At 38.1% G+C, this 72,089-nt stretch overlaps 2 protein-coding genes and 1 long non-coding RNA gene across 6 annotated transcripts; 2 read left to right on the top strand and 1 right to left on the bottom strand.

The window, feature by feature from the left end:
• Positions 1–39,183: 39,183 nt before the first annotated feature.
• Positions 39,184–55,809, bottom strand: LOC147504959 (uncharacterized). 2 transcript variants are annotated; one of them, XR_015193156.1, is made up of 3 exons: positions 54,645–54,927; positions 54,357–54,528; positions 39,184–39,621 (listed from the first exon to the last, which is right to left on the bottom strand). It is a non-coding gene; the product is annotated as an uncharacterized LOC147504959 (long non-coding RNA). The 2 variants fall into 2 exon arrangements; XR_015193155.1 differs by lacking the exon at positions 39,184–39,621 and having other exon boundaries at positions 51,428–54,528; positions 54,645–55,809.
• Positions 51,701–53,485, top strand: LOC147504960 (7-deoxyloganetin glucosyltransferase-like). Of its 3 annotated transcripts, none has more exons than XM_086557604.1 (2): positions 51,701–52,199; positions 53,004–53,485. In XM_086557604.1, the coding sequence occupies exons 1-2, from the start codon at positions 51,701–51,703 to the stop codon at positions 53,261–53,263; spliced, it is 759 nt and encodes a 252-aa protein (XP_086413730.1). In that variant the 3' UTR covers positions 53,264–53,485. The 3 variants fall into 3 exon arrangements, with proteins under 3 accessions (XP_086413730.1, XP_086413729.1, XP_086413728.1); XM_086557603.1 differs by having other exon boundaries at positions 51,701–52,217; XM_086557602.1 differs by lacking the exon at positions 51,701–52,199 and having other exon boundaries at positions 52,424–53,267; positions 53,369–53,485.
• Positions 55,810–64,773: 8,964 nt separating the features above from the next.
• On the top strand, positions 64,774–68,475 carry LOC147504958 (thiol protease aleurain-like). The gene is made up of 8 exons (XM_086557601.1): positions 64,774–65,482; positions 65,584–65,705; positions 65,886–65,998; positions 66,455–66,528; positions 66,955–67,219; positions 67,558–67,689; positions 67,944–68,079; positions 68,253–68,475. The coding sequence occupies exons 1-8, from the start codon at positions 65,283–65,285 to the stop codon at positions 68,288–68,290; spliced, it is 1,080 nt and encodes a 359-aa protein (XP_086413727.1). The 5' UTR covers positions 64,774–65,282; the 3' UTR covers positions 68,291–68,475.
• Positions 68,476–72,089: the final 3,614 nt, after the last annotated feature.

Genomic DNA, 72,089 nt, shown 5'->3' with positions numbered 1-72,089 from the left:
CTTACCTGCCATTAACAAAGAGTCAAGCTTTTGTTTTTATACTTTCAGATCCAAAAATTGTGCATGGGCTTGGAGCCATCTTTTGGGCCGGAAAATCGGGCCCAAAACCCAATTTCTTTAGTCCAAAATGGACTCTTCAGCTGTAGTTGGCTTCAACAGATGTTTCGTCCACTTATGCTCCTCTGATTGGGCCAAAGCTTGGACCATTGGAAAGCTCTTTCCGAGCCGGTCGTTTTGATATAAGATACTCCCAATTCCAAGGTCTGAGTCCAAAGATACGGCCTTCGGAAGTTCTGCTGACTTGTGCACTATTTCTGCCCGTGTTGACTTTTCAACTTTTGACCGGGCTTTACAAAGGCTTTGTCTCCTTGAATCTTGGCCTTTATTCACAGAACTCCTTAGCAACCGACCTTTGCTCCTTTATCTCGCTAAAGTGGCACATTTCTGCACATAATAGACTTTAAAGCCTAAAATACATAAAAACACGTAATCAGTATTAACTCTTAATTATTACTCACATAATTGGTCTAAAAGTATGATTGTTAAGGGGTTAAAATTATAGTTTTGGGCTCTTATCAAACCACCCCCAAACAGCATTTTGCTTGTCCTCAAGCAAAGATGAGAAATTAGAATAAGTGACCAAAAATGGAGTTCTATCTACTCTCGTTTCGCTGAGTGCGATTGCATTGACCATATGCAACAAGGCCTTAAACCACTAAGAATTCCCTAGTGGACGAGTTATAGGCTCGTGAGAGTTTTCCAGTGAAGGTACTCACAAACTTCATCTATACTACAACGACTAAGAAATAAAACTATTGTTTCCTCATTCATGTCTCAACTATCTATACATCTCACTAGCAATTGAATAAGAATAACCAAGTCAAAAACCTAAACTAATATATGCATAATAATCAATCATCTATGATACAAATATATATACTATGAGTAATACTATGAAATGCCTAGCGGGTTAGTTTCAAAACTTCGAATATCGTCCTTAAGTAGGTCCTCACATAAATGTCAAGACAAAACCACTCGATTTTTTCCGCTCAAGTTTAGCTACTCCGGTGCGGTGGGCACACTTTACCTTACAATCTCAATGACAAGCAAAGGAAGCGAGTCGATCAAACACATCGCCACTTACTATCACACTAACATATTCCTAATTAAGCTAGAGGTCTTTATTAGGTGTTCATGAGGATTAGGAGATGGTTTAAGAAGGAAGGAAATGGATATTCAAAAGGACAAATCCGAGATAATAGAGTTTTCATATTATGTAACTTAGAGAAAATCTTGTTATTTTCTTTTGCTTCTATACTTTGTTTCCATCCTTAGCCATATTTTTTTTCTTTTTCTTTTCTTTGGCTTTTTGACTCCCTTTTATTCTATTTTTGGAGTTTTATTTATTTCTATTTTTTTTTTCTTTTCCTTGGATGGAAACTTCTTTCTTTTTTTGAATAGCAACTAACTAATTTTTGTTTTACACGGGTTTTCTCTTCTTCTTTCTTCACTCATTCTATTCTCGGACTTATTCTAGATTGGGTAAGTTGAATTTTTTTATTTTGTTTTGTTTTTGTAGCAGGGTAAAGGAATTGTGGTTTATGGAAGGCTAAAGAAAGGCTCGGAGGGGCGACTAGCGGAAAATAATTCATAGGTTTGAATTTCGGCTATATCGATTCAAAGAGGGCCTAAATTCTCGCTTAGGATATGGCATAGTGATCAAGCAAGTGGGCGTGTGATTTCTCTATCCGGATTTTACTTCTCCCTTGTGTCATTTCTCAAATGTTTATTTCATATAAGGCTTTAGGCTATATTCTCACAGGATTTGTAGAATAAGTACTCTAGCCTAGATTTGAAACTTACTTGCTAACAATCATAGATACTCATGTAATATATTTATAGATAGATGCAAAGATTATTACCTACATATTAACTTAAGTTTCTAACAATTATTCTGATGCAAAAGCTACGTGAGACTTCTAGATTGTTAAGAGCATAGAGAAAGAAAACAATACTAATATTCCTAAGTGTATAGCATAAACTTATTTATTTATATTTTTGAAATTTTTAACTTGAAAACAAATGCATATTATACATATCTATATCCTAACAGATGCCTTAATTACAAGTGTTTCTATGCCCCCCCCCCCCCCAAAACAAGAAGCATGCTTTGTCCTCAAAGCATTTAAATAAACAAAGCATTTAAATAAAGAGGGTAGAAAAATACCATGGAAACGCGTGAAATTCTGGAACATCTGCAAAACAAGGTTAGAACATACTAATATAGGAAATAAAAAAACTGACGCAACTCTATAAGAGTTCCACCCATTAAATTGCTTGGGACATAAGCAGACACTAACTGAAACTAAAAACTTACCTCCACTCCAGCGTTTACTCGTCATCCTCCTCTTCTATAAAGAAGTGAGCTTCCTTCGCATCCTGCCATGCCATTATAATTTCCCAAGCTTGTCGCCATTTATCATCTACGGATGCTAACCTGTTAAGCGACACTTGGTCGGATGGGGTGTAAGGTGCAACCTGATGAGGTTGTATCCTCCACCCTTGCCAAGTCATTGCACGGAAAGATCGGATAATACAATTGGTGGGTCTCACAATTTCGACCCCAACCCAATCCGTGAAACGGGCACAAAAAATAGGGAAGAAACATAGCATAATATGGCAAACTAAAACAGGCATAAGAAGATACTTATGCCTCATGCTATGGGCTCATGCTAAACTAGACATCAAGGTTCTGGGAAGGTCATGGCACATACGTCCCGTGGCTAACGCAAGGAAGACGCTGCAAGTGGCATCATTCACGAAGAAAAACGCCATTCCCTAAAATGTTTAGCATGATCCAAAACATAACAGTTCCTATGTTCATGGACAGGCTACCAAGGGCGACGTTATATTCGCCTTGGTCCTCGATACGGAAAATGTCTGCCCCATAAGCGGGCATGGCAAGTCTAAGAACAAATGCTAGCAAGAACCATAAGCGGTTCCCAGCTTACGTGTGTGATCACCTCGCGAACCCAAGCACCATAAGTAGTGCTTTGAAACAAATCTTCGAAAGACTGTTCCGGTATTATTGTAGGAGATGTCATCTCAACACTATGCTCGAACACTGCAAATCACCGGGAACAACCCGCAGAAAACTGGAATTTTCCGTGTTCCGAAGGAAGGGATGGTGCGCTCGCTCCACTTGCCGCGAATTGGCGCTCGAGGTTTTGGAGTTCACGTGTGTTTGCGAAGTCGCTCAAGTTCAGCGGTCGCACTCGAGTAAACTTTTCTGAAATTGTCTAGGGCGAGCGCTCTTGAAAGCGCAGTGCGCTCGTAAAATCTTGGGCGAAGTTTAAGAGGAAAAAAGAAGGGAAAGCTTGGAGTGAAAGGTGAGAGATGATGGTGGGGTGTAGTGTGGGTTGTGAGTGTAGAATGAAGGAAGTTTAAATAGGTTCTGAGCTTCCAAAACGAATCGGCAAGTTTCCAAATTGTTTAAGGCAATTTCCGGAAATAGAAAATTTCCAAACCAAAACGGAAACAAACCATATTTTTGATTTTATAACAACCCGGTATCTTTTATCTTTGGATTTAGAATAGTAACTTCTAAACTCTCTTAGATTTTATCCTACCACCACATCTAATCATAGGTATGCCAATTACGACAATATTCTCAACCTTCACTCCAAAACAAACTCTAAAATGGAGGATCTTCTACAAATCATGATAGAATAAATAATACCACCCCAAACAATTCGGGAAGGTGGGATTAACAATAAAATCCATGCACAATTTGAAAAGAACAACATTATATTAAAATTGAAATTCAAACAACATTTAACTACCATATTCAAAGTTAACTACGGAATTTAACAACGTAACATCCTATCTACTAAAAATAATAAAAACAACATCAAAACAACAAACAAGGAGAAATCTAGCTACTCTTAAAGGGAGCGAGGTGGGGATAAGAATAGGAAGTTTAGTGATCAAGCATGGAAAAACCAAACACCCCACCCCCAAACAAATTTTTGAAAACAAGTTTGTAAAAATTTGTTTTAAAAACGGGTCTTTTAAAGTCGATTCCCTAGACTTTAAAAGTGATATATATGTATTTACATGCAGTTTCCCATATATCAATAATCTAAACAATTGTGGATCTTTCCATAAATAGTTAACATGGAATGCACCACCAAACGAGAATCAAGCTCCAAAACTTTCTCTGACGCAACTTAGTTGAATAAGAAGGTGTCAAGTGAATGATCGTGAGTAAATGAATGGTTTTGGAAAATACTTGGAATGTGGATAAGTGTTAGAGAAAAAGGGTGGGAAGAATGATTGGATTTTTATGAGGGATTAACTAAGGTGGATGGTGGTAGGGTGGTGCTCTAGGTAGTGCTTGAGAAGGTGGATCATCACAGCTCTTAGAAACTTCGTCGAATTCCCATCTAGGTTGTTCGTGATCCATATAATTATGGTATTCATCTCCATCTTTGAGGAATTCATCTATCTCGTCTATTGTGTGAGGTTTAGTCCATCTCTTCTATGGTCGAAGGCGGGGTTGAAAATTCTTTCTCTAGGTGGGTTATGTTCAAAGAGTCAAAATTGTGATCTTTGTCTTCTTCCATAAGAGGGATATGTACTAGTGTAGGGGCGACATCGTCGGAAGCACTAATGTGATATACAAAACTCTCAATAGACTTAACTTCACCTTCTACAGGAAAATCTAGTTGTTCATGCGGTGTTTTATCCCTATACCTAATATGAGGGGAATATATTTGTTAACCGTTGCTTTATCTTTTATCACTTTCCAACTAGGTTTCCATATTGGAACCCCCTACAGTGTAGGGTCTTCAATTTCTATGACGATTACTTGTATGGTATCATTTATAGTTTTTGGGTGATCTTTAGGCATAGTCACTTGGTTATCAACTACTCTCTCGAAGCGAAGGGTAGTGATTTGTAGAGTCCCCTTTGGTTTATATTACCATTACTAATTGAATACTTTTTATTTGAAGGCGGTGTTTGTTAACTTAGGATTAGGCCTTTGCTTGACTTGGAAACACGCCCGGTTTGGTTATTATTTTGGTTAGAAGACATGTCAATAACCTTTTGGCACAAAAGACTGCATCATTTGCATCGTTTGTTTCATCATATTAGAGTTTTGATCATGCCGATCTTTCATCAAGTTAGAGTTTTGTTGCATAATTTGATTTTGTTTCTCCAACAAGGTCACTACTACTTTGTCCGTAGATGGTTGTATTGGAATTAAAGCTTGTTGGCGTTCATGTCTTGATGTTGATAGTTCGGGTTATGGGTACTAAACCTCTATTCTGGTCACCTAAGTTCCCTTGTCCTTGATGTTGAGTTAACTGGTTGAAGTGTGATGGTTGTGGTGGTGTTTGTGCATAGACAGGAGGACAATAGAAGTCGGAATGCTCAAGACTACAACAGACATTACAACGAGTAGAATTAATATTCATGACTGGAGTGGGTTGTTGTTGAACAGAGATGGCATCTACCTTTTTAGTGAGGGCATCGATAAGAGTTTTAAGCTCGGGATCATGTTTAACCTCAAGAGAAGAAGGAGAGGAGCGGGAGGAATCGTTTCCTCCCCAATTGTTGTTATTCTTAGATTGATCTTCTAAGAATTTATAAGCCTCCACCTTTACTAAGAAAACTACCCCCAGTCATGATATCTAGAACCTCCTTATGATAATGTGAAAGCCCCTTGAAGAAAGCACGAACAAGCGTGTCTTTTCGCGAAGATTATGATCTTGGGCATTCAATGAGAAGATCGGTGAAACGATTCGGACCTCTGAAAAGGATTCATGAGGATTATAGTGGAAGAAATGAATCATGTGAAGCATTTCATCTGTCTTCAGTGGTGGGTAAAACTGTTCCATGAACAATTGAACAAGTTGAGCCCATGAGTCCACAGAGTTTGGCGTTTGGGCAATTAACCAAGCCGCCTTTGTCGGCTAGGGTAAAAGGAAACACCCTAAGTTTAACTTGATCACGGACGGACTTACGCTAGGATGATAGAATGTAGTGAGAACTTGGTATATCCCACGATGTCTTTGGTAAGGCTTCTCGTGGTCTAAACCATGGAAAATCGGTAACAAGTTAAATATATTAGGGGGATTCGAAAATCCCCACTAGGTCTGCAAGAACGATGCGACTTAGGGCCATCGTTTAGGGCTTTATAAAAATCGAGAGAGAGGAGTCTCTTGTTCTTTAGCCATTGATGCAAGTGTAGTGTGTGAAATTCTAGATAGGCATGTTGTATTTATTTCTCTGAAAAACAAGCCCGATTATACTAGAATTAAAACTCCTCCTCTGACGTAAGAGGTGAGGTGGAAGAAGGAGTACACGAAATGTCTCCTTGCTACTGGCGTTTGAATAAGCGTCTTGTATACGCGATCTCAGTGTATTTAACAAGTTAGAAACACTGAATAACTTGAAGAAATAAATATTTGAACTAACCTGTGAAAATCGGGCTGTTCACGCTGAATTTTCCTTGGAGGGCGCGGGTGCCCTCTGTTTTTTCGAATGTCGGTGTTTTGGGGCATGTCGTGCTTTCGGTTTGGTTTTGGTCGCGCTTCAGGGTTTTCGAGTTTTAGGCCTTTTATCATACTCCAAAAAATTTGAAATTTTTACAGTAATTTTCAAAGAAATCTATCAAGTAGCCTGTAAAATTTCAGATCAATCGGAGCTATGAAAGTCCCTCTACTGCCCTGCAAAGTTTGCGAAATAGTTTTTGGACACAATACAAACAACCGAATGGTTAACCCATCAAAACAAAGCTAAAAATTTCCAAATTTTTACTGGAGACTCCAGACAGATCCTACTTGTTCCTGTAAAAAATTTAGAGTAATTGAAGTTCTACAACCTCTCCTTATCGGCTAGTGTTCCAGATATTAAGTGTTTGCAACACTGCAGAAACACACTGGAAACACTCTACTATTTAGGAGGTCAAAACAAATCAAAAACTCGTTAAATTTTTACTACAAACTCCTGACTTAGGATAGATACTCCTGTAAAAATTATAGAATTTTTAGAACTCCATAAGTAACCTTACTCGTCTGTTTTTCAAGAACATACGGTGTGAAAACTGAAATGCAGCACTGTAAAGATCGCATTTTTTTCACAAGGTAAACTAACTTTGAAAAATCTTAAAATATTCCAGTAAATCAACAACACATTAAATATTATGTCTGAAAATTTTCAGAATTTTCGAAAATTTAGAAATACCTTCACCGCAGTGTTTTTCTCTGTGAATCCATGAACCCTATGCCTAAAACGTTGAGCAGTTCGAAAATTCAATAAATAAGAATGAAAAAATAAAAAGGTGGGTGGGTAGAGAATGGGGATTGCCCCCTTGGATTCAAGAAATTGAATTCTTGTCTTGAACGAGATTAAGATGGCAGTGCCATTTGATAAAAGTGATTTTACACGATTCTAACTATCTATCGTAAACACAAATAATCAATTTACGTAAATACGTGTTTATATCAATATTCCTACTCTCAATAACGAAGTAATATAAGAGAGTTAGGATTCGTTCCACTCTTAAACCTCAAGACTTAAACAAATTCAACTAATCAAATCCAAAAGGAACAATGGTGAGAGTAATGATTTGATGTGAAATTTCTATTCTACCATTCCCAACAATTGAATCTAAACAAGACATAATATAAAGAATTGAACTTTATTTGTTTAAACTTAATTCGAAACTACTCATGCAATAATTGAATTAAACTAATAATGACAAATAAGTAAATTTAAGGATTTAAGCTAATAAATAAATGAAAATGAAACTAGATTATGGAGAACTACTTAACTTTATTTATCTAATAGAACAATAAGAACAAGATATGATTGAATGAATAACAACTTTTTTATTTATCTAATGAATGATATTCAGTGATTTAAATAACTAATCTAAAACAAAGAATGAAACTAATTAATGGAATGAAAACTAAGTAATTAACTAATCTAGATCTAACTATCTTTTTCTAACCCTAAACTCCATTAACATTAGCTTTCTAACCTAACTGCCATTAACAAAGAGTCAAGCTTTTGTTTTTATACTTTCAGATCCAAAATCGTGCATGGGCTTGGAGCCATCTTTTGGGCCGGAAAATCGGGCCCAAAACCCAATTTCTTTAGTCCAAAATGGGCTCTTCAGTTGTAGTTGGCTTCGATAGATCTTTCGTCCACTTCTGCTCTTCTGATTGGGCCAAGGCTTAGACCATTGAAAAACTCTTTCCGAGCCGGTCGTTTTGATATAAGATACTCCCAATTCCGAGGTCTGAGTTCAAAGATACGGCCTTCGGAAGTTCTGCTGACTTGTGCACTGTTTCTGCCCGTGTTGACTTTTCAACTTTTGACCGGGCTTTACGAAAGCTTTGTCTCCTTGAATCTTGGCCTTTATTCACAGAACTCCTTAGCAACCGACCTTTGCTCCTTTATCTCGCTAAAGTGGCACATTTCTGCACATAATAGACTTTGAAGCCTGAAATACATAAAAACACGTAATCAGTATTAACTCTTAATTATTACTCACATAATTGGTCTAAAAGTATAATTGTTAAGGGGTTAAAACTACAGTTTTGGGCTCTTATCAATCCTCTTATAAGATCTCCATTCCACAGTATTCTTGGAATTCAGTTTCAGAAGCTGAACCCTTATCTCAGTATAATCAATCTGTAGAAGAGATTCGTATCTCTAATCGGCATATACCACATGGTATTTATACACAGAAAGCTAGGGAATCTCCCACAGCGTCTGAGATGGATTTTGTTTTATAATGGATTACACATATTATGAAATGTCGAGGCAAAACGTTAACCCGACACTCCCAATGTGATGGTGCTTCCGAAGGCTCAAAAGATATGGGGGATTGGGATTTTTGAGGAAGTGAAAAAGCGCAACGCGTTACGGTTGCCCTCATTACCCAATGAAGAATCTGGGATCAAGTCTCTTAAAACGTAGTTCTGGAGGATGCAGAAGCCTCCATATATATAGCAATCTCCTGCCTTGGCGGCCAAGAAAGTGATTCGGAGATTGCATTCTTTCATGAATCCTATCATGACTCTATCTAAAATAGGATCATTCTCTAAGATTCCATTCTATCCTTGTGCAAGATCTTATCGGATTGCATTAGGATCTTATCGGAGATTTGGATCGAGAATGATCCAGACGGATGGGGTCCACGAACTTCGGGCCACCCGGATGGGCCTTAAACCCGTTGTGAACTCTAACGGATTAGAGGACGGATTATCAAAGTGTTTGCCCCAAACCGGTCCGCCCTCCGGGTCTTACACCCGGTTCATAGTCCGAAGTATACTTTGGACCGGAAATATGACGTAGGGTACACACATTGCCCCCTCTTCAACAAATGATCAAAACGAAGATGAAGATGATGTGTTGAATAATTAAAGTATCGAAAAAACCAAAATGAAGTAAGAAGGAACATGTAATGGAGATAGGCCAGAAAGTTTGAAAAGCGTAAACACTGGAGTGGGTAAAACGAGTGGCCAATTAAATGATATGACCATGGAAGATGCTAACCTAGTCGAAAAAAGACTAAAATTGGCTAGAAAACCGGTTGATCCGGCAAGCACACTGATGAATCAGGAAGAAAAAATTATGACCCGGCCTGAAAATGTAGGAAATTCATCAGACCCAGATCTAAGTAGGCCTGAACCGGCCTAGCAACTGTTGGAATCGGCCTGTATACCGACTGAATCGGCTAGGAAGTACGGGACCCAGGAGGAAAACCACCTAGACAAGCTGGAAAACACCTGAACCGGCTGGAAAAATGTCAAAACCGGATGGAAACCACCTGAACCGGTTGGAAAATACCTGAACCAGCTGGAAAAATGTCAAAACCGGATGTAAACCACCAGAACCGGTTGGAAAAATGCCTGAACCGGCTGGAAAATGTCTAAACCGGACGTAAACCACCTGAACAGGTTGGAAAAATGCCTGAAATGGCCGGTTCCGGTGCCGGTGCCGGTCGCCGGTGGTAGAGGGTCAAGAGTTGAAATGCACTGAACCGGTTTAGGGTTTAGGGTTTTAGAGTTTAGGGTTTAGGGTTTTTTTTTTTGGAATAGGCCTTTGTTGAATACACGGGAGGCTATTCGAAAAATGAATTTCAGATGTCTTGAACGACTGGGCTTGTGGCTGATCTATTATTTGATAGTCAAGTCTTAAACTATATATGCTCTATGCGGCAAATCTAGCCGACATGGCTGACTTCGTAAATGCATCAACTAAGATGCCCCCGCTTGTGTTACATGGCCCGGTATAGAAATATGGAAGCCAAATCAGGAGAAATAGAATTTGAATCTTTGGAATTGGGACACATCTCCAACCGAATCGACACTAATCCATAAGATTCTTTTCATAGAACTTGCGAAAGTGGACGTACCATGGATAGAATATGTGTAATATTTAACCATCTTTATAAAATATTATACGGTGGTCTACCGTTGCCGCGACGATAACAATGTCACTAAGTCACTTGACGAACAAGCGTAGTTATACTGCAAAGATTCTCCCATAGACGATCCTTGAGGAGACCAACAGACAACTCAGAAGTGCCTCAGTAGTTGGGTTTAAATCAGAGTGTAGCTTAGACTCCGCCACCAAGGGTATACGCTTGATGTACTCTAAACAATCGCACCCAGACCAAAAGCGATACATTATCGTTCTTGGATTTTCATTGTCGAACCATGATGCCAGGCGTAGGCACACTACACCACGCAAACCGAAACTGAAGTGTAGGATTGCCTTCGCCACCCGGGTTTAATAAATTTCAAACTAAATGACCCATTTGAAATTAAAACACAACATAAATGGAAAAGAATTTTATTGATGAAAAATGGAAGGAAAGTACAATGTATGTGAAATTTATTGGTGGAACTAATGATAAGTAAATTACTTGTGAAATAAACGCAAAAAATAATGCAGCGTTCCATGGTTTGGTTAGGACATCGCCCCATTTCTTGAGAAAATAAGAACCTTTGGATGCGAGCCTTTCAATGAGAAAAAGGCCCCTCCCGGTTCTCACCGAGTTTCCATTTGTTGGGTTCTTCGTTGCTCCTTTGCCTTGTGCGTAAAACCCAATCTTTGGTTTGAATCTTTCGTCGCGGCAGAACTTCTTGTCATAACTGCGTTTCATAGAATCTGGTAAGTCATGAGATTCTCGCGGGGCTTCATCTCTAAGGTCCGCCACCATGGCTCGTCGCGAGCCAAGATGTCGCATTGACCTGACCTCGTGGAGATGGCTTGTGGAGCTTGTTAGGGCGATTATTTCAGTTGGGAATCTTTGCTTCCATTCCATATGCTAATGAAAAGGGAGACATTCTGTTGAGCGGCGGGGGTTGTCTATAAGCCCAAAGCACCCCAGTAGCTGTTTAACCCGGTTTCCTTTAGGCGATTCAAGCCTTTTCTTCAAGCGTGTCGAATAACCGGTTCGTTGCTTCCGCTCATCCATTTCCACAGGGATAATAGGGTGCGGAGAAGTTATGCCGTATCTTCGGGGACTTGCAAAAGATGTGGATCAGTGAGAATCAATGGCGGCGTTATGCGATACCATTTCATTTGGGACACGAATCGGCACACAATATCGCGCCAGATGAACCGTTTGACGTCTGAAGACTGAATCTGACTCAAGGATACGGCTTCAACCCACTTCGTGAAGTAATCAGTTGCGACCAAGAGAAACCTCACATTACCTGGGGCCTTAGGTAAAGGACCCACAATGTCGAGTCCCCACTTAGCAAATGGCCAAGGGCTAAGTATGGGATGAAGCTCATTTGCAGGAAGCTTAATGATCCGAGCATGTTTCTGGCATGGTACACATATTTGGACAAACCGTTTGGCATCTTTTTGCATATATGGCCACCAATATCCTTGGGTGAGAGCTTTGTGAGTGAGGCTCCGACCACCAGAATGATTACCACAAATGCCTTCATGAATTTCTTTTAAAATCTGTTGTCCATGTTGGGAGTAAAGGCACGAGGAGGAGTGGGCCGAACCCATGGGTTTTAAAGAAGGCGGACCCCCTCAGGGTAGGTAACAACACAAACCGCCATGCATCCCGTTTGACTTTGTCGGATAAAATACATCTAAGGGGAGTTCTCGGTTAAGTAAGAATTCAACCATATTTTGTCGCCAATCAGGAAGTAGAAGTTCCATTGACTCAATGTTGGAAAACTGATCATCTGGTATTTCAGGAGCATTGTCAGCAAGATCCGTTTCGGAATCAGTTGCAGAGTCTTCCTCCTGTACAACCTCGTTTTCCGCCACTGCAGAGTCAGTATCCACCGTGGGGGAGACGTCAGCATCCTCCTCATGGCTGCGAGGAGAATCCTGAGTGGGATGCTCTTGGTGCTTGTCCCGCGCTTTGCTGCGCGTAGTGACTACATAGATCTGCATGAATGCCGCGCATTCGGCAGCGTAGACGTCAGCCATATCGGGCAATGGGAGGTCAATGCTAGGCAGTAACTGGACCTCTACCCTGATATTGCGAGGTTCAATTGAATCAACTACTGCTGAAAGGTAGGTCAATGCATCAGCGTGCCGAACATCATTCCTTGGTCTTTGCGAAATTGAGATGCGCTCAAATTTTGCAGCGAGATCGTGTATCACATCTAAATAAGCCGCCATTCGCTCATCTCGTGCTTGATATGACCCTCCAAACTGACAAGCAACTACCTTAGAGTTCATTACCATATTGATTTCCTTTGCCCCCATTTCGAGCGCCGCTCTCATTCCAAATATTGCTGCCTCATATTCGGCTTCATTGTTGGAAGCAGGAAAGCAAAGTCGGACGGACCTCTCGATTCGGTTACCGTTTAGGTCAACTATCACACAACCGATCCCGGACCCCTTCCTATTACTTGAACCATCTGTATACACAACCCACGCCTCGCCTCCGGTGAAATTCTCTTCAACGGAGTCAGGTTGGTGGTTGGGAAAATCTGGCAATTGTTCCTCCTCGAATAACTCGGGTGAAACCATGATATCTTCTACCGGGAAATCTGCCATCAAAGAAGCTAATGCATGACCTTTTTCTGCAGTGCGAGGCTCATATAAGATGTGGTAAGCACTTAGGTAGCTAGATTAATCAGCAAGGCGGCCAGACTCTTCGGCTCGTCAGAGTGCCTTGCGAAGGGGATATTCTGTATACACTTTCACCACATGTCCCTGAAAATAAGGCTTAAGTCTGCGTGCTGCATGCACAAGGGCAAGCGCGATTCTCTCAATTTTAGAATACCTACTCTCTGATCCAGTCAACATCTTGCTAATGAAGTAGATTGGGCACTCCTCCGGGTTTTCTACAAACAATCTGCTTACCATCGATCGCGATCTCGTTTGTCAAATAAATTCAATGTCTTGGCGGTTCGCGGACTAACCCGGATGGGGGTGATACCAAGTATGCTTTAATTTCTTGAAAAGCCCTATCACAGTCCTCGTTCCAAACTGAGGCACCTTTCAACGTTTGAAAAAATGGCCTGCATCGATCCGAATACTTCGATATAAATCTATTCGAGGGCTGCTAAAGCGACCGGGCGAGCATTGAATTTCTTTTTATTCGGGGTGGGGGCATTTCGAGAATGGCCCAAATCTGTTCAGGGTTTGCCTCAATACCCTGTCGAGTCATCAGAAATCCTAAGAACTTTCCAGATGCTAACCCAAAAGAACACTTCGAAGGGTTCAACTTCAATTTATATCTTACGAGCCTATCAAATACCTCTTGTAAATGCTGAAGGTGGTCGGGTGTTTCTTTGGATTTGACCACCATGTCATCGATGTAAACTTCCATGATACACCCAATTAGATCGGCAAACATTGTATTCATCATCCTCTGATAGGTGGCACCTGCATTTTTCAGACCAAATGGCATGACTCTAAAGCAATACAGGCCATGGTCCGTTACGAACGCCGTGTGCTCCTGGTCCTCCTCAAGCAGAGGTATCTGGTTATAACCAGAGGAAGCGTCCATGAACGACAGACGCTCAAAACCCGAGGTCGCATCGACTAGATCTGAGATGCGAGGTAATGGGTATGGATGCACTGGGCAAGCTTTGTTTAGGTTGGTGAAGTCAATGCAAACCCTGAGCTTCCCATTTTTCTTTGGAACCGCGATGATATTGGATACCCAAGTCGAATTATTCGGACGGGCTTAATGAACCCTGCTCCAAGCAGTTTACCAATCTCATCATTGACCTTTAGTTTTCGTTCGGGAGCCATCCGCCTTGGTCTTTGTCGAACCGGTTTGAATCTCGGGTCAATATCGAGCCTGTGGCAAGCGACATCTGTGTCAACTCCGGGCATTTGGTTGATATCCCAAGCAAATATTTCTTGATAATCCCATAACAGGTGAATTAGAGCTTTTTTTTCGGTTGGGGGTAAGCCGGCAGCGATGAAAGTAGTTTCGTGGCTCTCGCCCCCTATCTGAACTTCCTCCAACTGATCGATCGAGGGACCCTTTTCAGAGCATCGGGCTTCTCGTACCTGATAAGCCCAACGTTTCTGTAATTGCTATTTGGCATGATCAACCTGGAGAATCGTGTTGCCCGGACTTGATTTCCTTGTATCTTCTAGTGCCAAATCATGACACCGATGTGACATCATCCGGTCCTTCGCGGATCTTACATACTCATGTAGTGGGGAATTTCAACGCTTGGTGGAAGGTGGATACAACAATGACTGATTTGCATGGATCAATCCCTACCAAAATTGCATTGTAACAAGAACCACAATCTATCAAAAGGAAATTTATCCCGACAGATTGATGCCCAACTGTGAGAGGGAGATGAACCTTTCCAATGGCATGGGCTGGTTCGCCCGTTGAATCCAATGATTGGGTTATGATCTTCTATGATCAAGTCCTCCAAAAGTTTCATTCGAGTAAATACGGTGAATAACACGCTTAGCCGAGCTTCGTGTGTCGATAAGAATCTTCTGCACCCTAAAGATTCCTATCCATGCAGTAATGACAACAACGTCATTGTGAGGGTAATACACTCCCTTTTCGTCATTCTCAGTGAACTTCAACTCGTGACCTTCATAGGTTTCCGTATTGATACCTTGGTCAAAATTGAAACTGTTGACCTGGTAATGATAATGATCTTGTATATGACGAAGTTTCAAGCGTGATTCTATCTTACGCTGACGACGTGAGACGCTATCGACACGCGCGTGGCATACATCGATAAGCGTTGTGTTGACCCAAGTTTATGGGCTGACCGAGGTTTGTTTTGAACAAACTCGATAAAGTCATCCCTCGTCGGCGCGTTGAACTTCTTTCTTCAAAGCTCTGCGGTGATCTGTTTCATGCCCAATATCATCGCATTGATATTTGCATTTTCGATTTTATCCCCTACGTAGGGGAGTAGCGGCGGGCCGGGCGATAACATTTTTTAGTTCGATTTTTTTCATACAGGTCTGCAAGGCCAAGAGTTAAAGGGGTGAATACCTTTTCCTCTATATTTGGGGCCTTTGTATTATTCTGAGTACTCTTCTTGTTACATTGATAATACCAGAAGAAATACCATTCTTCCTATTAATAAAATTGATAATTATGGTATTTACACTAACTTTGAGGATCACCGTTTGGTCTTCGAATTTATTTCCTCTTCTTTGCAGGACAGAAAGAGCCAAGATTGTGAAATATAATTCACAAACAGATGTTCTTACAAGTATCCAAATATTTTGAAAACAACATACTCTTCATTATTATTCATAGAATATTTCTCTGGGATTATATCCTGTGCATCTAAGACATAATTTAATGTCTTTTACAGAATCAAGAATGCTCCAATTTGGTTCATTGGAGAATCCATTATAAGGACAATACACAGAGCAACCACCAATGGCCTCTGAATCCTTTCAGGATACTGCTAATGTTGAAATTATCAACATCTTTGAGGACAATTTAGGCCTCCCTAACACACACACACACACACACACACACACACACACACACACACACACACACACACACACACACACACACACACACACATATATATATATATATATATATATATATATATATATATATATATATATATATATATAGTTTTTCTCTAAAAAGTAGCTACTTAAGTTAACTTAAAATAAGTATATAACTAAAACTTTATCTAGAAAATGAATTCAACCCTAATTTTTTGTGGTTATGAAGCACTCACCATAAAAATCATCTCCCCAAAATTGCTGCTCATTCGGAAACTTCTAACCTAGGTAAAAGATGATTGCAAAAACTCGATATTTTTGGACCGTTAGATTTCTTTTTAAAGATGACAACATTTATTATCTAGGTTAAATGTTTCCAAATGAGATGAAATTTTGTGGAGATGATCTTTATTGGTGAGTAAATCATATCCACAAAAAATTATGTTTAAATTCATTTTCTAAGTGAAGTTTTACTTATGTACTTATTTACTTCTAAGAGCGGGACCCCCATTTACGTACACAAAGATGGTGATTTTTGTATTCCTAAAGACTAGACGCTCAACCCCCATTATTGTGACGGGTCATGGTCTCATGGAAGTCCTTACAAAGGGTCGCAGTCTTTACACCCCACTTTATGGGATTGGCACCCTTTTGGCAAAAGGGTACAAGAATAATAGTTATGCCCTATATGTCCTTTTATACCCCACATGTTCGAAAGTTTCACGGTAGTGAGTTGTCCCGAGATCTCACGTTCCACGTTATCGGGTTGCTGTGAATGATTTTTTTGTTTTTTTTTTCTTCAAATTTTGAAACACCCACGGCATACAGATACCTCATCTTCTCTTTCAAAACTTCTTCAAACGCTTCAAGAAAAACACCAAAACCATGACAAAAATCTACAAGCGAGGCATAGTCTTGCTATCTCGTGGCAACATTTTTCATACGCTCTAAGAAAAACTTGTGATAAAGTTGATGAAGAAGAGTTCTGGTAACTACTCCTCGCCTTATGATAAATACCTAAAATTGTGGTTTAAACCCCTTAAGACCACTTCATTTAAGTCAATTATGTTTATAATAATGTGAATGAATCACCATTTACTCCTTTTGTATGTTTCAGGGTTTGGAATTGAGTATGTGTGAAAAGAAGTCAAATTTGTATGGAAATGGAGCTAAGTTGATTGTTAGGAGAATTCCATAGACTTAAACCAAGATTCAAGAGGAAAAAGCCTTCAAAAAGCCCAAGTCAAAAAAGTCAAGCAAAAGTCAACCTAGATAGCAAAAATGCTTAAAAGTTAACAGAATTTCAAAGGCATAATTACATAAATATACAACGTACTTAGGTCCTCTTAACACTTATATCAACATACTATTTTTTTTAACACTTGTACCAATATACTATTTTCGATTTCACAAAACCAGCACATAATATGGCAAAATGTGCAAATATTTTACACCTAAGCACGCACAACACGCGTGTCGTTAATTATTCGAAATATATAACCCGGCAAATCTCTTCAGAATTAACCTCATCCTCACAGACCGCATTATCCTACAAGATTAGACTCTATAACAAATATTAATAGAATTATGTAGGCATTGAAACTAACCAACAATTGTCTTTGGAGGCATTGAAACTAACCAGCTGGCCTTCCCCTCTTAGAATCATATTGATTTGTGTAATGTATATTTTACTTCGTATACCACATTAAACTACAATACACATTAAGAGAATAACAAATCAATGGGTGAACATCGACAGGAATCTGAGAACTGTATTGTGAACATCGGCAGGAATCTGAGAACTGGTTGTAAACCCATAATCACTGGAAGAACATCGATAGGTATCTGAGAACTGTTTGTAGATCGGAGCCGAGATTGATCAAAGTTGTTTGTAGATCGGAGATATTGAGGTCTATGTAGATCGGAGAAATTGATCGAGGTCGATTGGTCAAGTAGATCAGAGATATTGGAAATGACCGGAGATTTTTAAAAGTGACAAAACAAGAAGATATGAGTCCATTGGAAATCGGGAGCTAGATAGGGTAGTACCAAATTCATACAGAGAAACAGATCATGGAACTTGAATTAGTATTAGAGAAAACTAGATCGTGACAAATTGAACCTGATTTCAAACTTGAATCGAAGTTCAAATTTGAGATCTAAACTATCAAATCAAATCTTACATTTGATTACCAGATTTGCTTTTTAGATTTAGAAAGAACTAAAATGGAAGAACATGGTATTGTTTTGACTTTTGAGGAGAAGGAGAAGGAAAGTAGCTGAAATTCCAAATATTTCGAATTAGCTGAAATTTATGAAATTTTGAATTGTCATGGTACCGATATTACGAAATGGAATGTAGCTTAAGTTGCACATTTTGCCACATAAAAAATTGGAAATAAATTGATACATCATCACTTAACTGACGGATGCTAACGGATTGCTAGTTTTGTGAAATCGAAAATAGTATATTGATATAAGTGTTAAAAAAAATTGTATGATGATACAAGTCTTAAGAGGACCTAAGTACGACGTTGTATATTTCTGTAATTAAGCCAAATTTAAATGGGTATAACTTTTGACTCGAATATCAGATTAAGGCCCATTATATGTCAAAACAACCGGCTCGAGAAGTTCTTTTTAGTGATATGAAGCATATTTGCATAGGACCAATATAAATAGACAATAATGGTGCTACAGTAATACATGTGCTCTTTTAACACATTTGTGGCTTGTATGTAATGTACTGGACTCTAGTGAGTAGGTGCCGACTAGCAAAGTCGGTAAAATCTTTGGGTGATGATACCAGAGGTCTGGAGCTTGAACCCCACCAGCATCAAAGAGTTACTGATCTCATTTAAAACAGGCTTACCAAAAATAAAAAATAAAAAATTGGACTCTAGTGATATTTTTTGCCCATTAACTAACCCACACACGTAAATCCTACTTGGAACATATAAAAGTACGGTAGCCTCCAAACCTTATCATATCTTATTTTCATTAGCTCATTTGCTAGCCTCTCTTTTTAGCCTCTATTAATACAAACTTGTTTAGCTTTTATCTTATCTAGTTTTCATGTCTTTAATTCTTAGTGTAAAAGTAGTTCCAATGATAATTGGATAACTCCTTCTCTTGGGGAGGGTTTAATGAAGTCATTTGGATGAGAAAACTCTATTTTAATGGAAGTAACTCTTGTGTAAGGTTTTCACAAGTTCGTTCTCCATGTTAAACTCCAAAATAGCTAATGTGGATAAGGAAGTAAGGATTAAAAGGATCATTTAGAGATAAAGATCTCTCATTTTTCCTTCATACTAGTTAAGTCTAATATAGAGATAGAAAATCTCTTCTAGAGATAAAAAAAAAAATTATACATTTACTTTGGTTTGTCTATAAATCAAAATAAATGTAAAGACTTACAAGTGTTACATCTTTTTAAGTGGAGGATTCAACTCTAATGGTAAAGTTGAACCATTCTCATCTCTCTCCCTCTTAAAGTTTCAATTGTTTTACAAGTTTGTGTTTTAAAATCAAACAACCAAAATTTCTCTCTTCTCCCAATTATCTTTTTCTTGTTTGAAGAATTTCCAATTTGTTCAAAAGAAAAGACACCCAACCCCATTAAAATCAACAAATCAAATGGACCAAAGTAAGTGTATAAACTTACAAGTGTTACATTTTTTTAAATGGAGGATTTAACTCTAATGGTAAATTTGAACCTTTCCCATCTCTCTCCCTCTTAAAGTTTCAATTGTTTTATAAGTTTGTGTTTTAAAATCTCAAAAATCAAACAACCCAAATTTCTCTCTTCCCCCAATTCTCTTATTCTTGTTTGAGGAATTTTCAACTTGTTTGATATCAACGAATCAAATGGCACCGATACCTCTTTAAATCAAATTGGAAGTTCAAACCAAGAAGGGCCATCCTCCATCTTCTTCTCCCCAAATTTCTTTTCTTTCCTACCCATTCTCTTTCTACTGTTCTTTATTGAAGTTTATGAAAATTTAGGTTTGTAGTTTGCATTGAGGAATTACATTATTGTATTCTCCTCTTTGTTAGCTTTCCAAAACATATTTTTATGAAAATTTTCATCAAGAAATGAAGTTGGAAATAATGAATTAGTGTACCAAGGTTTGTGCAGAATTTTCAAAGTTTCTGTTCCTGAACTTTGGGTACTATTTCGGGCATGTTATACAGATCGTTTAATTCATTAGTAAAATTCTGGGAATTCTTCAGTTTTTCCTCTTTCTAAAATATCTTTCGGATTTGAATTCCATTAAGAAATGAATTTTCTAGAATTGTTTTGGTGAGACCTGTCCATTTCATAAACAAATCTGTGCAACCTGACTTTGCATAGATATTTGACCAGGTTACATTACAGTGAAAATTTTCCTGATTTTTCTAGGAAACAACAGTTCAAATATCTTTCTAAATTGGAGATTCTTTTGAAATTTCATTGAGAATTGAAGAAATTATGAATTTTTGAATGAAAGGTTAAAAAACTGGAAAACTTTCAGCTTTGTGCTAGATTATGAGATTTAATGTTTTCTTGTGCTTAGTTGACATAGATTGGCCAATAAACCTCATTTCTCATTGAAATCCAAGGGATTCAAAGCTTGGAAGGTGGAAAGAAGTGCAAAGATTGAAGAAGAAGGACAATACATTACTAGATTACACATGGTTGGAGGCTCTACTGCGGCTGAAAGCAGGCTCCCTCTCTCTCTCTTCTTGTCTTTTCTTCCCCCCATATCTTATTTTCAAATTCAAATTTCTCTTGTTAATCCAATCCTTTATACTGTTTGTGGTTGAGTGGATCTAGATTATTGGGTTAGGGGAGTGAGAGTGGTTAAGGAAAAAAAAAAAAAAAAAAAAAAAAAAAAAAAAAAAAAAAAAACATAACATAACCTTTCTGTTGCAACCCCCCTGATTAGCTAACATATCTTTACAGGGTACACGCTACAGGAAGGAAAACTTTGGGCGGTATAGCTGTTGTAGGCATGGATATGATGGAGGAGGTTACCGGGGAAAAGGCTAGACCAGAGGAACCAGGGGATTCTAATAAAGCAAAGATGGAACAGCTGCAGGAGGATATGAAAACCCTGTTTAGCTCAAAAGAGAAAAGAAGAGTGGTGATTGGCAGTAAGAACAAGAAAGAGGTAATCACAGAGAAGTTGACTCTTTTGGGGAAGTTGTATGGTGGAAAAAATATTTCTCTCCAGGAGATCGCAGAAGAGCTGCATAGATGTTGGCAGACAAGGGGTAAAACAGAGATAGAAGTAATCTCTAAAGGGGTTTACAAGATGAGTTTCGAAAATGAGGAGGAATACAGGCATGTCAGGAAGAATGGCCCTTGGGTGATACAAGGGTTCATCATGTCCATGAAAACAGCCAAAGATGAAGATGCTCTGGAGAAGGAACATCTGTTCGACATGGTGGATTTCTGGATACAGATTTATGGGCTTCCGAAAGAGAGGATAAATGAGGAAAATGTCACCACAGTAGGTCTGAACCTTGGTAAAGTAAAGAAGGTGGATCTCTGTTGTTCAACGGAATTCAACAAGCCGGTAGCAAGGGTGAGAGTCCGACTGGACATAAAAGAAAGACTGCTCAAAGGCATAGAGTTATGCACGGAGGTAGGGGAAGTGATCCCAGTCACCTTTAAATATGAAAAACTGGATATATTTTGTTACTTCTGTGGGTGCATTGGACATGATCTGCACTACTGTAACCTCAGGGAAAAATTCAGTATGGAGGTCAGAAAGATTGGGGGATCGACAAGGGATATAAAAAACAATTTCTCCTTCATGATGCGCGCCAATGTGTTCTATAATGGGGCTGCCACATCTTGCCCCAACTCGGTGATCATCTCAGGAACCCCTCAAAAACCCAGGTTGGATCAGATCCCAGCCAGATTTCGAGGGTCGCCGGTACGGAAATTTTGGCAAGGGGAAGGGTTGCTGACCACACCACCAAGGAAGGTGAGTGGGGCCCCTGGAGATGAGGCAAGGACCAGCAGTTCAGAGAAAAGAGGGACTGGGGTGGCAGAGGTCAGAACGGATAATTCGTGAGCATGTGGGATGCGTGGCATAGTTTGAACATGGATAGGCCAGCTTTGGAAGGCCCAAATGGAGATGGGCCAGTACAGCAGGAAAAAGAGTTGGAGCAGGCTATAGCAGTGCAAGCCCGAGGAGATCAGATGGTGATGGACTCTGAATCAGAGGGATGTGGGGGGGCTATTGTGGTTTGGGGCCCAAGCCTTTTCGAGACAGACTTGGATCAGGACATGGCCCAAAAGGAGGACGAGCCCGACACAGGAAATAAAATTGTCTTGGGAACTCTAGAAGCTGCTGATGAGGAACAAGGGGGGCTAGGTCTGGAAAAGGTGGTCTTGGGAACTCAAACCAATCTTGAGGTAGAGCACGCAACGCCGAATTTTCTCCCCCCCCTTTCCAAGGAAATCAGAATATCTCGCGAGTATTCCAAGGTGGTGGGGGAAAATGATGATAAAGCTGAGGCTGGTTTTGGGGAAGCTAACTTTAGGTTCTCAGGGATACCAACACGTGGAAAGGAGATCAGAAACTTGGTTTTTAGAGGGTCAAGGAAAGGAGGGAGAAGTAGAGGAGTTAGAACTAGATCAGAACACAGCTCTGGGGTGGGAACAAAAAGAAAGCTGAGCAGGAGGAACAACACTGGCTGATAATGGCGGATAGAGGTGAGGGGAGACAAAAGTTAAGGTTGGCAGCTCTACAGTCTAAGAGAGCAAAAAGAGAGGCTGATGACATGAGGGCTAGAGGGTTGGGACATCTTCTTATTCCTGAGGAAGCTCCGGTGATTGAGATATCAAGTGACAATGTTGTTTCTGAGGAGCAAACTAGTTCAGACTTCACTTTGGATCCAAGTGAACCATCTGTAGAATATGGACCAGAAGTACCTGAGGATCAGATACCTTCTGATGCTTTCACGGAGTGGGGAGAAGACTATTTCTCTGATGGCAGTAATCGGAATTTGGGGGATGATGTTGGGATGGGTCAGGAAGAGGTGTCTATAGGGAATGCTCCTTTGGATCTGACTCAAGGAAGTTTGGAAGGGGGGGGATATGAGTCTGAGGATAGCATCTCTTTGCCTCTGGTCTTTCAACCAACACCTTTGGCTATAGACGACTCTCTGGTGATGAGTAGGAAACAGGCAAGAGACAAACAGATACGCTTGAGTGAAGAGGGAAGTGGGAAAAAAGCAGAAGCTAGTGGGTACTGTGGGGATGTTAGTGCTAGTAGTGTTAGTGGTGAGTCTACAAGCAGTGGAGGTCTGTGTGGTCCTCCTCCAGGGGTTCGTGGGCAAACCGTCCCCAAAACAGCTGACCTAGTCGGAAATGATTCACACTGAATTCAGGGGGAATTAGTTCCTCCACGGCGATTCAACAACTAAAGGACTTGTTAGGTAGATATGACCCAGATATTGTTTGTCTTTCTGAAACTAAAGTAGGGAGTGAAAGAATGAGTAGGATAGGTAGAATGGTTAAGTACAAGGGGTGCTTCAGTGTCCCAAAAAGAAATGTAGTGGTGAAATTCGGGCTGGCTCTAGAAGGAGGATGTGGACCTGATCATCATGGGAGCTTCTCGGAACCAGGTGACAGGTAAACTCAATAATTATCTTAGTAAGGAGCCTTGGTTTTTCTCCTTTGTGTATGGAGAACCTTTAGCTTGCAATAGACATAAAGTTTGGTCTGAGCTTAGGGATGTAGCTTCTCTGATCCCTGGGCCTTGGTGTTTGTTTGGGGATTTTAATGCTATTACATCTTTGGATGAAAAGATAGGGGGTAGAAGCAGCTTTAACAAAAGTATGGTTGAGTTCAACAATCTGATTGATGATCTAGGGCTTATTGATATGGGGTTTAAGGGGCCTAAGTTTACCTGGAGTAATAATAGAGGCCCTCAGGACCATATTCATGAAAGGCTAGATAGAGCCATGGCTAATGATGCTTGGCTTCTTTTGTTTCCTCATATGCAAGTAAATAATGTAGTGAATGCTACCTCTGATCATCTCTCCATTAATATTAATCTTAATACTAATAATGATAATAAGTCCGAGCATGATAAACCCTTTAGATTTTTTAATATGTGGTTAGCAGATAAGTCATGTATGCCTGTCATTGACACTGCCTGGAACTCTATCACTCACAACATGCCAGACATAAGTGTTATTCTTAAGCATAAGGTGACTCAACAACACCTTGGGATTTGGAATAAAAAAGTGTTTGGTAACATATTCACCAATTTAAAAAGAGTGAATAAAGAGCTGGAGGAGGTTTTGAAAAAACCCTTTTCTCCAGCCAACTATGAGAGAGCAAAGGAGCTAAAATCTGACCTATTTGACTGGCTGAATAAGGAAGAGAGCTTCTGGAAACAAAAATCCACCACCCACTGGTTGCAAGAAGGAGGAAAAAACACTAGATTCTTTCATCTGTCTACTATATATAGAAGACGGAAGAACAGGATTGAGAAATTGCTAAAACCTGATGGCAGCTGGAGTATGGGTAATGTTGAGGTGGGGGATAACATAAATAGTTACTTCAGGGAGCTTTTTAGCTCTGAACATCCCACCAAGAATGACAGCATTCTCAATCTTTTTCACCCCTGCATCTCTGAAAGGGAGAATAGCATTCTGACTGGGGTGCCAACCAATGATGACATATGGAGAGTTGTCAGGAAGATGGGTCGATTGAAGGCTCCTGGGCCTGATGGGTTTCAAGGGTGCTTCTATCAACAGGCTTGGGAGATAGTAGGGCCTAGTATCTCTGCCTTTGTGAAGGATTTCTTCATTAAAGGGATCTTGAATCCTACCTTCAATGAAACCTTCATTGCTCTCATTCCCAAGATGAGCAACCCTGAGGCTGTGGCTAACTTTAGACCCATTAGCCTCTGTAACTTCAGCTATAAGGTGATCTCTAAAATCCTGGCTAATAGGCTTAAAGGCCACTTGAATAAGATAGTCTCCCCTTTCCAGGGGGCCTTCATAAGGGCATCTCCAATGGGGGGTGTAAAATTACACCTCCACCTAGGCTCCACGTAGGTGCCATTAGGATTTTACACCTCTAATTGTATAGTATTGTATAACTCATAAATATCCACACTTTATACTCTCCAATGGAAGGGTGTAAAAAAAATAGATTTTAAACTCGGACGTCACTCCAAGTGACGTCCCTCTTTAATTTAAACCGACGCCACTTGGAGTGGCGTCCGAAGTTAAAAAATAAAGCTTCAAACGTGTGTTCAAGTGGACGCCCGAAGTTTTTAAGTTAAACAGGCGTTATTTTAAGTGACGTCCGGGCTTTTTATTAACTAATAGCAAGAGGGGAATTCCCCACCCTCTCTATTAGCTAATACACTATTACCTACGGTTTAGCACCCCCATTGGAGAGAGTTTTTTTATATTTGAGGTGTAAAATTTCCACTCTATACGGTTTACACCCCCCATTGGAGATGCCCTAAAAGGGAGAAACATTGGGGATAACACTGGTTTGGCCTGTGAATTATTCCATCAAATGAAACATATGAAGGCTAGAAACAAAGGCTGGGTAGCTCTGAAAATGGACATGGCAAAAGCCTATGATAGGGCTGAGTGGACTCTAATTGACAGTATTTTTGAAAGGCTGGGTTTTAATGTTAAATGGAGAAGCATGATTCAGCAATGCTTGTCTACTGTGACCTTTCAAGTCCTTCTTAATGGTAGACCTCTTAACAAAATCAGGCCTACCAGAGGCCTCAGACAAGGGGACCCTCTGTCCCCTTACCTTTTTATTATCATGTCTGAGGCCTTGTCCAGAATGATTGCCAAGGCTGAGTTGGAAGAGAAGATCCATGGGATTAAGATAAGAAGGTCCTCTCCTTCTATTACTCATCTGTTATATGCAGATGATCTAATTCTGTTTACAAAAGGTAATCTTGAGGATGGATGCCACCTCAAGAAGATTCTTCAAGAATACTGTGATGCTTCTGGCCAGAGCATTAATTTAGAAAAATCTAGTATGTTTTTTAGTAGAAATATTAAATTTAGAAATAAAATAAAGCTGAAAAAGTTTTGGAGGATGAGGGCCTTTGACCCAAAAGATAAGTACTTGGGGATTCCTATCATGCTTTCACAAAAAAAAGCTGAGGACTTTGATTATTTAGTAGATAAAATACACAGTAAGATCAAAGGGTGGAAAGCTAAGGTCCTCTCACAAGCTGGTAGAGCTACCATGATACAATCTGTGGTGCAAGCCACTCCCTTGTATGCTATGGCCACTTACATGCTCCCTGAGTCTACTTGCCAAAAGATAGACAGAGCATGTAGGGATTTCTTTTGGCATGGCACTGAGGAAGCAAAAAGTGTCCATACCATTGGGTGGGACAACTTATGTAAACCCAAGTCGCAAGGAGGACTGGGGTTCAGGAAGATGAAAGATATGAACCTTGCTATGCTATCCAAACTGCCTTGGAAAGCAGCTACTGACATACACTCCATCTGGACAAAAACTCTAGCTAGCATATATGGAAAAAACTGGATTGGGGACATTTGGAAACCTCCTGGAAATGCCTCTTACTTCTGGAAAGGCATACATAAAACTTTTAATATGATAAGTGGTGGCCTGATCTGGGGGATACATAGTGGAACTTCCACCTCTATCCTGGATGACCCTTGGGTCTGCATGAATGGAAAACCCAGGACTCTGAGGGAGTTAGGGGTGGAAGATCCCAACCTTAATAATCTCCATGTGGCTGAGTTGTTTAAAGTGGATGGCTCTGGATGGGATGAGGATAAGCTTGCAGCCTGTCTCCCATCCCATCTAGTCATAAGAATAAAAGAGATTGTTGTGAGACCTTTGGGTCTTGGCAAGGACAAGATGCTGTGGAGTGAGGCCAAGGATGGGAAGTTTTCAGTAAAATCTGCTTACAAATTTATCACAAAGGAGAAAGAGGCAGGGCAGAGTTCTAGCTTCAATTCCCAAACCTCTAAGCTCCTCTGGAAAACCATATTACCAGCAAATGTTCAGTTGTTCCTGTGGAAGGCATATATGTATGCCTTGCCTATGGGGAACATGCTGGAAATGAGAAGAATGAAGGGGGACTTTGCTTGCCCTCTGTGTTTTAAGACAACAGAGAATGATATACACTTGTTTTTTGAATGTGAATGGTCTAGGGCCATGTGGTTCACCTCAGCCCTTGGGCTGAGAATGGAGAACCAAGGGAACAATGACAGCAAAGCTTGGGTAACAAAATTCATCAGATGGTGTCACAGCAAGGACCAAATGGAAGTGCAGGCTGGCATCAAAGCTTGTTATCTAATGTACAACATATGGATAACAAGGAATGAAGCTAAGTTTGAACATAAGAGACCTAATAGAGAAAGAATTATAAGAAAAAGTGATATGGAAGCAGAGAAATGCTATGCAGGAGTGGTTGCAGAACGTCTGGAGAATAAGATCCCAACTCTCTCTAGTTTCTCTTTAAAGCAAGATAAGAATTCTTCTCTAGATATTCTATTTCCTATCATCCCTAATGACTGCATTATCATCAGGTTTGATGCTTCCTACAAGGCTACAACTGGATGGGCTGCAGCTGGCACCATTGCGTGGGACAATGAAGGCAAGGTGGTGGGAGCAGCAGTAAGAAGATACAAAGCCAGGTCTGCAGCAGAAGCTGAAATGGAGGCAGCAGAGGTGGCTATTTTGCTAGCAAAAGCTATAGGGTGGAAGGAAGTGCTGATAGAAGGAGACTGTGATGAAGTCATACAAGCTCTGAACAATCCTTCATGTTCTTGGAAGTATGCATGTTTAAGGGATTATGTAAAAAACCTAAGCTCCTCCTTGCTGTTTTGTAAGTATAGTTGGATTAGTAGGGTGGGAAATAGGGAGGCACATGAGCTTGCAAAATGGATCTACCATCAGCAGCTTGTGAGCCAACTACCACAATGTCTTCTGTCAAACAAGGTGGTACCGATGGTGTTCTAATTTTCTAAATATATATATATATGTTATTATCGAAAAAAAAAAAGAGTATAGTTTAGATTATTGTGGTAGGCCTTGGACATTTGTACATTATTGGGCTTTAAGCCACATTTTGGCCCGCGTGTGGGTATCTAAAATGTTTGTAATAATTTTTGTATGTAGGTGAGTGACCTTGACTCAAAAAGTCAACAAGTCAAGGATCACTCAAGTCAACTCCACCCCAAGTGCGTGTAAGCACAACTTGGGAGGTACTTCTCACTCTTCTCGAATCCCATGTTAGAGGATATTTGGAGTGTTCTAAGTAAGCATGTTTGGTGATTGATTTTCACTTATTCACACACTTGCACTTTGATTTGAGTAAGAATAGTGTTGAGAAGGGTTGTGTTGTTCATCTTAGATTCTTTGTTTAGAGGATGGGTTTGATGGATGGAAACTACTCTCTCTACTATTTTCTAATCTTTCTTATGGTTCTTAAGTTTTAATGGTGCTAACACTAGTTCTTATCTTAACTTGTTGAAATCTTAACACATTCAATAGAAAAATATGGAATGAAATTGGGTTTGATGATTATCTTAATACTCACAAAGTTATACTCATTTGAACTTGTCAAATTAGTATGACTTGTGTTTGTGGGCTTAAATTAATATGAGATAAGTAGAGAAAATTTGTAGTGAAGAAAAGATGTAATGAAAACTTGTATTGAAATGATTAAGAACTTGGTATATACTAAAACTTGAAGAACATAAAAATGGAAAACAATTAAATAACAATTTAAATTAAAATATTTAATCTACTCCTAATGACCAAAGATTGACTCTAGGATAATGTTCTTTCTCTACAACTTTGGTTTATATAGGACACCATTTACAATTATACCCTTCCTTCTAAAAACAATCTTATGGGCTTTTGACCTAAGCCTATACAATAGAAGTCTTGATTTTGGATTTAGGTCCCTAAGTCAGTAGCTTTAAATCTTGAGTCCTTGAGTCTTTGACTTTGACAATTGACTTGACTTTTGACTTTGACTTTGACTTTCCGGCACTGTTGTTCATAAGCTGGAATCTTACCAAGCAGCGTAAATAGCCATCCTTTTTGTGCTAAATGCACGTATTAGGAATATGTGTCCAAAATGGCATGTATTCTGCAATTGGTAGCAAAAGCTATAAGTTGTATGTTCATTAAGCATAAAAATGGCATATTTGAAGCATTATAAAGGTAATAAAACGCACATTTAGGGACTGATATACTACCCCCAAACAACATTTTGCTTGTCCTCAAGCAAAAGATGAGAGAAAAAAAACTAAGACACAAATGTGTGATTTATTATACTAGTCTTCGCGGAGTGCGATTGCATTGACCATATGCAACAAGGTTTTAAACCACTAGGATTTCCCTAGTGGACGAGTTTAAGCCTCGTGAGAGTTTTCCAGAGAAGGTACTCACAAACTTCCTCTATTTAGTACAAAGGGTCTCGTTTCCTTATTTATTCTCAGAGGTTTATACATCTCATTAGCGGGGGAATAAAGAAAAGCTCATTTGAACTCAGAATAATATATATACAGTAGTTTAATCATCTAAACATAACCGTGCAAAACATGAGCGGTGAAATGCAAAAGCAGAGTCGTTTCCGAAACTTTTGGAGAGCGTCTTTAAGTTGGGTTCTCACAGGGGTGTGTTGGAATCACAACTGTCTGATAGATTCACTCAAGTTTCACTTTCTCAAGTGCAGAGGCACTTTACTCGAATGACGTCCAAGAAAACCGGGGTCGATTGATCACAATATCCATTTACTATCACAACATCCTATTCCTAGTTGAGCTAGAGGTCTTTTATTATGAATTACGGGGCTAAGGTAGTGGTTTAGAAATAAAGGGAAGGGAAAACAAACTCTGATAAGTTGAGAATTTGGGTCTTCAGGATATTTGTCACTAGAAAAGAACCTCGTTTTGTTCTTTGCTTCCGAAATTGTGATTCATTCTTTAGCCCTTTAGCTTTGTGACTCCATAAGATTTTGAATTTTGGGAGTTCTAACTTTGCTTTTGTTTCTTTTGAAATCGACTCCTTTTGATTTTGAACTTTTAGGAGATTTCGATCTTTGAATCTTTTCTTTCTTTTCTCTTTTGAAGCTTTTAACTATTATATTTTTGAACAAGGCCTTCTCTTCTCTTTTTACATTTCATCAAATTCTCAACTCGTCAGTTGGATAAGCTTTTTATTGTGTGTGTAGTAACGGTTCAGAGATTGATGGCGAAGAAATAAAAAGGCTTTTAGAATTTGGTAAAGGCTCAAGGGGGGTAACTAGAGGAAAATTTATTTTTTTGGGTTTTTAACGTTTATTTGGCTATATCGATCCAAAAAGGGCCTAAATTCTCTCCTAGGATATGGTGTAGTGATCAAACAAGTGGACGTGTTATCTCTCTATCCAGACATCCTTGTGTCATCACTCAATAATCATTCAGATGAGGCTTTTGGCTAAATTCTCATAGGATATAGAACTTAATTGTTCTAACCTTGATCTTGGAAACTCATTGCTATATACAATCAAATGCTGATGCATGTCATTCATGAAAAGGTGCAGAAATTATTATATGTATATTAGTCTGAGTTCGAAGAACAAATCTTTATTCTATTGCTATAATGAGATTTCTAAACCTTTTATTCATCATAGAAAAAGGAAAACAAGACTTTTGGTACTAAAAAGAAAAATATTTTTGGTCTTTTCAAAATATTTTAAGAAAGAAAGAAATATACTAAATCTATCTAATATAAGAAATGATATATAATAAATGTCTAGTTTTTATAGAATGTTATTATACCACCTCCAAATAAAAATATGTTGTGTCATCAAAGTATGAAGAAAAGGAAAGAGATTACCATAGGAACAAGAGCAAAAACGACAATAACCTGTGCTCTGTTCTTCGTTATGAAAATATACCACCCCCAAACAAGTTTGGAACGTGGGTTGATAGATATAGAATGAGAAATTCATGGTGTATCTAAATAGTAAGCTAAATAATTATTCTACCATGAAATGTTTGGGGTTTTTTTTTTTTTTTTTTTTGAATCTTATTTTTCTCAAAAGGTATCTCTAACCATATAGAGGGTCTTTACAAGAAGATAAAATCATACAATTATCCAGTATCATTTTGGTTACTCTAGGGTGTAAGATTTTAATTTTTATTTCCTCAAGTTTTTGAAAAACTATGTAGAGATGTTTTAAAGATAACTCGTACAAAAGCTTTGATTTCTAAATCTAAGTTTGAAAAACAAACCATAACAGGTGATCTTAGGCAACTTTCGTGTGGGCTCTTTATTTAACCCAATCTAGTCAGATTGTGGCTTCAGTTATGTGTTGCGGGATTTACTGCGCAAAACATAGTGGGATGGTTTATCTGATTGGACACTAGTGGATGGTGGAACTAGGTCTCTTTGGTGGATTTTGGTAGTTCTGGTTAAAATGGGGTGGAACCAATGCTCTGTTCTGATTGTTGTAGGTACTTTGTCCTTGTCTGAATGTAGTTGGTGGTTTAACGAACCCTGGAGGTGGTTGGGTTTGTGCCTTTGGGTGTTGCCTCCATGGTGCATTTGGTATATTGAAAGCACAGACTTCTTGATGGTATGTTGGTGCGTAAGGGACAATTGGTATCTATGTGGGTTAAGCTGAGGCAGAAAGTGTATGGTGATATGGGCGACCCTTAGTAACACATAACTGATCCTCAAACCGCGCTTAGAAGAATGGAGATTGCTTACTTCTAAGGGTTGGTCTATGTGGAATCCATTGCCCGTTTTGTTTTTATTTTTGAAAAATCACATGACAATTGATATATCAAGAACCTTCTATTATGAGAACGGAGAAAAACAACTATTTTGAAAAAGAAATGAAAATTGTATACTCACTCCATAGGATCACACTTACTCAAACAACGAGTAAAAAGTGTTTTATAAAGAATATGCGAGATATATGTGGATTAAGGTTCCGGCACTTACAACCACACACTCCAAGTGGAGTGGTCCAGTTACCTTAAGGATGCACTCTCATGGAATGTATCGAGAAAACACGATGTGTCTTTTATAGTCAAGACTATATGTGGGGTCGTTTTAAGTTAGATTTCCCAAGACTATATGCATATGAGGGATGATATGTTATTAGCTGTTTCGGTAGTAAACTACTTCAACACAACGAGAGCAATGGAAAAGAACGCACTAAGAAACAGAGGAATTTGATGTTGAGGGAGATGAAACTGAACCAAATAATGGCTGCCTACGTACCCAAGATCTATTCTCTAGGGATCAAGTTTCCACGTAGTTCCTTATGAAAAATAATGTAGTATTTATGTAAGTAGAGTAGAGAGTCCTTGTAGCTCAAGTAATCTTGTAGCTTGAGTAATTGTGATAGAATATAACTTTCAATTGATAATTATCTCTTTGATAATAAATGAATCTGGACATAAATTAATGTACATTAGTGGCAAGCCATGTGGCTAAGGTTCAACCTTAGACACATGAGTTAATGGGCCTGTACATTGATCTATGGTATTGCAAATTGGGCTTTAGCCCTATCGATTAAACGAATAAAATGGAGACCCCTAATAATGGACGTTTGCCACGTATGTGGGGGTCGAAACACCGCCCCCTCTTTGTCATGCGAACAAAGTTCACATGGCAAAGAAGAGAAGAAAAAGCAAGGAAAAAATGGAATAAGAAAAGAGTGAGCGTAGTGTATAACGAAGTATCATGCGAAAGGAAATGATAGAAAAATGGAATGTCGAGAAAAATGCCTGAAATATTGTGTGTTAAATAATTTTAAACTAATTTATATGAGGCTGCAATGTAATTAATTGATAGAGGGTGAAGCAAGAATTAAAATAGGTGACAAAAACTCGATAAAGAAAACCAATTTTTAACCCGGATTTCCAGATCTAGCATTAATAGAAGTATTGGAAAAAAAAATGGATCCCTTTCAAGAAAGTGGTTGGGCTGTAGTGGCATACCCACTTGTTGGTGAGAGGGGTGAACAATGTTCGAGTCTCCACATGGTCAAATTAATTTTTGAATTTCAAAGATTCCTAAACCTGGGATATTAAGCCGGTCCAGTATATTGAAAATATCCGGGTTGGATAAGGTAGGAAGAATTTAAATCTACTAAGTCGGTCGGTTAATCCGGATTGGATAAGGTAGAAAGTTAATTCAGATTGGATAAGTGAACTGTTCGTGTTTGTGGCAAGAAGGAGATAAAGAGATAAAACAAAGGTAAGAAGTGATAACCACATCCATGCAACGAATTTAAATCCGGATTAGGAAGTGATAAGCTCCGTAACTTGGAACAGTGGACGAACACAACAAAAACATAACTCGCGAAGGAAAAAAAAAAAAAAAAAGGAATAGGGTCGTCTTATCCTTTTCTTCTTGTCGAACAGACAGTATCCCGTCGAAAGAAAAATGGGGTTGTGGAATCCTTGAGGATGGGGTTTGTTTTTATTTTGAATAGGATAGTGATTGTTGTGAAAGATCGGTAGGGATGATTTGTTGTTGGAATTCAGTGAGTTGTTGAGTTTGTGGAATAACTTGATGTTGGAGATGGGGTTGGAAATTGGTGGTGGTGGCCTGAAATTGAGGAGTGGAGGTAGTTTGTTGTTGAATGACTATAACAATACTATAGCAAAAGATATTGACGAAAAATTTCGAGCGGAAAGATCTCAATGCCTTATAAAAAAATAAGGTTATGTTCAGGGTGATCGCGCTGCAATGCCGTAGAAGAAATAAAAAAGCCGGAGAAAATATTCGCGCAGAAAAACCGACGAAAAGTGTCTCTCAGAAATATCTGCCCAATGTGTTAGAAAAAACTAATGAAGCGGACGAAAAGTTTCACGTACTCGGAAAGTTTCGCTCAGAAAGATCAGCTTAATGCCTTAGAAAAAATAATAAAGTCGTCGGAAAGTTTTCGCTAAGAAAGTTGACGTAATGCGAATTTTTCTTGTACGAAGAAACGGCGGTATTACGAGCAAATTATATTTACAAAGAATCGACGGAGAAAAATTTCGCACAGAAATGTGTCAATTAATGCCGAAGAAAAATTAAAGAAGCTGGCAGAAGTTTCGTTGAGAAAGAGCGGCACAATGCCTTAGAAAAAATAACGAAGCTATCGAAAATTTTCGCTCGGAAAATTTCTTGTAGAAAGATCGGCACAATGCCTTAGAAAAAATAATGAAACTGACTAAAATTATCGCTAGGAAAATTTATCGTAGAAAGATCGGTACAATGCCACAAAAAATAATGACGCTGAAGAAAATTTTCGCTCGGAAAATTTTTCGTAGAAAGATTGAATGCCTTATGAAAAAATAATGAAGCTGACGAAAATTTTCGCTCGGAAATTTTTTTGGAGAAAGATCGGCACAATGCCTTAGAAAAAATAATGATGCTGACGAAAATTTTCGCTCGGAAAATTTTTCGTAGAAAGATCGGCATAATGCCTTAGAAAAAAGAATGACTACGGAAAATAGTTAACTGAAAGCGCTAAGCGAAGCGAATGCAGATTTCGAAGAAGAAAATGAAGATTTAATCAAACGACCGTAAAACAATTGACAGAGACGTTAACAGACACGGGAGATCAACTAGAATGTGAAAAGATGAATTACAAAGATTTGTATAAGTTGTATAAGCGGAAAATTGGTAAGGAACCATTGGATTTTCCCAAACCAATAAAGATGGGTTTGTTATTGAATATTGTTGTTGTATCAGATAACATACCTGCGGAAAACTGACAATGTTGTAGATTTATGCAGTTGAAATGAAATAGAACGAGACGCCCCCATGTAGAAAAAAAACGCCCCCAATGCGTACTTAACTTTGCAAAATTAGGCTAAGCGAGCATAAAAACGTTCGAACTTCAACTGACAAAACGAAACGCGATGACTTAGTCGGATATTGTCGTAGTGATAGTAACGGACTAAGCGAGCGTAAAAGCATTCAAACTTAGACTGACGAAGTTAAACGTAGTAACTTCGTCAGATTTTGTTGTAGCGATAGTAATGACTAAGCGAGCGTAAAAATCGTTCAAACTTAGACTGACAAAGCTAAATGTGGTAACTTCGTCAGATTTTTTCATAATGATAGTAATGAACTAAGCGAGCGTAAACTGCTTCAACACAACGAGAGCAATAGTAAAGAACGCACTAAGAAACAGAAGAATTTGATGTTGAGGGAGATGAAACTGAACCAAATAATGGCTGCCTACATACCCAAGATCTATTCTCTAGGGATCAAGTTTCCACGTAGTTCCTTATGAAAAATAATGTAGTATTTATGTAAGTAGAGTAGAGAGTCCTTGTAGCTCAAGTAATCTTGTAGCTTGAGTAATTATGATAGAATATAACTTTTAACTGATAATTATCTCTTTGATAATAAATGAATCTGGACATAAATTAATGTACATTAGTGGCAAGCCATATGGCTAAGGTTTAACCTTAAACACATGAGTTAATAGGCCTGTACATTGATCTATGGTATTGCAAATTGGGCTTTAGCCCTATCGATTAAACGAATAAAATGGAGACTCCTAATAATGGACGTTTGCCACGTATGTGGGGGTCGAAACATTAGCTATGTACTAAAAATCTAAATAGTTGGGATCTTTATAGAAAAACATGTAAAAGTATACACCCCCAAACAGAATGAAATAATGCATTTGGAGTGTAAGATGCATAATGATAAGAGATAGTTTATGCAACCCATTATGGAACTTATGCAATAACTCGTCATAGTTGAATTGTCCAAAAGAGTGTGAGTGTGGTAGTAGTTGTTCTTCATGAAGCTCAGATAATGCGGAATATGACATACTAGGCTTTTTAACCACTTGAATGATGGGTTCATCATTGCATGCTTTCAAGAACTCCAAGAACTCTTCATCTAGGTTGGGTGAATCTACAAAATCGGGGTTAGTGTCGACATCTTTAAGAAAATCATCGATTTTGTCCATTGTTAAGTCCACAACGACCAAGCTAGATTGGGATCCACATAACACCATAGAATTTGTTTCCTCTTTTTCTAACACTTCAATCAAAGCAGGGTTCTCATCAACTGGAATTATAGGTTCGTGAGTATGTATGTTGGGCAAAGTCTCCTTATTGGGAAGGTTTAGAAAATTATGAAGGATCTCAAAGGCAATTGGCTTAAGTGCGAATTTGAGGTTTATTTGAAATGGTTTAGTGGTGTAGTCCTCAGAAATTGATGGATTTTTTATGAATGGAGGTTGGATTTCGAGAGGTGTTAACTCGGGGGAATGATGGTCAGGTGGTGGTTCTTTATATGATATCGAGGACTCAGAGAACTCTTCATCTAGCTTTGGCGTTTCCAGAAATTTGTGGTTCATATCGACAATATTAAGGATGTCACAAATTTGTTCCATCGATAAGTCTTTAACGGCCAAACTAAAATTAGATCCACTTTTCACTATATAATTTATATCCTCTTCTCCAGGCACTTCCTTTTCTTTGTCCTCTTTATCTAGAACTTCATAAATTTTCTCAATTTCATCGTCCAAGTTTGTCGAGTTACTTTCCAACACAGGTTCTAGAGTTTCTTTTGTCGAAGTGTTCTCATGCATATAGTCATCATCATAGAATCTGGAATTCACACAATAGTCAAGTGGATGGTGATGGGGTTTTAATTGGTCATAAATATCAGGATGGGATTTAGCAATTGGCTCTGTTATAGCAACACCTTGTTCCTCTTTTTGGTTGGGATCTGGACTGGTGGGAAGAATATTAGTCTCAGATGTCGATTGAAATGGATTGGAGAGAACAGAAGGTCTTTGCTATTTGTTGTATTTGAATTGTTTGCTCGACCATTGCTTGGTAAAGTTGGTATATGATAGATGGTGATGTGAATGGTAATGGGCTTTGGGTGAAACCGCACTCTGACTGACTATATGGATACATGAATGGTGGTTGACTATTTGTGGTGGAACTCTATGAATTGTTTGCATGATTAGAAAACTCTGGGGTGTATTGGGTATTAGGAAAGTTTGAAAATTGAGGTTCAAAATTGTAAGGATTTTTTGTAGTATACTCAACCTCGGCATATGATGTGCATTGAGACGCCCAATGATACAGACTACCACAGCAAGAACAAAGGTTCTGGGTTTGCATTATAATTCCATGACGGTTGTGATGCATATTGATAAAACATGAATGCTTAAACAAGAATGATGCACAATCTGCAGAAATTCATTTGTGACCTTGAAGTTTTTGAAAAGTTTGCATGCAATGTCTGGAGATTAGATACTATGCCCTGTTTGAATTTAACAGTGGGCGCGAAACTAGGTTTTGGGAACTCCATGCATCGAAGGAAAAGATCACTACTTCACCAGATGGTGTGCCACCAAGAATCTCACCCACGGTATTTCTAAGGGAAGGGAGTGAGGAAGGTGGTTGGTCCACTGGAATCTGGTAGTTTACTACTCTCTTTGTTCGTGCTAGATGTTTGTGATGGACGTGACTAAATTAGCTCTGCTTGGTTGATTTTATCTTTTTAATTTGGTCTATGTAACAAACATTTCACGCAACGTCTATTCTAAAGTGGGTCTTAATCCAACTTTTTGTTCTTTTAGGGCTCAGGTAAGCCTTAGCGTTAATATAAAGATGAGACTGAAATATAAATCACACAATCATCCAAGCATGCTTAGTAACATACAAATATCCTCTTACACTTTGTAGCAAGGAGGGCTAGAAATTACCGCCCTAGGTGTGCATACACGACCCTTGGGGTGAAGGCGAGGTGGTGGGGTAAACAAAGTGTTTGGTGTCTTGTGTGTCAACCCACCATTCGAACTTTTCCTTACGATTACAAATTTAATCTAACTAAGACCCACAAGTCGGGTCGAAATATTGGCAAAGCCAATAAATTACAATTGATTGCCTTCGTGGGACTAAAAAAAATTTGCCTTCGTGAGCTTAAACTATGAAAGCGGTAAACACGAAAATTTAACTATGTTTAACTAATTAACTATTCACTAATGATTAATTAAACAAAATACATAAGTTTGGAAAGTGTTCGTCAAAGATTGGAACTTCAACCCCCAAGTTAGGTTGTGATGTGCGCACGTGGTACTACTCCTTCGTGCCTCACACATCCAACCGGTCTAAGTTGGTTGAATCCCCAACTCTTGGTAAACTTAAACCAAAAGACTAAACTTCCAAAACTTAAACTATTTTGTATTTACCCTAATTAATTTTTTTTTGTGTTTTGACTTAACTATATGATATTATCTTAATCTAATCATGCATAAACAACAATTAATGAAAACTAAAACCTAAACATACTACTAAACTAATTCTAATATTTAACCTTGCTGATGGATTAGTAATTCATTTTAATTAATAAAAACTTTTAGTTTTTAAATTGTTTTTTAATTGAATTTTTGGTTTTTGAAAACTCAAAACTTTGTAAATCTATCTACTTTTTATCTACTAACAGTTAAATTAAAAAGACCTGGGGGAATTAAAGTGGACTTACATACGAAGATTCCGAGCCAATGGAATCTTCATCTGACAAAAACAAGGTGTGGTGCGGGTAAACGAGGCACGGTCGCGTGTCATTTGCGGGAGTGGGGAAACGGTTCGCGGGTGCATGTCGTACACAAACGCGGGGAAATGGTTCGTGGGTGCATTACATGCACGGGCGCGCGTGTGACAGGCACAGCACGGGTTCTTTTTCTCCGTTTGCACAGAAATGTACTGGAAACATACGAAAACGAAACATCGGTAACGAAATTTAGAAAAAAAACTAAAAAATTGAAATGAAGATTGAGAAGAAGGGTTCAATGAGTGTTGTTTTTCTCCATCTTCCTCTTCCCATTTGAATCCATGACGGCGGCGCCATTTGATTTGAGTAGAATAGTGTTGAGAAGGGTTATGTTGTTCATTTTAGATTCTTTGTTTAGAGGATGGGTTTGATGGATGGAAACTACTCTCTCTACTATTTTCTAATCTTTCTTATGGTTCATAAGTTCTAATGGTAGTAACACTAGTTCTTATCTTAACTTGTTAAAATCTTAACACATTCAATAGAGAAATATGGAATGAAATTGGGTTTGATGATTATCTTACTACTCACAAAGTTATACTCATTTGAACTTGTCAAATTAGTATAACTTGTGCTTGTGGGTTTAAATCAATATGAGATAAGTAAAGAAAATTTGTAATGAAGAAAAGATATAATGAAAACTTGTATTGAAAAGATGTAATGAAAACTTATATTGAAATAATTAAGAACTTGGTTTACATTAAAGCTTGAAGAACATAAAAAAGGAAAATAAGTAAATAACAATTTAAATTAAAACATTTAATCTACTCCTAATGACCAAAGATTAGCTCTAGGGTAATATTCTTTCTCTACAGTTTTGGTTTATATAGGACACCATTTACAATTATACCCTTCCTTCTATAAACAATCTTATGGGCTTTTGACTTAAGCTCATACAATAGAAGTCTTGATTTTGGCTTTAGGTCCCTGAGTCAATAGCTTTCAGTGTTGAGTCCTCGAGTCTTTGACTTTGACTTTCCAGCATTGTTGCTCCTAAGCTAGAATCTTTCCAAGCAGCGTAAATAGCCATCTTTTTTGTGCTAAAATGCACGTATTAGGAATATACGTCCTAAATAGCCTGTATCCTGCAAACGGTAGCAAAAACTATAATTTGTTTGTTCATTAAGCATAAGAATGGCATATTTGAAGCATTGTAAAGATAATAAAACGCACATTTGGAGACTGATCACACTTGTCATTTCAATTCCTAAACCGGACTAAGGCCTAAGCCTGGCCCAAAAAGGTGTTGGACTTGATCCTCACCGACACACTAACTAGCCTTGTTTGATCAACCAATGGTTCCAACGGCCAATTGGTACACTTGATTAAAATTGAACCAACCATGGTTAGTAGACTTTAGCTCGGTGTTCATTACTAGGAGCCAACTAAAGAGATGGACTTTGGGAAAACTCTGCATCAATCGATCTCCCTCTTAGTTTGGGTGAGTGTTGTCGCGAGGCATTAATTTGACCTCAGGCTTGTGTGGTTATCTAATTGAGAATCCCAACACTTTGGTGTTCGGGAACACCCCCCACACACCTACACACTTGCTCAGCTAAGGGCTCAGTGAAGATTGAATTGTGGTAAGGCCCACGGTGAAAACTCCGATTCTCGGATAGGAACACAACTTGAAGGATGAGAAAAAAGTTGTTGAATGGTTAGGATTGCATATTGATTGACATTTGTATTGTGCATCATAAACTAGTCTAGCATTTGCATTTTCTTAGTCACGACATATTCTATCCTTCCACCCCATCCAACTCCTGGGCTTTTGCCCACACCCTTCATTCCACGTAATCCTCCCATGATGAATCCTCCTCAAGATCCACAACCAGATGTGGTGGCAGAACGTCCACTTCATGACCATTTTGCCCCTCTCACCATTAGTCTACCATCATGCATAGTTCTTCAATTCCTCCGCTTCCAGTTGGCATGTGTCACTTTGAGATCAAGCCCCAAACTATTGCCATGCTTCCTGTTTTCCATGCACTTGATCGTGATAACCTTTACTTTCACGTCAAACGTTTCTTATCGATTTGTACAACTTTCAAGCCTGAAAACGTCAATGATGATGGTGTTAGACTTCAATTATTCCCTTTCTCGTTGCATGATAAGGCCGCAATGTAGCTTCATTCTCGGACACCAGGGAGCATTTTTACTTGGGACGAGCTTTATTTGCTATTCATGAAAAAGTTTTACCCAATAAGTAAAACCATTGAGATTCAAGATGAGATCCGAAAGTTTACGCAACGTGAACATGAAAAGTTTCATGAGGCTTGGGAACGGTTCCAAGACCTTTTGCTTAGATTCCCTCATCATCACTTTGACAAGGGCGGACTAGTTCGTTGTTTCTTTAGAGGTGCGTCTTTTCACACACAACAGATGATCTAGTCAATGCACAAGGGTAAGTTCACATACTTAACTGGTACTCTGGTCTATGAGTTCTTAAGAGAGCTCGCTGAGGACTCTCAACATTGGGACACTCCTACCGAACTGAGTAGAACTGATCCTACTACATCTACTTCTATACCCAAAACTGGTGGGATTTATGAAGTAAAGACTGACCCAGATCTTAAAAACTTTCTTCAAGGATTGACCAGAACTGTAGAAGCTTTGGCTATCTCAATGAAAAATCAGCAAGCTAGTTCAATCCAAGAAGCATGTTCTATCTATTCAAGCACAAATCATAATGCTTCCATCTACCCTTTTATGCCCAGTGAGCTTGAAGTTCTGATAGAACAAGTTTGCACTTTCAATTTTCAAAAGAATAACACAAACAATTTGCCAAATCACTATATACCAGAGTGGAGGAAACATCCTAACTTCTCGTGGCAACAAGATCAGCCCCAGGTTCCACGACAAGTAGGTAATCCTCCGGGTTTTCAAGGACCACAAAGACCTCATCCACAATATGGTCAAGCCTAAGCCCATTCCACACCTTCGTAACACTCAAAACAACTTGTTCCAGTTCAATGTACAGCTTATGATAACTCATATCACCCAAGCTCTTCTAGAGAACTTGTGCCGCAACCACAGTATGGTGCACCTCAACAAGTAAAACTTGGCTGCGAAAACCTCTTATGTAAATTCATGACTCAACAGGAGCAATCCTCACAATAGCAAACACAGGCTATTCAACGCCTTGAACAAAGGATGACCCAAATTGAGTCTAAACAAGAGAGAGAGAGAGAGAGAGAGAGAGAGGTCGGTTTCCTAGCCAACCTATTGCAAACCCAAAAGGTAGCAACAAAGAGGCGGCTGCTTTCGAGATTGGATCTTCATCTGGCCCATCCAATTCTCAAGATAAACTGAAGTCAGTCACCACTTTATGCTCTGGGAAACAAGTGGACAATCAAATTGAGCCTCTAGAGTCAACATCTGATGTTGTTTTGCCCACCCCTCCTCTTGTCCAAATAATGGATACAACTGTGGAGGAGCTTTGCAAAGGCCCGAACATAAGCAAGAAGAAAATTTCTTCTCCTAGTCCTGTCCAAACTCATGTGCCAAAAGCACCTTTCCCAGATAGACTGATTCAAGCAAAGAGGGAAACACAGTTTGATGAGATTAGAGAAGTATTTAAGAGTCTTCACATCAATCTTCCCTTTCTTACTGCCATTAAGCAGATGCCATCTTACGCTAAATTTCTTAAAGGCTTGTGCATAACCAAGCGGAGGACTAACGTCCATCGTGATGCTTTCGTGACTGACCATTCTTTGTCTTTGGTCCAACATAATGGTGTTATCAAATACAAGGATCCAGGTCGTCCTACTGTTTCTTGCACGTTAGAAGACAAGTACACCTCTAATGCATTACTAGATTTGGGTGCAAGTGTTAATTTACTCTCATATTCTTTGTACTTGCAATTAAGCTTGCAAAACCTGAAGCCTACTCGAGTGACCCTCCAATTAGCGGATCGCTCTGTCAAGGTCCCTAAAGGTGTTGTCAAGGATGTGCTAGTGAAGGTTTCTGACTTTTACTATCATGTTGACTTTGTAGTCTTGGATATGTAAGCTTTTGTTGATGATTCTATACCAATTATATTGGGTCAATTGTTCCTTGCCACTGCTAATGCACTTATTAACTGTAGAAACGGATCAATGAATTTTTCTTTCGGAAATATTATTGTTGAGGTCAACGTATTTAAGCTCATACAGCAATCTCCATACATTGAACATGTGGAGGAAGCTTGTCTTATTGACTCTCTGGTTTTTGATATGATTGCTCACCATTATCCTGAGGATGCCTTTCAACAAACTCTGACTCACCTTGATCATGAGTTTGATATTGACGCATCCATTGCGGAGGTCAATACTCTATTGGATTCAATTCCTATCGTTGAGACTGACCAATTTGAATCTCCCCAATCACCATATGTTTTTTCTGCCGATAGTGTGACTACTCCTGAGTCCACTACTCCACCGATTCATACAACCTAGTCCGGATCTAAAACCTTTGCCAGTTGAGCTAAAATATGTATACCTAGGTCCGGACCAAAGTCAACCAGTTATTATTTCTTCTTCTTTAACTGAGTAAGAGGTACAACTTGTTAAAGTTCTTCGTGAACATCGTACTACTATAGGTTAGACCATTGGCAACATCCAAGGCATACTCCCATCCATTTGTTCTCACCGCATCCACCTCGAAGATGATGCCAAAACTTCTCACGACCCTCAGCGCCGCCTTAACCCTATCATGAAAAAAGTTGTACGTTCCAAAATTCTTAAGTTGTTAGATGATGACATCATCTACCCTATCTCTAATAGCAAGTGGGTTAGTCCCATCCATGTGGTACCTAAGAAGTCGGGCATCACAGTTGTCCAAAACAACGAAAATGAATTAATCCCTACACGTGTACCCACTAAATGGCGGATTTGCATCGATTACCACCGACTCAATGCTACAACCCGCAAAGACCATTTTCCTCTCCCTTTCATTGACCAAATGTTTGAGTGTCTTGCTGGTCGTGCTTTTTATTGCTTTTTAGATGGCTATTCTGGCTATTTCCAAATTCCTATCTCACCAGAAGACCAAGAGAAACTACGTTCACCTGCCCGTTTGGCACTTTTGCCTACAGACGTTTGGTCTTTGCAATGCACCTGCGACCTTTCAATGGTGTATATTGAGTATCTTTAGCAATATGGTTGAACACTTCATGGAAGTATTTATGAATGACTTCACTATCCATGGTGATTCCTTTAATCATTGTCTATCTCATTTGACTCAAGTCCTTAAGCGTTGTCAGGAGAAAAATCTTATTCTTAATTAGGAAAAGTGTCATTTCATGGTTTGTAAAGGCATTGTCTTAGGCCATGTTGTCTCAGATAAAGGCATTGAGGTTGATAAAGCCAAGATCGATATCATTTCCAGTCTTCCGGTCCCTAAAACTGTAAGGGATATTCGTGCCTTTCTTGGGGCCCTGCTGGTTTCTATCAACGTTTTATTCAAGATTTTTCAAAAACTGCTCGGCCCTTGACTAATCTATTGGTTAAGGATTCCCCATTTGTCTTTGATGACGCTTATGTCTCTTCTTTTGAACAATTAAAATCTGCCTTGACATCTGCCCCAATTATCCAAGCACCAGATTGAACCAAACCCTTTGAGTTTATGTGTGATGCCTCTGATTATGCCATTGGGGTTGTTTTGGGCCAAAAGAGTAATAAGCAACCTCATGTCATTTACTATGCGAGCAAGACCCTCAATGATGCCCAACACAATTACACTACTACTAAGAAAGAGTTATTGGCCATCATTTATGCTCTCGACAAATTTCAATTGTACCTTTTTGTATCTCCCACCATTGTATACACAAACCATGCAGCACTAAGATACCTTCTCACCAAGAAGGACGCCAAACCACGGTTAATCTATTGGATTTTCTTGTTGCAAGAGTTTGACTTAGAGATTCGAGACAAGAAAGGTACCCAAAATGTTGTCGTTGATCATCTCTCTTGCCTTTCCTCTAATTCTTTGCCTATTCATGAATCATTTCCAGATGACCTTCTCCTTATTATCTCTCATACCCCTTGCTACGCCGACATCGTCAACTTCCTAGTCACTAACAAGATCCCTAGCCATTGGAACAAAATTGATCGTTATAAGTTCATGGCTAATGTCAAGTATTATTTGTGGGATGACTCTTATCTCTACAAGTATTGTCCTAATCAGCTCTTATGACGGTGTGTCCTAGAGGAGGAACATCATAGCATTCTATCTTTCTGCCGTGATCAAGCTTGTGGCCAATTTTAGTTCTAAGAATACCACAATACATCTAAAGTCTTGCAGTGCGGCTTCAATTAGCCAACCCTCTTCCGAGGCGCCCATTTACATTGTCAAGCTTGTACTAAATGCCAACAGCTTGGGCGCATGTCTCGAAAGCAAGAGATGCCTCTCAACCCTATCCTTGGTGAGATCTTTGATGTTTGGGGCATTGACTTCATGAGACTTTTTCCAAACTCTCATGGTTTTCAGTATATCTTAGTTGTTGTCGACTATGTCTCTAAATGGATAGAAGTTGTCCATTGTCGTTCTAATGACCACAAAGTTGTTGTCTCAAGGAGTCCATCTTTGCGCGATTTGGTACCCTTCATGCAATTATTTCTGATAATGGCACACACTTCTGCAACCGCTTCATGGAATCTTTGTTCAAAAAGTATGGCGTAAACCACAAAGTTTTTGTCTCGCATACCACCCGCAAACAACTGGCCAAGTGGAAGTCTCTAACCGCCAAATCAAGCAAACTCTAGAAAAAACACTCAATCCAAATAGGAAAGACTGGTCTTTGTGTCTCTCAGATGCTTTGTGGGATTACCGCACTGTTTTCAAAACTCCCATTGGCATGTCTCCTTATCGTCTTGTCTTCAGAAAACCTTGCCACCTTCCTGTTGAGTTGGAACACAATGCTTATTGGGCAATCAAACGCCTCAACTTTGATTTTGATAAAGTAGGAGAGCAACGTAAACTTCAGTTAAATAAGTTGGAGGAGCTTCACCATGATGTCTATGATTTGTCTAAGAAATACAAAGACAAAATGAAATGGATCCATGACCAAACCATCATACGCAAGGAATTTCACCACGGTCAGAAGGTTCTTCTATATAATTCTCACCTTCACATCTTTCCGGGAAAATTGAAAATTCGATGGTCTAGACCTTTCATTGTCCAATTTGTGACTCCTTATGGTGCAATTACTATTGAAAATCCATCTGACGGTAGCATTTTTCAAGTCAATGGTCAACGTTTAAAACCTTTCAAAGAAGTTGTTACTTCTCTAATTGAGCAGATCGACCTCATCGATCCAGTTTACTTAGATTGATCCTGTTTAGGGGTTATGCCTAGTCTTGGGGAATCTGATTGAAAACGACCCCACATTCAGTCTCGAGTATCTGACTATAAACGACTCATCTTCTTCTCTGATGCATTCAATTTTCAACTTTTTGGGTGTGCACCATTTAGGTAACCGGGCCCTCATTTTGGAGTGTGTGGTTGTAAACGCCAGATCCTGAGTCCACCGTTTTGTAGCTCGCGCAGTCCAATCTAGCACTTTTTCTCATTGTTTGGGTAGTGTTTATCTATGGAGCGAGTTACACATTCATTTTTCCTTTTCTTGTTGTGTTTCACTTTTGCAAGTTGTACCTAGTTTTTTGCTCACGTTTTTATGGCAATCTCTTTCCTTACCACTCTTTACACTTTAAGGACAAAACATCATTCTGTTTGAGGGTGGGAATAGAAACATTTTGCAAAAATTAGGAACCATTAGGTTATATATTATGTATTTTCTCTTTCTTTAAACCGAAAAGCTAGTGTGTGCAAGGTGTACCCATGCACAGGCATTTGGGCCACTCATATAGGCAGGGGATTCGTGTGTATTGCAACAAAGAAGTACTGTCAACGGCTCTCATTTTTGCGCACACATACATCGTGATGCACCCTAGATGCCCTCTTCTTTAAATATTGGGAAAAAAAAATACTTAGTAATAATGGTATTGTTTCATTTTCAGTGATGAAAATAGTCTAAAAATCTCATTGTAGCAATAGAGTTGAGATTCGTTCTTAGAAACTTAGATTAATACGTATACAATAGTCTCTGCATTTTTTCATAAATATCTTGCATGTGCATCATTGATTGTACACAACAGTAAGTTTCTAGGACCTAGGCTAGAATTCTTAATTTTTCAAATCCGGTGAGAATCTAACCAAAAGCCTCAACATGAGTGATATCTGAGTGATAACACAAAAGAGTAGTTTTTCCGAATAGAAAGATCACACATCCACTTGCTTGATCACTATACCACATCTTAAGTGAGAACTTATGCTTTCTTTGAATCGATATAGCCATAAAATTCAAATCTACGCAATAATTCATAGTTTTCCCCGTTGAGCCTTCATTAAGTCTATCCATTGTGTTCACCACCACTTCCTTACCCCCATCAAAACCAACAATAGAATAGGCCCACCTATCTGACGAGTTCGAGAAATAGGATGAAAAGCAGAAAAAAGAAAAAAAAGACATGTGCAAAAACAAAATCAGATAGTTGTTTTAAAAGAAAAGTTCTACCAAAAGAAAAATCAAAGTTAGAATTCTCAAAAGTCAAATCAAAATGAATCAAAAAGCCAAAAAAGGCTAAATATGGAACACAATTCAGAAACAAAAGAACAAAAAAGTTTCTCTAGTTACAAGTACTTGAAGACCCTAATTTCTCAAACTTATCATTTTTTTGTTATCCATTCTATTTTCTTCTTAACCACTACCTAAGCCCCGCAACACCTAATAAAAGATATCTAGCTCAATTAGAAATAAGGTGGTATGATAGTAAGTGGTAGATGTGATCGATTGACCTCAAATCCCTTGAAAATCATTGAGATAGTGAGAAAGCGAGTGCCCACTGCACACTAGAGTAAGCGAAATTTGAGCGGAAAAATCATGAGAAAAATTTGTGTCCTGGCACATACCTATAAAAACCTAACTTAAGGATGCTACCCAAAAGTTCTAGAAGCGACCCTGCTTGTGTATTTCATAGTTCATTGCATGCATGTTTATCCTTAGATGATTTGATTATTGTAAATGCATTAGTTTAAGTTTCAAGGAATTAGTCCATATATATTCACCGCTAATGAGATGTATACATGTCTGAGATGAATTAAAGGAACATGACCTATGATACTGAGTCGTTTAATGAAGCCATTTGGAGGAGAAAACTCCATTTTAATGGAAGTAACTCTTATGTAAGGTTTTCACAAGTTCATTCTCCATACTAAGCTCCAAAATAGCTAATGTGGAGAAGGAACTAAAGATTAAGAAGATCATTCAGAGATAAAGATCTCTCATTTTTCATTCATATTAGTTGAGTTTAATATAGAGATAGAATTGAAAGTCTCTTCTAGAGATCAAAAGTTACACATTTACTTTGGTTTGTCTATAAATCAAAATAGATGTAAAGACTTACAAGTGTTACCTCTTTTTAAATGGATGATTCAACTCTAATAGTAAAGTTGAGCATTTCCCATCTCTCTCCCTATTAAAGTTTCAATTGTTTTACAAGTTTGTGTTTTGAAATCTCAAAAATCCAACAACCCAAATTTCTCTCTCTTCCCCCAATTCTCTTCTTCTTGTTTGAAGAATTTCCAACTTGCTCAAAAGAAAAAACACCCAACCCAATTAAAATCAACGAATCACCTTACCGAAACCAAATTCCACCAAAATTTACTTCCTTCAAATATGAGTGATGAAATGCAATACCCACAACATCCTAATGTTGTAGATCTTTTTTTTTCTTATTACTCGTAATGGAATGCCACGGCACACATTCCACCAACAGAGAAAACCCACGACACAAGGGTGCTGCCAAAAGGCAACAACCACGGCACAAAGGTGCCACCAAAAGGCAACACCCACGACCTATCACTATCGTAGCTCTTTTTTTTTCCCTACTGGAATGCCACGGCAGACACATCCTGCAACAGAGAAAACACACGGCACAAGGATGCCGCCAAAAGGCAACACCCACGGCATCCCAATGTCGTAGCTCCCTTTTTTTCTTGCATAGTTTTTAATCAAAATAGTAAGCTACTAATCCGAAAGACTTGAGGCTCTTTGATGAGTTTTCCCCAATCAAAATAAAACCCCCAACTTTTTTGAGAGTTTGGATTAGAATTTATTATGTTTGGTATTTACGCTTCAAACACTTTAAAATGAACTGGACAATAGAACTATAGAAGTTTCATTAACCAACTGTAGGTGGTCAAGTTGTGAACTGAAATAAAGTGTTTGTATCATTCAAAGATCTCATACATTAGGCAGCGCAGAAATCCAAAACTCGCTAAAAAATGCAAATCAAATCTCCTATACTACTTCTTCAACTTCTACTTGTTCTTTGTGATAGTTTTATCGAAGGTATAAAAGTGTTGAGAGATTGAATATGGAGGGGAGAGTTGTCGCGAGTTTGGCGTGAAGAAATTTTCTTTCGTGACCTCTTTCTCTTCTTCTTTTTTCCTTTGGTTCAGCCGATTGAGATAGATGGATTGGGGTGCTTTGTTTTTTAGTAAATGGAGGAGTGTACAACTAAGGTATCAATTAAATGAGGGGTGTCGATACCAGTGATTTTAGTCAATGGGTGTTAATCCCATTTCATGGGGTGTAAATACCACCACTCACCCCTTTACAAACTACAAGAGATGGCGTTTTTATGTAGTGTCAAATTTTGTGAGTATGATCTTCTCTTCAAGTGGTAGTTTATCTATGGATGTCTTCTCTACAATTTATGGTCATTCAGCGGCGGTACAGTTGATACTTGATGTCCTTGGACCTTGGTTTGGGGTTTTTTAGCAGAAATCAGGCCCATATGACAGAATTGGGTGGGAATTACGACTCTAGGCAGGTGCGGCTAGAAATTATGGTTTCAGGACAAAAAACTTAAAAAGACAGTTTTGCCCCTCTAAGTGTTTTAATTAAAAAAAAAAACACAAATGTATGTAGCCTCTCTCTCTCTCTATGTGTTGTATATATGCTTAGTGATGTACGCACGTTTATTGTACACATACTTAGTGGTGTGTGCATATTTGTTGCACACATGTATAGTGGTATTTGCATGTGTGTTATACACATGCATAATGATATTTACATGTGTATTATATACATGTATAATTAATGGTGTGTACATGTTCGTCTACACATGCATAATGATATTTGCATGTTCGTATACACATGCAGTGCATGTCACATATGCATCGTGGTGTTTGTATGTGTATCAGACTACTACTCCAAATTTAAAAATATCATCGACGACAACAATATTAAAATCGAGGTAAATCACACGATTGATTAACATAAGATTCGAGAATTTGGAAAAGAAAATTCAATTGTTGTTCAATTGTTTGTCAAACCGATGCCGAAATCGACCTAATTATTTTTCAATTATCAATCATCTAGAATTGAAAAGTGAAAATATAGATTGGAAAGTGAAAAAAGTATTTGTTAGGAGAGAATAAGATGTTTTCTTATAGCTTAAATCATTAATCACAATACACAAATCAACTAGCTCAAAGATAAAAACAACTAAATTTCAAAAAACAAAATTAAGTTTCTAGTTAGAGTTTTTTTTTTTTTTTTTTTTTTTTAGTTACAGGGAGAAGAAGATAGATGTTTTCTCATATCTTAAATCACTTATCACAAATTCACAACACACAAATCAGCTAGTTCAAAGATAAAACCAACTATATCTGAAAATTATTTTACAACTTTCTAGTTGAAGTTTTTTTTTGCTAGATAGAGAAAAAAATCATAATTGGTATTAAATAAAAATAAATTAGCTAACGACATCTCAAAAATATCTTAAAACCGAAATTATTAATGATAGCGGCTGATGTGAGCCCGATTTTATCCTAATATCAAAATTATTATTCATCCCAACCTAAAACCGAAATTCTTTACCAATTTATGGGTACGGGCCTAAATTTATGATAGGGACCAATGAGTAATGACGTTGTACTTAATCCATGATAGTGAGGACCCAAACAGCTGTCTTCCGTTGATTGGGAACTGCGCTATTATTGCTGTCAAAGTGTTAAATTAAAAGTCCACATTAACATCGGCTGGATTTATTGCTGTTCAACAAACAAGTATATGACTATATACTTGGATGGAGTTTAGTCCACGTTCTAAAAGCTAGTGTTCTACATTCTCTCTGTGATATCCCGCCTGATCTCTTTGGGGCCAATAGAATTGTAGAAATCAGAGTCTCTAAAGATTCAGACGTTTATACCTACTCGCCCAGGGCCAATGCTAACGCGACTGGTAAAAAGTAAAAACAAGTTGTGCAACTTCAGCAGAGCTTGTGTTCTGGACAGATTTCAACTCATTTAGAAATGGAGGAATGAGGCAGCTTGATACTGTCTCTACAGTGGTAAACTAACTGAGTTCCACTGGGGCTTGGTTCACTTGTATAATTGTATTGCAATAGCAGCCGAGTCTGAACAATTTTTATGGCTCCTCTAAAAAACAAGGGCGAGCTCGAGTACATCCTAGCTCAACTGATTCGAATACAGCTCTAATTGATTCTCGGCTCTGATAACAATTTAACAGCGGTCATAGGCGTGGATTTGTCTGTAAAGGCCGACTACTAATTAAACACGGCACTACTGATTCAGGTCTACACATCCTAAGACACTCCGAAATTTTTGTGACTAAATTTTCTGCTTGGAAATATAAAGCAATCGACAGAACCTTTACACGTAAATCCGTAAGAAATCAAACAGAAGTAATGGAATTCACAAAATTAAAAATATCATTGTATCTTGACTGTGACCGAATCAAAGTGCTATAGTTCTACTGCCAATATCGTACTGCATTTATAGTAATTGAATGATATTGACATTATTGAAATAATAAAATGGAGATGATAACAGTCGCTGCTATAATAAAATAGAGTAGGTGCCCATTATCACACGTTAATGATTCGATATGGTCACAATAATAGGAAGGAAAATGAACATCATTTCAATAGAATTAAAACAAAATGAGACCTGTACTACTTAAACGAATTTGATTCCTCTCAACCATATATGGTATCTTGAATTCTCGACTACCCACCATTTTTTCCCTATAATGGTAGTCTCTTGCTAGTCTCCTTACCTTTAATAAAACCACACGCAGAGATAAAGTAGCTGGAGATGGGTTCTGCATCAGATGTCACTAAACCTCATGCAGTATGCATACCATACCCAGCACAAGGCCATATTAACCCTATGCTCAAACTAGCCAAGCTCCTATACCAAAAAGGATTTCACATTACCTTTGTCAACACTGAATACAACCATAGACGTTTACTGAAATCAAGAGGTCCTGATTCCCTCAATGGCTTACCTGATTTTCAATTCAAAACAATCCCAGATGGTCTTCCCCCTACTGATACCGACACCACCCAAGACATTCCATCTCTATGTGAATCCACTAGAAAGAATTGTGCGGTTCCCTTGAGCAATCTAGTCACTGAATTGAACAACACTTCAATCTCCAATGCACCGCCAGTTTCTTGCATTGTATCTGATGGGACCATGAGTTTCACTCTAAAAGTTTCTCAAGACTTGTCCATTCCTTTAGTCTTTTTCTGGACACTCGGTGCTTTTGGCTGGACAGGTTACTTACACTATTCCCATCTAGTCAAAAGAGGTATCATACCACTCAAAGGTACCATATATAACTAATTTAATGCAAATATTTTTTAGTTGAATGAACTTCTTGTTGCGTAGCCAATAGTATTGATATTATATGTAGATGAGAGTGATTTGACAAATGGTTATCTAGACAAAGTCATGGATTGGATACCGGGAATGAGAGATGTCCGACTAAGAGATCTACCAAGTTTTGTTTGAACTACAGATCCAAACGACTTCATGATCAACTATGTTATCGGAGAAACTGAAAGAAGCTATAAAGCTTCTGCTGTTATTTTAAATACTTTTGATGTATTTGAACAAGAGGTTTTAGATGCAATTAAGTATGAGTTGACACCACCGTTACCACCTATTTACAGTATTGGTCCTCTTCATTTGCTTTTAAAACCTGTTTCAGAATCCGCATTAGAGTCCACTGGGTCTAATCTACGGGAAGAAAAAACCGAGAGTCTTGAATGGCTCAATTCAAAGGAACCAAACTCAGTTGTTTATGTGAATTTTGGTAGTATAACGGTCATGACATCACACCAACTCATTGAATTTGCTTGGGGTCTAGCTAATAGCAAACACTCATTCTTGTGGGTTATTCGACCTGATATAGTCATTGGTGACTCGGCAATTCTTCCACCTGAGTTCATAACCGAGACAAAAGAAAGAAGTCTACTAGTAAGTTGGTGTCCACAAGAACAAGTACTCAATCACCCTTCAATTGGTGGATTTTTAACACATTGTGGTTGGAATTCAATTTTAGAAAGTGTGTGTGCTGGTGTGGCAATGATATGTTGGCCATTCTTTGCAGAACAGCAAACAAACTGTCGATACTTATGCAGCAAATGGGGTATAGGCATGGAAATTGATAACAATGTGAAGAGAGATGAAATAGAAAGCCTTGTGAGAGAATTGATGCAAGGAGATAAAGGAATGGAGATGAAGCTGAAAGCCATAGAATGGAAGAAGAGTGCCGAAGAGGCCACTGCACGTGGCAGATCGTCTCACTTGAACCTAGACAAGTTGATCGACCAAATGCTGCTAAGTTCTACAGCAAACATTTCCGTTTAAACAAGTTGGTTTTTGTTTGTAACTTCGTTCTTATGATGCGTTTCTCACCTACATTAATAAGTGTAATCTCTGTCTAAATGTGACTCTAATCTTGTCAAAACACAGCTGGAAATCAGTCCAGTGCAGCTGACCTGGGACAGACTGCAGCACAAGGTGAAATCAGGTTGTTGTAATACTCTCAATTAAGGTTGCTATAATACTAAACTCTTCGTATTCCCGACATACTAAACTATCTAAATGTCCAAGCAGGAGTGTAAAAATGATGTTTCAAAATATGTAAAGAACAGTACAAGTACATAAAATTCATGCCACCTCATCTAAATCATATAGTTTGCAAATACCACCATACCTTTGATCCAAACTGTCTTTTGAATACCTTCAGCTTCAATACCACAGTGAATATAAATGACAAACTTCAGCTAAATCTCAAGGACTTAAAGAAGAACAACCCATACAGGAGACAAGAAATGATAAGCTACTTAAATCAATGAAGGGAAAGAAATGATGTGACTCCTGATTTCTTTGTTTTTTTCCCAAAAGGAGGTGATCTTAACTCCATTTCAGTACAAGGCAAAACAGTAAGCAAAGATTCCAAAGCCAACAATCAACAAGAAATCATGCCACTGATAACTAATCAATCATTCGTCACTTGAATTCACGGACAAGATCGAAGAAATTATATAAGATGACCCATTTCTTGAAGACTCAATTAATACCAAAGTTATTGAGCATCCAATATTCAGCAACTAACCATAGAATTCCACGTAATGCACATATCAATCGGCAAAGTGAAATAAGAGAATGATAAGAAGGCAATAAATTTGAGCAGGGATAGCAGAAACTTTGAAACTAAGTGGGCAGAAACTTTGGAGGGTGACTCACCCTCTATAGAAAAAAGTAGGCAGAAACTTTGAAGGGTGACTCGCCCCTAGACGAAAAATGGCCGAGACAGAAACATTGAAGGGTGACTCACTGTTGTATAGGGCGACTCACCCTTGAAAGATCAACTGATGGAGAACATATGCAATGGTGATTTAGCAAAGAATGAGATAGAGTACTCAGTGGAATAAGCAGAAAACTTTAAAAGACTTACCGAACAGAGTTGTGGAACACGTCTCGTCCGGAATGCAGATTTAGCAAGGGTTTCGGCTTCAGTTGTTCTAAAAGTATTGAAGATGCCTTCACTCATCTTACGATACTCAGAATCTCACATAGATGCAAAGTGACATAAGTTTGACAAACCATGGGCATTTCAGGTCGAAGCACTAGAAGACATCAGCAGAGATGTTGGTAAATTAAAGATGCACCTCCATATCCATCATTCGGAGAACTAAAAATTGCTTAAATTATCAAAAAGATTAAAAGCAAAAAGCAAAAGTACCTATAACATAGATATGGATAACTAATTTGTAGAGGACTCCATCCCATACGCTCAACGACAGCCATTACTCTTTTGGAAACAGTTGCTCACGAACAACAATGTGCGTTTTCCCGAAAAGTTGCTTCTTCACCGACTCAAAAGCCATATCAAACCTCTCAAGGTGTTCCAAAGAATTCTTGTTGTATATAAACAAGCCATAGAAGATCGAGTGGGGGGGGGGAGGGGGATTTCCCGCTCTTGTCTGGATGACACGTGGTTAGAAAATATACTGAAACTACATACCCCTCCATATGAGACGAGGACTATTGGATCAGTTATGAGGATAAGTAAACTCGTGCGTGTCACGTGACTTTAGTGGCAAATACCTATCACGTGATGAACCGCCTCTAAGCAGAAGTGTTCTCCATTAGGAACTGATATAGACAGTAACTGAACATAAGAAAACATGAGAGGACGGTTCTCAATGATAATGAAGGAATCTTGGAAGCATATCTTGTCGTTTCCGGTAGGGATAACCTTTTATCCAAAGAAGAGTTATCGGGGAAACTCACATTAAAAAGGATGCAGTCTAGATTGGGATTTCTAAATAGAGTAGACTCTTAATAGAAAAGCAAAGTCCAAAGAGGGGAGGAAACTCATGGGCGGTACGGAGGGGAGGAAACTCACGGGCGGTACGGTCTTGATGTCACGGGCGGTACGGATTTCTAAATAGAGTAGATGTTGTGTTATTTTGAATAAAACAAGAGGTCAATTTGGGCTTAGGCTTGGCCTCTTTGATCCTTTATCTTCTTTTTGGTAAACCATTTTTCTTAAACTGTTTCCGGATAAGTTTGGAAACAAAATTGGATATGGATTGGGAAACAGAAACGTGATAGACTTGTAGAATCCAATCCTTATCGGGAAACTGAAATAGTCCCTACAATCCGGATCTACTAAGTGCTCCACGTTTTTCCTCTAAAAATACTCCTAGAGCAGCAGCTAATATGATATGCAAAAAACTATTTTCTATACTAAGTTGAGGGCTATCATAAGATCAGTATCGTGGTTCTTCTTTTCTTCTTTGGTTTATCTGCAGTAAACAAAGGAGAGTCTATCTGGCTGTTGTATCCTAGAGGTTGACGTGCTTTGTTTGCATAATGAGGAACAGACGCGAAACAACCTTAAAGAAAGCGTTTGATCCATGCCTCAACCAGCCTTCTTATTCACAGTTTGTTCTTGTTGCAACAATTGTTACAAACAATTTTAAGGTTGTTTGACAATGGAACATGAAGAAAATAACCAGTCCTGGTCCCACAACGACAATAGCCATAATCGACCGTTCAAGTTTGCTGGTGAGCACTTCAAGCTGTGGAAGGCGAAGATGATGTTCTATCTGTCCCTGGTGAAAGTAGAAAATGTTCTAAGTGAACCGATTCTTGATGAAGATGTCTTGTTGGAACCTGCTCTATCTGTTATTGTTGATAAGTGGATCACTGCTGATTTCAAGTGTAAGAATTACATCCTGAACTCGCTTGCTGATAATCTATACGACTTATACTCTAAACTTCCGTCTGCTTCTGATGTTTGGGAAGCCCTACAAAAGAAGTATAATACTGAGGAAGCTGGCTCCAAAAAATACGCTGTAAGTCGTTATCTTAAGTTTCAGATGGTAGATGACAAATCTGTTGTGTCTCAGTGCCATGACCTATAGATTATTGTTCATGAAATACTTTCAGAAGGGATGAAAATTGACGGGTAATTTCAGGTTGTTGTCGTCATTGATAAGCTTCCTCCCTCTTAGAAGGATTTCAGGAACATACTGAGGCATAAGTCTAAAGAGTTTTCGATGGAGAGTCTTATTATGAGACTCTGTATAGAAGAGGAATCACGAAAACAAGACCTTAATGAGGAAGTTGCCATGTCATCTCCTAAGGCTAAGGTTAATGTGGTAAACCAACAAACTAGTAAGACTAAATCTAGTTTGAAACCTAATAAGAAGGCCATGAAGAACAAACCTGTTAACAAGAAAGCTCCACAATATCAAAACCAGAATCAGGTGCATATGAATCAGAAACCACCTGTTGACAAGTCAGAAGTTGTCTGTTATACTTGCAAGAAGAAAGGGCATTATGCTAGGAACTGTAAGAGTCGTAAAGTCAGTGAGGCTAATGTTACTGAGGAACCTTTTGTTGCTATGATAAATGAGGTCAATTTTGTTAATGTCTGTGAGGGGTAGTGGCCTGATACTGGTGCTTCTAGGCACGTTTGCTATAATAGGAACTGGTTCAAGAGTTATACCACAACTATGAATCAGGAAGTCCTACTTGGTGATAATCATACAACCAAGGTTCTGGGTACTGGTGATGTTGAGCTGCAGTTCACTTCTGGGAAGAAACTGCTGTTAAAGGATGTGCTTCATACTCCTGAGATTAGGAAGAATTTGGTTTCTGGTTTTATTTTGAACAAGACTGGATTTCAGCAAGTCATAGGTAGTGATCAGTATGTGATCACTAAGTCTAGGGTTTTTATTGGTAAGGGTTATGCATGTAATGAGATATTTAAGTTGAATGTTGCTGATATGAATAAAACTTCTACTTCTACTTACATGATCTCTTGTTCTGTTAATATTTGGCATGGTAGATTATGTCATATTAATAGAAAGTATGTTAAGAACATGAGCGTACTTGGCTTAATTCCTAACTTGAATGATGATTTTGAACACTGTGAATCTTGCACTAAGGCGAAAATCACAAAGAAACCTCACAAATCAGTTGAGAGAAGTACAAGCCTACTAGACTTGGTACATACTGATATTTGTGAGCTTGAAGGAGTTCTGACTAGAGGTGGTAAAAGATATTTTATTACTTTTATTGATGATTGCTCGAAGTTTACATATGTTTATTTGCCGAAGAATAAAAGTGATGCATTTGATGCTTTTAAAGCTTATATACTTGAGGTTCAAAATCAACATGACAGGAACATTAAAGTAATTCGAAGTGATAGAGGTACTGAATATGGTTCTGCTTGAATTTGATCTTTTCTTGCAATCACATGGTATAATCCATGAGACGACAGCTCCTTATTCACCTGAAATGAATAGAGTAGCTGAACGTAAAAACAGAACTCTTAAGGAATTAACTGTTGCTATGTTACTTAGTTCTGGAACACCCTCAAATTTATGGGGTGAAGCTGTTTTGACTGTTTGCTATGTGCTGAATAGAATTGCTAATTCTAAGACGAAAGTTACACCTTATCAGCTATGGAAGGACAGGAAACCTAATTTGAGTTACTTCAGAACATGGGGATGTCTGGCTTTTGTAAGGAAGCATGATCCCAAGATCTCAAAGCTTAAGAGCAAAGCTTATGAGTGTGTCTTTCTAGGCTATGCTATGAACAGTAAGGCCTATAGGTTTCTAGATATGAAGACTTATGTCTTGTTTGAATTATCTGATGCTGAATTTCTTGAAGACATGTTTCCATACCTATCTAGAAATAGTGGGGGTGCGTCTTCCTCCAAGGCACCTACTTCTGATGTTTCTGACACTTATATACCTAGAATACATGACAGAGACACTGTTATAAAATCTGAACCGAGAAGAGGTAAGAGAGCAAGGGTTGCTAAGGAACTGTGACCCGATTTTGTCACTTTTGCTTTGGAAGGAGATCCCTCCTCCATTGAAGAAGCTCTCACATCTTCTGACTCTAAGTTTTGGAGAGAAGCCACAGAGAGTGAGCTTGATTCTCTCATGGAGAACAAAACTTAGGAGCTTATTGATTTGCCTCCTGGTTGCAAGACTATAGGAAACAAATGGGTTTTAAGTAAAACCGATGGTTCAGTGGACAAGTTTAAAGCAAGGCTGGTATCAAAGGTTTTCGACCGAGAGAGAACTTTGATTTCTTTGACACATATTCACCTATTACACGGGTAACATCCATTAGAGTATTACTTTCTGTTGTTGCGCGCTATTTGTTCATAATCTTGTTATTCATCAGATGGATGTTAAGACAGCCTTTCTAAACGGGGATTTAGAATAAGAGATTTACATGGATCAGCCAACAGGTTATGTGGAACCAGGTAAGGGTAAAAAGGTATGCAAATTACTTAAGTCACTTTATGGGTTGAAACAGGCATCTAAACAGTGGCATGAGAAATTTGATAACTTTATCATTACCAATGGGTTCAAGATAAATGAAAGTGACAAGTGCATTTATTATAAGTACTATGATGGGATATGTGTTATTATATACTTATATGTTGATGATCTACTAATCTTTGGTTCTAATTTACATGTTGTAAAAGAAACCAAGAACCTGTTGTCTTCTAACTTTGATATGAAGGACTTAGGTGAGGCTGATGTAATGTTGGGAATCAAAATTATAAGATCGTCTGATGGCATATGGCTGGATCAGTCACACTACATTGAGAAAATGTTGAAGAAGTATAACTACTTTGATTGTGTAGCCGTTGGTACTCCTTCTGATCACAATGTTAAATTATTTGCAAATAATGGTGAACCTGTGAATCAGAATGAATATGCAAGTATCATTGGTAGTTTGAGATATGCTATAGATTGTACTAGACCTGACATTGCCTATGCAGTAGGTGTTCTTTGCAGGTATACTAGTAATCTTGGCGCTAAGCATTGGCAAACAATTGGCAGGTTAATGAGATACCTAAAGGGAACCAGTCATTTGGGTATTCATTATCAGAGATATCATGTTGTTCTTGAGGGGTATACATATGCTAACTGGAACACTCTCTCAGAAGACTCTAAGGCCACCAGTGGTTATGTGTTTAGCATTGGTGGAGGTGCTGTATCTTGGAAGTCCAAGAAGCAGACTATTATAGCGCAGTCTACCATGGAGTCTGAACTGATTGCTTTGGCTAGTGCAAGTGAGGAGGCTGGTTGGTTACGAGATCTTCTCACTCATATTCCGGTTTGGCATAAACCGGTACCAGCCACTTTAATACATTGTGATAACACTGATGCTTTCGGGCGTGTCCACAGTAAATTTTTATAAATTCGTCATAAACATAGTACTGTCAGGAATTTTATATCTAGAGGTGCAGTGACTTGATTTTGTGAGATCTGGTGATAATCTAGCAGATCCATTTACCAAAGCTTTGGCCAAAGAAAAACTGTGGACTATTGCCAGAAGCATGGGATTGAAGCCAATTGGAATATGAACATCTATGATGGTAACCCAACCTAGAGACTGGAGATCCCAAGAACTAGGTTCAATGGGAAGAACAAGTCATAGAATGTTGGTTGTGAGACATACATTATTACTTATTTGTCCCGTAGTTGGATAGTAAAATGTATGAAATCCTGCAGCGATAATAAAGGTTGAGGTTTTCTAGGAAAAACTCTTAATGAAGTTCTATGGTCCTTATGGGTAGAGTGTATAGCTACAAGAGCACTCTTGATAGACTCCCCTAGTGAATGTGAAAGTAAAGGCCGCTTTCTATGAGAATGAGGGTTGATTCTCTAAATCATTCATGAATCCAAGAGAGCATAGGGCCTTTAATGTGCAGAACATGAAAGGAGAACACTGGATATGTTGTGCGTGATTATGACTTATTGTATACTCAATACCTAAGTTTAAGACTTAGTCACTTATGGTTCTTATACTTTGAGTAATTTTCACTACGTAAAGGTTTAAGTCGTGGATACCTTCATCTATGCATAACATGTTGATACTGATATTGATTGCCCTTAAGTATATTTTCTATTTTGTTTTTATCAAAAATAAGTGGGGGATTGTTGTGTTATTTTGAATCAAACAAGAGGTGAACTTGGGCTTGGGCTTGGGCTCTTTAATCCCTTATCTTCTTTTTGGCAAAGCATTTTCCTTAAACTGTTTTCGGATAAGTTTGGAAACAGAATTGGATATGGATTGGGAAACAAGAACGTGATAGACTTGTAGAATCCAATCCTTATCGGGAAACTGAAGTAGTTCCCTACAATCCGAATCTACTAAGTGCTCCACGTTTTTCCTCTATAAATACTCATAGAGCAGCAGCTAATATGATATGCGAAAAACTATTTTCTATACTAAGTTGATGGCTATCATAAGATCAGTATCGTGGTTCTTCTTTTCTTCTTTGGTTTATCTGTAGTAAACAAAGGAGAGTCTATCTGGCTGTTGTATCTTGGAGGTTGACGCACTTTGTCTGCATAAAGAGGAACAGATGCGAAACAACCTTAAAGAAAGCGTTTGATCCGTGCCTCAACCAGCCTTCTTATTCACTGTTTGTTCTTGTTGCAGCAATTGTTACCAACAGTGGACATTTACTGTGATGCGCACCTGAAGCTTCAGTCTTGATGTCAGTCATTAAGTCATACGTTACTAGCCGTTGTGGGACGGGGAGAGTGAGTGCTGAGGAGATCGTTACTTAGCGAGATCACCATCTCTGCTCGAGTCACTTTGAAGCGAGCTCACAGGACGAGTACCTGAGGTTGGTTGGTGGTGATATCGCTTTGAGCGTGAGTTGCATAGGTTGTTTGCCTGAGTCGAGTCACTATGGAGTGAGTTCGGAGGACAAGAATACTAGGTTGGTTGGTAGTTCTGTATATGCTGGACACGTGTGTAATATTCATTGGATGTGAATATTACTCTCTCACAGCAAGGATTCTCACCACTTACTTTGTGCGCAGTCAACAACAACTTGCTGATATATTTACCAAGGCACTTGGTCGTGAACAATTTCATTATCTTCTTTGCAAGTTGGTGTTACGAATCTCCACACTCCAACTTGAGGGAGAGTCTTAGAATACTAGACAAGATACTACCAATCATGGTATATTAAGCAAGATATAAGTCAGTTGTGTTATAGTAGGAAACTCTTTCTTTCCCTGTTGATCTTTCTTTTTGTTTCTGTAAATTCTTTACTTGTTATAGAGTGATTGATCCAATAATATTCGGAAAGATCTCATATTGTAATTATAAATAAGTGTATTGAAATCAATGAAGATATGAAGAGAGAATGTCTCAATTTCCATTACTTTCTCCAGTGTTTGTCCTTCTATTATAGTTTAATATTTTGTCCCATATTTCTACGTAACCCACTAACCCATTACGTAATGACGTGGAGTCCTGCTGGAGAAATGTCATTATTTTTTTTTTCGTTTTTTGTCAATACAAATTTTTGGTTATTGAGCAAAAAATAAAAAAATAAATCCTACTGGAGAAAAAAAAAATTAGAATTTTCTATTCAGAAAAAGAGATTGTTGGACACTTGTCTTAATTATTTATAAAACTCGGTATCAATAAAATTTCCAATTTAATAAAAAAACTAATATAAAAAAACTGAAGATAATAAACAGGTCTATTACCCATCTTCTTCTTCTATTCTCTCATTCTTTGCAAGTATTTGTTCTTATTTTATTTTAATGGGGACATCGTTCATCATCAAAGCTCTCAAGAGTAAAACTAAATTGTTGAGACATTAACTAGACCATTAATTGATTGTGCTACTTTTTCGCTTCTATCTTACCCTTTGACTACCATTGATTCTTTGATTGTCTCAGAACTAGATATTTTAGATATTGTTGCTCAAACAGAATGCGCGATTGTAGTGATAAAGCCTACATTTGTCTGTTAATAAAACACATCAAAGATTAAAGAAAAGTAACTAATTTTTCAGTGAAGTAGAACCTCCAAGAGCAAATATGAACACAATTTGGTTCGATTCACAACTAGAATAGGGCCAAAAAGCATCTTGAAAGTCTTTTAGATCTCTTTCCAAAAAATGGGGCTCAGCCCATTGGTTTTAATCCGGATGAGTGTAAACCCCTTCCTATCGGTCCATATCACATAACCTCCCGCGGCCCTATTTATCGGCCCATATCACATAAACTCCCTGCTTTCCAATATCAGCGAAATTCCAGTCCGATTCCTATTTCCTATTTTATTTTATTACCCGTTTTACTCTTTTTCCATATTCATCCAAGAAGAACACCGAGATTCATCTGGATAACAAAGGGAAAGGGATATAAGATCAAGTACCATGCAAATGGATACGAGAAAGATCCGATTGAAATTGACTTCACTCCTTTCAGGTGCGTGTCTTTGTTTGAGATAATCTTTTATAAATAATATATTCTAAACTTATGATTCAATGACCAGTATAAAAAAATTCAAGAAGATACCTAACTGTTGATTGAATGATTTGATTTTTTGATAGAGGAGCTTGGCAAATTTCTTGTTTTTTGGAGTGTTATCTTTCATTATGATTGGTGTCAAGGACCAAAATGACAAAAGATATTGATGAAACTAAAATCGGTTTACTTGTTAGGTATCATCTTTTTTATAATTGTATTATTGGTGAATTAGATAGATTTCTCCCTTGCTTTATTTGTTGAATATAGTTAATAATGAAGTGTGTCTGATGCTCTGTCTTATTCTGAATTTTGAAGAATAGTGGAAATGGAAGTACATAAACCGGGCAGTTTAGAGCATGATGATGAAACAAGGGCCTTGGCGGGGTTACTTGATATTTTTTTACGCATTTTCTCTAAGGGAGATTGCCCGGCATTTTGCAAAGCGGGTCGTATATTGAAATCATTGCGAGAATTTTGGTTTGAATCAAATGGATGTACTTCTTACGCTTCTACTAGTCAAACATCCAATGAGGGGTCGTGAGGAGGCGTTCCATCGAAAGCGGTGACTATTCCATCAGAGAATCCGATTAATGCAGATAGGAATTCCAAATCATTGAAACCTAAAAAGCAATTTGCTTCTGTTGGTACGGTGTCGAGTGTTCTTGGTAAAGCCTACTCTAAACCCTTGCTTTTATGTAAAGTTTGGTGAAGTGGCTTCTGCTGAGTATTTGTTTGAGAGTATGGTTAACAGAGATTTGGTTTGTTGGAGTGCTTTGATGTCTACTTATGCTCAATATGGGTATGCTGATAAGGCGATAAAAGTGTTTAGGCAAATGGAAGTAAATGGAGTTAAGCCTGATTGTATGACTCTTGTTAGTGCTTTATCGGCTTGTGCTCGGTTAGGGTGTTTACAAATTGGAAATGAAATCGATAAATTTATTGTGGAAGGGGAGTTTAGGAGCAATATGTTTATTAATAATGCACGATTGGATTTGTATGCGAAATGCGGGGATATGAATGTGGCTAGAACTATTTTTGATGAGATGTCTAAGAGGAATGTTGTTTCTTGGAGTATTATGATTGGAGGTTATGTTGGTTATCTTTGGTGGGACGGATCTTTTCGAAGATGCCCTCTTTTCGTCGTCCGGTCCGGCCTTGGTTCTTTGGGCTCGTTCAAGAAGCAATGCATAATATATTTAATTGCTTATTTTGATGTTATATAGACACATTTTGTAAAACTATATTTCTGATCATTTTGAATTTTTATAGGCGTCTTTTTGACATTTGAGTTCTAATCGGTGGACGCGAGTTATGGAAATATGAATTTACATATGCAAATATGAAGTTACATATGTGAATACAAATTTACATATGTAAATATGAAATTTCATAGGCGTTTTTTTCGACATCGGCGGGTGACCTGAGGTTATGTAAATATGAATTTTTCATATGTAAATATAAATTTACATAGGATGACGTCAGCCCGGTTTGTCCTTAAGTCGAAATTATAAGTAAAGATTAATGACGTTAGCCTGGTTTTTACAGGGGTATTTTGGTCTGTTTTGGCTTTAATGTTATATTTTAAATAATAGGGAGGTTTTATGCATGTGTTCGGTTAGAGGGGATTTTTATGCTGGTTATGTATCAACCAGGGAGATTAAACCCAAAATCTGGATCTCTTTCTCTCTTTAGTGTTCATTAATTGGTTCAGACAGTAAGGAATTGCATAAAATAATGAAGGAGAAATGAATGGACTTGTTTTTTGCTCTTCATTTTCTTTTCCTATTGTCTAGCCAGCATGACTCCACGTCATCATGTATATTGGGTTAGTATGCGGCAAAAAGGATCTGGGCCGTTACAAAATTTGCCTGAGGGATATGGCCATCAGGCTACCTTTTCTCTATAATAGTAAGTCATCAATTAAACAAGAATCCCAACAGACTGAACAGAGTACCATGTATCTGGAACAGAGAGTGAGATCACACTGGGTCTCAATCGATAACAACACGATGAACACACTAGTGAATTGTGATTCTAATTCCACCTTGCTCAGATTCTTTATTGAGATATTTTTGGCACAAGCGTTAAAGAAGGCACAACAAACCAATTAGCGACATTATCTTACACAACATGGACTCTAATTCATTCATACCACGACAAAGCCAATAATAGCATAGATATTAATATTGCACAACGAGGTCTGACACAAAAATGCCATCTCAAGTATAAGTTGCCGTCAGATTTCAATTCAGATCCGGAGATCCCCATACCTAATGATCATCAATCATTGAAAAGATATTTACGTTCAACTTTCTACTGGAGGTCTACAGGCTAGAGCTGATTTTTATAAACGGCTGAACCAATTTGTGCGCGACGTCGTTGTACAATAGACAATTTACAGTAACAATAACAATAGCAATAATTACACCAACATCATCATACACGTCATGAACCAAAATTCCTCGATAAAGTGACCAATGGTTTCTTTCTCTCACTCGATATAATCCCTCAAACCTCCCGTGAATCTGGAGAGCAAAAAAAAAGTGATAGACAGATGGCTCTTTTCCATTCCTCTGCTGTATTTTCCATTCTCTTTCTATTTTGTTGCATCTTTGCTGTGCATGCAGCAACAAATTTCGATGATCAAAATCCAATCAAATTGGTCACAGACCAGTTTAATGAATTCCAAAATACCCTTCTACAGACCATCGGTGACACGCGTCATGCTGTCGCCTTCGCTCGTTTCGCTCACCGGTAATTAAAATCTATAGATATATATTGGCTTTAACATATGAACTCTTTTTTTTTTTTTTTTTAAAACTTTTTTAACGTGTGGTTGACTTTTTTTTTTGAAGGCATGGGAAGAGGTATGAGACAGTCGATGAGATAAAAAAGAGATTTAGTAATTTTGTGGAGAGCATGGAGTTGATTAGATCAACTAACAGAAAGGGTCTGAGTTATAAGCTATCACTCAATAGTAAGTACCTTTTCTTTTCTTTTTTTCAGTACGTCATGGTGTTGGTGTTGACCAAGGAATAAAAAGTCAAAACCATATTGTATGCTTGTATGATACTCGATCTACATATTGTTGAGAGAGAAATATATATGACATAGAAATAGATTTCTTGTAACTATACTGTTCATTTTTGTTTCACAGAATTTGCTGATATGAGCTGGGAGGAATTCCAAAAACATAAGCTGGGAGCGGCTCAAGAATGTTCTGCCACCAAAGGGAATCATTTGCTCACTGACGCTAATCTCCCACCAGTGGTACTACTTATAAGCTCACTATAATAAGAATACATGGCAAAAACTAACATGCACTATAAGTTTCAAAAGATTTATTTCAATATCTGTCAAATTTTGTAATATGAAAAAAATCACTGCTAGTGTATAATGTTAATCCTGAAGTCAGCTTTTGTTGAATCTGGCGACATAGCAAAGATCATACTGTGAGACTAGTCAACACCCAAAATGACGAATAAGAAGAATTAACCTTAAAATGAATTTTGCTATGTAGAGTTAAAAATATGTTAATTTATTAATTTTAAAACAGTGGGAACCTTTAACATTATTGTGGTTTATTAACCAAGTCCTACATGATGATGGTCTGCACTATTTGCCATGAAGGTTATTAGTTACCTCACCTTACACTTGAACATTGTAGGTTAGTGTCCCTTCATGTCTGTTGCTGTCTAATTTTATTTATTTACGTTGGATGTACAGAAAGATTGGAGGGAAGAAGGCATAGTAAGCCCAGTCAAAGACCAAGGCCACTGTGGATCTTGCTGGACTTTCAGGTAATGATCAGTGTCAATCAATAAGCCTCAGAACTTGGTGATTTTGGCAATCGAAAAAGTGATTTTCTCATCTTGTTATGTTAAAAAATTGAGTCGTGAGACCACATTTTGGATTCATGAAAGCTGTGAGATAACAGGGGACAAGCATAATTGATCTTGCTCATCCCCCAACTACCTTATGGGAGGGCATGAACCTAGTGACGGTCTCTAGCTAAGTAAGAATTGGTCATCCCTGAAGTTACTCCGGGCTATATGTTTTAAGTTAGAGGGTGAGGTATTAGAGTGTTTGTCTTTCAGAAATTGGGAGCTTTTATTATTTTACCTGTCTTATTTGAGCTGGGACTATATAGGTGCTATGAAAATACAGGCTTATCTCGCAGTATGATTGTTTAGTGGTTAAGATATGTGAAATTTTAATGCGTGCAGCACCACTGGAGCTCTGGAGGCAGCATACAAGCAGGCTTTTGGAAAAGACATCTCTTTGTCAGAACAACAACTAGTAGATTGTGCTGGAGCCTTCAACAACTTTGGATGCAATGGTGGGTTGCCTTCGCAAGCCTTTGAGTACATCAAGTACAATGGGGGTCTCGAAGCTGAAGGAGCATACCCCTACACGGGAAAGGATGGTAGTTGCAAATTTTCTTCTGAGAATGCAGCTGTTCGGGTTGTTGATTCAGTGAACATCACCCAAGTAATATCCCATCTTCAACATAGATGTTGATTTTTGTAGTGTCACACATTGACAATATTATTTAGGCTAATTATCCACTTGGGCAGCTGTCAACAGTTCTACAAGCTTAAATTAGAAAATACTATTAGGTGTTTTCTATTTAATCCAATAATATGTTAGTATCACATTGTATGGACTAGGAGTTTTTCAACACACATCACATGCTCTAACGATTAGAATGGGTAGTGAGAACACCATCAACACATGACCATTGCAAGACGCACATACACATACACGATATATACTTTTTGAAATATATTTGTGAGACATGATAATCTAATCACGATGATGTATAACAGGGCGCTGAGGATGAGTTAAAGCATGCAGTTGCACTCGTTAGGCCAGTGAGCGTTGCATTCCAAGTGATTCACGAGTTCAGACTCTACAATGGAGGAGTTTTCACCAGCAACAGTTGTGGCACCAGTCCTATGGTGAGTTCAAGTCATTTAATTCCAAGAAATTTCTCACTATAGTGTTGTACAGTTGAAAGCATTGTGTGTTAGGTTGGAATATATCCCCTCTGAATTTTACTAGGTGCTTACCACTAATTATCCCCAATTGTTTTGTGAGAACTTCAAATATCGAGAAAGAATGCAAAGACTACCACAACATATGCATTTAGCAAAGACTACCACAACATATGCATTTAGCTTTTTCTAATTCTGTTAAAAATTCATGTTGGCAGGACGTAAATCATGCTGTTCTGGCTGTTGGGTACGGTGTGGAAAATGGCATCCCTTACTGGCTTGTGAAAAATTCATGGGGAGCAGACTGGGGTGACAATGGCTACTTCAAGATGGAGATGGGGAAGAACATGTGTGGTAAGTCTTTTTATCATTAAATTGATCGGACAAAAGACAAAACACAAACATAACCTGGAAATATGATATGTATGTCGCTACTCGCTAGCCCTCCATGTAAACTAATGATAAAAATTTGTTGCACAGCCTTCCACAGTATATACTGATGAAAAATATGAATTATTTTTTTGCAGGTATTGCTACATGTGCTTCGTATCCTGTGGTTGCATAATATGTTCTCCAGAGGAGATTGTAGCTGTATCTTGGAGTATTTACTTAAGATAAGCTTATTTCTGTTGTCCACCAGTGTGTTAGCTCATACTATCCCGATGTAAATTGATAGTGATAAGTGGAAATTTGATTACAACGTAAGTGCTAGCTCAACTCAAGCAATAATATTTGACTAGTGTACATATATATTCGATCGAGTACTGGTGCGGGCGTGAGCAATATGACGAGCCATTATGTATTTATGTATCTCATTATGCCCTTTGAATTGTGTTCCATTAATTGTTGGTAATAAGAAAAATGAAGGGGTATAAAAAATCTAATTGAGGAAGAACGAGCGGAAATGGCTGTTTGGATGATCATGACGGATATTGTGCTCTGACAGCAAAATCCGGGTTTATGGGGAAAAGAAAGATACGATCATTAAGAGTTTAGAGTATGAAGGCCATGACTCAATCCTCATGTGTAGAGTACCGTGTTTAAAACCAACTCCTAACAGTCGGACTTCTTTGGAAGGTACAAGCTTTTATCATTGGCTACTCAAAACCATGGACCAAAATATTGTTGATATATCTGATATATCGCCGATATATATTGGTATTTTGGTACACTGATATCGATATTTTCGATATATATTTACTGAATATAGAATTCTTTTTTTTTCCGATATATATCGAAATTTTTGATATAAATTTTTATATCGCCGATATAATTGATATACGAGTATGCGAACCGTGCTACGTATCGGTGTTTTTTCAAATCTTTAAACCTGTCTCTCTAACATCTCTCTGATAGTATGATTTTTTGAATTTTAATTATAATCTAAAAAATAATATAAAAACATTAGAAGGGGTTGAATATAATTTGAGTGACGTGAATGAGATTTTATAAATTATTTTAAATAATATGAAGCTAATTCTAATTTCAATAAAATTAGAGAGTTTTTGGTAAATTGCTTAAAAAGGAGGGAGCTGATTAGAATAATTAAAGAGGTGGTTAAAATCATAAAATAGAGATTACAAAATCTGTGAGTTCGGTTGAGAAATTTTCCTCCTAAAGATCCGGATCCGGCTATCATATAGTGTAGAGATTTGATATTTACGATATATATCAGTTGACTTTTTGACCATTTTTTAATATAAATCCGATATTTTTAATATATTTCCGATATTATATGTCCGATATATTCGATATTTCCGATATTTTAAATAGTTTAAAATGGTCACCAAAAAATAAATATATTTGATATATATCGGTTTTTGAATACACCGATATATTGATCAATATCGATATTTTGGGCCTTGCTCAAAACTAGAATGTTGAAAAAGCAGGGCATCTATCAACTTGTGCTATATATTCTTCTCAGCATTGTTCAAAAACTCGAAATCCGGTCTAACTTGAAATTTCTTAAATAGAGAAGATTCCCCAATAATGACAACAGTAAATCGTTGTCTGCTAACCAAGGTTCGAAATATCGACGATATATCCGATATATCGCCGATATATATCGGTATTTTAGTACACCGATATCGATATTTCCGACATATATCCATAGAATATAGTACCCTCTTTTTCCGATATATATGAATTTCCGATATAAAAGTTTATATCGCCGATATAATCGATATATCCGATATTCTGATATATATCGTTTGACTTTTTGACCATTTTTAATATAAATCCGATATTTCCAATATATTTCCGATATATTTCCGATATTTCCGATATTATATTTCCGATATATCCGATATTTCCGATATTTTAAATAGTTTGGACTGATCACCAAAAAAATGGATATATCCGATATATCCGATATATATCGGTTTTTGGGTACACCGATATATTCATCGATATCGATATTTTGAACCTTGCTGCTAACAACCATTTCAATAGTAAGTTTAGACACTCCACGGTGTCAATGTCCATTATAATCTCGGCTAAGATTAAAATTAAGCTTAGTCGAACATGTTAATGTCTAATTCTCTTGAAATGACATTTCTCTAATATCTCTCTCATCTCTTCTTCCTTCTTCACCCACCCAAAGCCCTAACTCGCGCTCTCTCCCTCACTCCGTAGCTCCGCTCACTCCCACTGCTTTACAATATGGACCAAAATATCGTCGATATATCCGATATATATCGGTATTTTGGTACACCGACATCGATATTTCCAATATATATTCACCGAATATAAAATTTGCCGATATATATCGGTATTTTGGTACACCGATATCGATATTTCCGATATATATTCACCGAATATAGAACTCTTTTTTCCTGATATATATTAGAATTTTCAATATAAAACTTTATATCGCCGAGATAATCGATATATCCTATATTTACAATATATATTATTTGACTTTTTGACTATTTTTTAATATAAATCCGATATTTCCAATATATTTCCAATATTTCCGATATTTTAAATAATTTGGACTGGTCACAAAAAAAATAGATATATCCGATATATATCAGTTTTTGGGTACACCGATATATTAACCGATATCGATATTTTGGTCTTTGCTTTGCAGTATGCTAGTCCCAACAGCACCATGCTTGCACGCCCTCGTTAACTCCTTGCACTGCCACAAGACAAAATAATATCTTACCCTTCTTAGGATTGAGTGAGCCTGGTTTGTGGAGTAGACTGCAACATAAAAGCTAAATCATCTGTACCTTTTAGCTTGAACTTCAACTGTTAAGAGAAAGAAGCAATTAAGAATGCTTAATATATAATAGAACTATGTATGATCCCTTTAAACTGATTATCAAACAAATTAGAAAGTGGATTATGTATCTGCGGCCTTACAGGGGATATTAATTGAAGTGTAATTCTGCAATTTGTGTTCTACAGTAGCCAATGTTGCCAAGGCTACGAAGAATGTTAATGTAATCACCAATGGTAAAACAATATACCAACCCAGTATTGGCAGCACCTTTTAGCCATTCATCCATCCTTTGCACATACTTGAAGAGTAACTTGAGCAGTACAGTATATTCCTCTTGATGCAGGGAACGTCTTGGAGGCCTATATGAACTAAGCTGTTAAAACCTTTTTTACTCTTTATTTTTATCTTCATCTTATATGAAGTCTATGTTGTGTTGGAATCTCTAGGAGTATTTCTAAATACTAGTTTCGGTGTCTAGTCGGTTTCACCAATAGAGTTTGAGAATGAGGATGATGAGTCTTTATCTCTTTAGAGTTTGAGGATGAGGATGATGAGTCTTTATCTCTTTAGAGTTTGAGAATGAGTCTTTATCTCTTAGAGTTTGAAACTGACTTAGAGTGGAAGTGTGAGTCCTTATCCTATCTGGAACAGACCACCTTACCTCTATAAATCTGAGGGTTGTCGTCCATAATGAATACAGTTGATTAGAAACACATCAAAAAAAAAAAAACCATTACATGCCCTATTCTTCTTCTCTTCTTCTTCTTCGGCGGCCCGCCCGAGGAGATAGTTATATTCTTTGTTCAGAGGGTAGTCTGTTCTAGTGCAAAATCAGTGCTTTGTTAACCATTGAATCATGTGAGGAAGATGCCATTGCCTTTACGCACCATTGGAAAGGCGGAAATCTTTCCTTAAGGACTGACCTAATCCGGCGCCTTGGTTATTACATTATTCGTCCTTGTCTTCTATTGTTTTCTTTTATCCGCATACAACAATCTTAAGGAAAGAACAAGATGTTTACACCTGTTGACACCACGCCGATCAAAGAAACCAATTCTGGAGTCATGGAAGTTACTTCGACTATGAGAGATGCTGCACCTCTACTGAATGCTTGCAACTTATCCAATATGTC

This window comes from Coptis chinensis, chromosome 4, assembly GCF_015680905.1.
Source record: "Coptis chinensis isolate HL-2020 chromosome 4, ASM1568090v1, whole genome shotgun sequence".
In the NCBI taxonomy this organism is placed as follows: Eukaryota; Viridiplantae; Streptophyta; class Magnoliopsida; order Ranunculales; family Ranunculaceae; genus Coptis; species Coptis chinensis.
Note: the sequence above shows the minus strand (reverse complement) of the source record. Positions and strands in the feature narration are given on the sequence as shown.

What these genes read in the sequence shown, in the direction of transcription:
- LOC147504958 (XM_086557601.1), top strand. Translation starts at nt 65,283, where the DNA reads ATGGCTCTTTTCCATTCCTCTGCTGTATTTTCCATTCTCTTTCTATTT. An exon ending in ACGCTAATCTCCCACCAGTG is followed by an intron (nt 65,999 to 66,454) that starts GTACTACTTATA and finishes TTGGATGTACAG; the next exon opens with AAAGATTGGAGGGAAGAAGG. An exon ending in GTTGTGGCACCAGTCCTATG is followed by an intron (nt 67,690 to 67,943) that starts GTGAGTTCAAGT and finishes TCATGTTGGCAG; the next exon opens with GACGTAAATCATGCTGTTCT.
- LOC147504960 (XM_086557602.1), top strand. Translation starts at nt 52,424, where the DNA reads ATGATCAACTATGTTATCGGAGAAACTGAAAGAAGCTATAAAGCTTCT.